At 49.9% G+C, this 62,263-nt stretch overlaps 2 protein-coding genes across 2 annotated transcripts in view; one reads left to right on the forward strand and one right to left on the reverse strand.

Annotated features, from left to right (window-relative positions):
• Nucleotides 1–1,055, reverse strand: part of ITPRIPL1 (ITPRIP like 1) — a 1,611-nt gene extending 556 nt beyond the window's left edge. Inside the window, exon 1 of the mRNA XM_030549511.1 lies at nucleotides 1–1,055. This exon is cut by the window's left edge and continues 556 nt beyond it. Coding sequence (XP_030405371.1) covers nucleotides 1–1,055 — 1,055 coding nt within the window.
• Nucleotides 1,056–37,559: 36,504 nt separating this feature from the next.
• Nucleotides 37,560–58,940, forward strand: LOC115645111 (pituitary homeobox 2-like). Its single transcript, XM_030549512.1, has 3 exons — nucleotides 37,560–37,632; nucleotides 55,340–55,554; nucleotides 56,674–58,940. The coding sequence occupies exons 1-3, from the start codon at nucleotides 37,584–37,586 to the stop codon at nucleotides 57,172–57,174; spliced, it is 765 nt and encodes a 254-aa protein (XP_030405372.1). The 5' UTR covers nucleotides 37,560–37,583; the 3' UTR covers nucleotides 57,175–58,940.
• Nucleotides 58,941–62,263: the final 3,323 nt, after the last annotated feature.

Raw genomic sequence — 62,263 nt, forward strand, 5'->3', positions numbered from 1 at the left:
ATGGAGAGGGCCCTCCTGGACTCGCAAGCCAGGCTGAGCTTGCAGGAGGAGGTGGATGGCTGGGGTGTGAGCTGGAAGCTGTAGTTATGAGCCACAAGGGCCCAGGCTTTGCCTACCAGACTGTGGAACCAGAGGGTGGTTTTTTCCACATCCAGGTGGGAGCTAGTGCACAAGAGGTGCACGCGGAAGGGCCCCTGCATGTTGTCACTCAGGTCTTCCTCGGCATGGTGCAGGAGGCAGACCACATCCCCCAGCAGCCTCTCCCTTTTGCACACGCACTCCAGCTCCACCAGGATGTGGCCATGCTTCTCCAAAGCACCCTCCACATTCTCCATCTCCAGGCGGAAGGAGTGCCCCTTGGGTGGCAGCAGGGGCACGAGCACCCGGTAGGCCTCGGAGTCCCTATGGGGGCACCAGCCTTCGAAGGCACTGGCCACGCCAATGCATTTCTCCAGCTGTGGGAGGAAGGTCTGGTAGGTGAGGACTTGGCAGACCTCCAGCAGGCTGTTCACCAGGCCTTCCACAAACTTGCAGGTGCTGACCAGGTCCTCGGACACTCCCTGGAAGTGCTGTTCATAAAAGTGCTCCAGGGCCGCTCTGTCAGGGAAGTCGGGATGCTGGGTGCAGGAGCCCCCGGGCGCTGCTTCAGCATTGTCCTCCTCCTCCTCACTGCTGGCATCCTCGCTGCTGGAGTCGTAGCTGGACTCGGGCTCCAGGCTTGGCCTGCAGAGCTCAAAGAGCAGGATAATGACCAGGAGCCCACAAGACCATCCATTCCAGACCACGTCGTTGGGCCCCTGCTTGGCTGCCACCCTCAGCGCCGTGGCCCCCTCCTCCCTCTGACTCTGGTTTGTCCCCAGGCTCTGGTGTGGGCCCGGCTTCTCCTCTTGGTTCCTCTGCTCAAACTCCAACTGCAGGCGCGTCATCTCCAAGGCCAGCTGCTGCTCCTGCTGCTGTGCCCGCTGCACCGTTGCCGGGTCCTGCTTGTCGCTGACCATCAGGGGGTGGTGCACGATGACCAGCACCGCCAGGAAGAGCAGGCTGCCCACAGCCATGGCCTGGAGAAGGGGAGAGAAAACCACTCAGGGGGCATAGGAGGGAAAGGTTGGGGAAGGGGTATACTGCCCCCCCTTCCACCTCTGCCAGAGCAGCACCCCCAGGTGCCTGGCTGGGTGCTGCAGGAGCTGTACTGGGAGAGCACACGGCCTCCTCCACGAGGCACCGCAGGCCTGGAGCCAGCGTTTCACACACCCTGGCTCAGGCTGGGACTGGGAGAGGTCATCTCCCCTCCAGGCGAGGGGGTGGGAGCAGGGAGTTCATTCTCCGATGGGTGATTTGGGGAGTGGGTGAGCCTGGGGGCTCTGAAGGAAGGAGAGAGGGATTTGGTGTCTAGGGGGCAGGAAGCTATGAAGTAAGTGGGGTTTGGGCCCCTTGGATGGGTCAGGGGGATGGAGGCCGGGTGGGGTATCTGGAGTCTAGACCTTGGGTTTGGAGGAAGGTTGCTTGTGCTGCTGGAGTTGTGGGAGAATGTGGGGGTCAAATTCCAGGTGCATTAGGCATGCTGGTTCTGAGTCATGGGTGGGATTTTCTGTTCCGTTTGGTCCTGAATCTGCAAATTTGTTTGATACCAGCCTGAGTCTGACCGCGGGTCTCTGTCAAGACACATCTTAGTGCTATACCATTTGGAAGCTAATTGCTGGCGAATTAGGGAGGTCGGAATAGTCCACTGGAGTCAATGGGATCACGATCTAAACAACTCCCTGATGTGGGGGAGCTTTGGAGTCCACCCCAATCCCCACAGCCCTGAGTCTCATGTAGCCCCACAGGAGCTGGAAGCTGAGCACTATCTCATTGCCTTGAGGAGCTGCGTTCTGTCAGTTTCCTCTCTCTGGAACCACGGGCCATCGTCAGCTGGGTACAAACGGTTCAGATTGTCCCATCTCTCACTTAGAATGTGGGTCAGTGACCCAGGCTCCAAAGCCAACTGCTTTCCAAGACAATTGGTCCCTTAGTCGAAGAGCTGGAATTTATAGCGGAGCCAAAGAAATCCAAATTGCTGATAGGCAGCATCTGGGCCACTTGCAGTTAAATAATTCTGCATACCCTTAAGCTTAGGAATGGCTAGTTACTAACTAGCCATTAAGGCCACTGATTGGGGGGGCTTCATTTCTGAGTGTGTGGCCTGATGTCCAGAAGTGCGGAGCACCCACTACTCCAGTTTGCAGCCGCTCCGCACACATGAAACCCAGGCGTGGTTGTCTCAAGCTGGGCACTTCAAATTAATGACCGCTCTTGGCAATTTGGTCCAATGCTTCTTAAATGCTAAGGACTCTCTTAAGGAACATGTGCTCCAGCAGTCAGGATGCTTCCCCAAGTCCGTGTTCGCTGCTCCAAGCTTTGCCTTGGGGCTCCCCCTCCATCTGCCTCCACCCAGCCTCTCCATACTCACTCTGTGGAGGCGTCACACTCTTTAAGGGAGGGTGCAGCTTAAGCCAGGGCTGGCCCATGCTACAACCCCGCCAAGAGCAACTCTCCTGGATGTTCCACTTGCATTGCGCTGGCTGGCCTGCTTTCCCCAGCTCCGGCTCACTGATACCAACCACTTTCCATTATTACCCACTCTCTGTGACGTCACACCAGCCAGAATCCCTTTAAAGGGGCGGCACACGAAGCCCCATGTGTTCCCTGCAATGTCAGACCCTGCCCTGCCCCTCCGCCTCTCTGCCATTGCCTGTGTCCAGCTTTGGGCGATCCCAGCCGAGAAATGTGACTGAGCAGGGCAAAGCTGGTGGGATGACTTGTGACCAGCCTGAAGTGCAATGTTTACCCCAGTCTGAGCAGCTCTGAGCAAAGCTAGCCAGAGCTGTGGCATGAGCTGGATTTTGAGCAAGTCTGGATCGGATGATAGTACCAGCTGGAACCCAGGCAGAAGCCCATGATTTTTTGGTCCATCCGTAGCAATTTCAGATGAGTTACACTGGGGGGAGAAAGGGGAGTTGGCATAGTTGCGGGGGGGCAGTATCCAGTAGAGGGCCGTCTGGTTGCCCTTGGTTTTGCTCTCTGTCTTTGATTTTCGCTCTGCTCTGTCACTGGCTTCCCCTGGCTCCTGCGATATCTCTTCTCAGTCTCTCCTAAGCAGAATGCAAACGCAATAACAGCTAGGGATTGCTGATCGCCACTGGCAGTGTAGTGACCCCAGCCACTGGGGGGCTTTGAACCCAGCACCCCAACCTTAAACCTCTGCCGCAAGATCTACCGGAACAGCCCCTTTAGTTGGCAGTAGCAATCTGCTCTAAGAGACGCTCTTCCAGGGCGTTGCAGCTGGAAACCCCTCTGGGTGCTTTATGCTGGGTTATTCGGAGTGTAACCCTTCTGCCCCTCTGAGTTGGCAACAACAAGGGTCAGGTTCAGTATCCAGGGGTTCAGTTTCAATAACACCATGCATAACCGGCTCAAGCCCCCACCCAGTGACCTGGGACAATTACATACCACCCCCCGGGCCCCTCTAGGAGGCAATACTTCCCCTCTCGCAAGCACAGAGTCTGAGTGTAGCAAAATCCTTTTAATAAAGGAGGGAAACAATGTGGCATCATATTGGGATATTTGCTCTGCCGGCGGACCCTCCCGTCCCCTCCCATGTGTCCTGATATTTTCTCCCTCTCATCTGGTCACCTTAGCTCCACCTGTGCAGGCCAAGGGCGTCTGTCCCACCCCAGCTACGTGGCACTAAGCAGCTCTCAGAGGGAAGTCACTCTGTGTCTCCCACTGCCCCCCGTTTCTCTCCCAGCGGCCTGGCTCTCTGCCTAGAAAGCCCAGCCCCACTGCTGAATGCACACAGCACCTGCTGACAGTGAGCGTTGCAGAGTGCTGTGGGTTTGGGAAATCTGGCCTTAATTGGGGAGGCTAAATGGGAGCCAAGCTCTTTGGTGTACGCAGCTCTGTATGGCGTCTCTATTACCATCTGCACCCCTGGGCTGGGGACACGGAGCGCTTGCCTCGGAAATCCCAAGGGCTTGGGAAGTGGCACTAGGGATTCATTAGGTGGCTCTTTTCCCTCCTTGTCAGAGCGGAACCCAACCCCTCATTGGGTGCAAGGGGCGCTTCTATGCAGGGCCGTCCTTAGGATTTATGGTGCCCTAGGTGGGATTATTAAACTGGTGCCCCTGTGCCTGTCTTGCTCTTAGCAACACAAACATAAGCTTACACTAGTGGAGAACTTGCCACATGCATGTTATTAAAACCAGTTTAACTTAGTTAAGCACACTGTAATGCTGATGGACTAGCACTGAAGAAGTAGCACTATAGAAAAAATTCTGATTTGACAGAATGATGCAAATAATATAATTTTTTTAATTTGTCAACATTTTATTGGAAATTTCTGTGAAGAGGTATTGAAACAAGGATTTGTTTTTAATTAAAAGCAATCTTTCTGGCTCTTTTGGCTGCAAAATCAGTAATAATGTCATCGTATGACAAAGACAAAGTGATGTCTTGTTTGATTGCAAGAATAGCAAGACCAGTCAAATGTTCCTGACCCCTTGTAGAGCAGAGATAGTTTTTAATGAGCTTTAGTTTTCAGAAACTCCGTTCTCCTGATGCCACTCTTACAGGAATTGTCAATAGAATACAAGTGGCAATGTACACATTAGGATATATATCAACAAGTTTGCTGGTATGAGTAAACTGTACAATGTCCATCACTGATTTTGCATGTGGCAGCATTGATGACAGTGTCCTCAATTCTTCATAAAGTTCAAGTTCATTTAAATCAAAATGATTGCTGTGCTTCAGGAGGCTTTCAGTGCACCTGCGTACTGGCTGGCAGACAAGCATCTGCCGAAATGCCACCGAATTTCAGTGGCATTTTGACGGATCCTTGTCCACTGCCACAGTCCTTCGTCTGGCACCCGCCAGACAAAAAAGGTTGGGGACCACTGCTCTAGGTTCTTGCACTTTGTCATTACTTGCTCTTGTTTTTCTATTTCGTTGAATTTAGTCCTGCTCAGCCCGCTACCAGCTGAGTGAATGAACCCCAGGCCAACAGTGGGTTGAGTGGCTCAGCCGGGGTCTCAGCTGCCAGCTTGCTCAGCCCGCTGCCAGCCTGGGGTTCCTTGGGGGTCTCCAGGCCAGCAGCAGGCACTGAGTGGGGCTGGTGGCCGGGACCCCGGGTGGCAATGGGGCAGCAACTGGAACCCCAGGGCAGCAGCGGGCTGAGCCGCTAAGCCCACCACTGTGTGCCATCAAAAATCAGCTCGCTCGTCATCTTTGGCACATGTGCCATAGGTTGCTGACCACTGCTCTATACACTAGTAAGGAGATGAGCATATTACAGTTGTTGGAGAGCTCTATTTAGCAGTAACAGGACTATAGGAAAATCAGTCAGCATTTTTTGTTTCTCTGATGAAAACAGGCCCACTCCCTTCCCCATACCAAACTTGTCACAAATAATTGTCAACAACTTAATTTTCTGTTTTTTGGCTAAGATGCTGATTTTTTAAAAAAAAATATTGAAATTGAATTCAGGATTGTTAGCAAGCATTTTTGGCAAACAAATTTGTTAAATGACAATCTAAATGGCAACGCAGTACTGCTTTCATGCTTGGCTCACCCCCCAGCATGTTGGTCCAACAGCTGCAGTAGAGGAGGAGATAGGTGGAAAACTGCAGGACCTCAAAATCCACCTCTTGGGGTGCAGAGTGGCAACAGCAGCAGCAAACCCTCGGGTCTGATCACACACCAATGGGCACCACCGCCAGCCCAACAGACCCATAGCTTTGTCTTATATAGGTACCAGTTACCCCCACCTAGGGTGACCAGACAGCAAATGTGAAAAATCGGGACAGGGGTGGGGGGAATAGTAGCCTATATAAGAAAAAGACCCAAAAATCGGGGCTGTCCCTATAAAATCGGGACATCTGGTCACCCTACAGGTGAGTTCCTTCCCCCACCCCTTCCCAGAGACCCCAGGAGCCAATCCCCTCCCTCAGACTGTGCTGCATTCATCTCTCTCTAGGACCCAGCAGCCCTGCTCTTACATGCTCCACTGTTTCCCATCTGTCTGGGCTCCCAGAGGAGTGGTGCCCCCAGACCTAGTGATGCCCTAGGCGGCTGCCTGTTCTGCCTATGGCTAAGGATGGCCCTGCTTCTATGTAACCTAGGGTTGCCAACTTTCTAATCGCACAAAACCGAATGCCCTAGCCCTGCCCCTTCCCTGAGACCCTGCCCCCACTCACTACATTTCCCCTCCCTCAAGGACTTGCTCTCCCCCATCCTCACCCACTTTCACTGGGCTAGGGCAGGGGGTGAGGGCTCTAACTGGAGGTGTGGGCTCTGGGATGGGGCTGGGGATGAGGGGTTCGGAGTGTAGGTGGGGGCTCCTGGCTGGAGGGTGGGGCTGAGGGATCCGGAATGTGGGAGGGGGGCTGTGGGTTGAGGCAGGGGATTGGGGTGTGGTTGTGGGCTCTGGGGGGCGCTGGGGATGAGGGATTTGGTGAACTCAAGCGCCAGGTTATTTAACAAAGCCCAGGTAACAGCAAGAAGTATTGGAAACAAAAGGTTACGTAGCAAATAAAATCATAACATGCATAAAATCATAGACTCATAGAATATCAGGAGGTCATCTAGTCCCATCCCCTGCTCAAAGCATCCTACAGCCTAGACTCAGTTAACTAGATACATGTCTAATAAAGTATTACTCATCCCAAATCCATGCTGTGCTTTGCAGCCTGGCTACCTGTGATGTGACCCTCCTTTCAGGAGATGTGCACACTGCTTGTTTACCTCCTAGGACCTAGGTGAAGGATTCCATGTGTCTCTTTGCACCAGGCCAATCCTTTTTCTCTGTTCCTAAACAGGTCATTCACTCCCTGCTGTAGATTCTGCAATGTCTCAGTTCACACCTGGCTCAATGTGCAAACAGGCCTACGGTGTGAGGCATACAATACACAGTACACAAACAGCCAGACAGGGAGATAGATGCCTCCTGCCTGAAAGGGACATCTCCAAGGTGTATCGCTCCTGGGGACCTTAACTCACAGACCTTAAGAACATCATTTGCAGTCAAGATACAGAACGTCTTAACTATGAGCCGTACACACATTTCACAAGGATTATGATGACCAGTGGACAACTGGCTCTCCATAGAGACCTCACGCTCCTCCCTTTAGTGAGCTATTATGCAGATACCTGACTCCAGGAACCCTGTACAATCCTACGCAGCCCTCTGCCAGTTGACATCTAGTGGTCTCTGGCTCACGGGGTGAGCAGTTCTATCAGGTAAGTCTCACTTTTTCATTTGATTCTGTTTTGCCCTGTCCTCTATTTTCAGACAAAGTTGGTGAGTTGCAGTAATTCTCCTCAGTCACACTAGAGCAATGTCGGTGGAATTCCTCCTCATTTCCCAGTGTGAGCTAAAGAGGAATTGGGTTTCAGCTTTGCTAGACCTTGGGGCTTTTCTCTCTTGCCATGACACAACCAGAGCATGCAGCTGTCTGGTGCTGGCTTTGCTCCCTCACTTTCTTCACATCTGTCTGTGTGCAGATACTCTGGGTTCTCCACTGAGCGAGCGCAGACCCAGTATGTTCCCATTGTTGATCACTGCTGACTTGGGCATTGCATCATAAAGGTGCAAACTTCAGTCCTGGGGCTCTCTGCTTGGCAGGAAGAGGTTTGCTGGCTAGAGCTGATAACATCTGGCAGATAAATGATTTATTCGCTGAAAACTGCAGTTGTGATCAACCGAAACTTTGTGAATTTGACCCAATTAGTTTTGTCTAGAAAAACTTCTCTGGGTCAGCATCAGCAAACTCCCTGTCTGTGCTAGGGCATGTGCTGGAATGTGGGAGACCCAGGTTTTGAACTCCCTCACTGGGGCAGACACTTGAAGTCAGATCTCCACCCTCCTGGGTTCATACATTGCAAGGCTAGAAAGGACCTTTTTGATCATCTAGTCTGCCCTTCTGCATAGCACAGGTCAGAGACCTGCCCCAGAGTAATGACTAGCAAGCATGGATCTGTTAAAGAACATCCAGTCTTGATTTAAAACTTGCCAGTGATGGCGAATGCACCACCACCCTTGGTACATTGTTCCAATGAATAATTTCTCTCCCTGTTAAAACTTAATACCTGCTCTCCTGTCTGTAGACTACAGCAAGCAAATTCTTAAACCCTGCAGCAGGCCTGGGTCCCTGGCTGCTCAATAGCATTCCACACCCCCAGCTGTGTTTCTGGTCCTACCTCCTGTTCCTGACTCTCACACCTGTTTTCTTCCCCCTTGTTACTGGTTCCTGCCCCGGCTCCGGCTGATACTCTGGCTCTGACCCTTGGCTCCTGATTCCTGGCTTTTGGCTCTGACTCACTTCCTGGACTTGGCAACTTGGTTTCTGATTTGGCCTCTGGCCACTAGGCCTAGGCAATTCTGTTCCAACCATTAGGCAAGCCTTCCACCCTGGCCATTAGGCAAGACTACCCATGGCCCAGTCCCTAATACCAAGTCCCTTTGAATCGTTCCCCTGCGATCTTCAGCGCCTGACACTGGCTACTCAGAATTCCAGCTCCTCTGCCCCCAAAGGAGCAGGGTAGCCCAGTTAATTAGTTTGACCTTAAATCACTGCTCCTGTACAACACACAGCCCTTGTAAGCACTTCTAATAAAACAAAAGTAGGTTTATTTGATGTGTCCTGGTCTATGGGGTGCTTCTGAGGATGAGCTGGGAGAGGTTGTGGGAGTTATTTAAAGGCCAGAAAAGGGGGTTCAGGAAAGATATCTTTCAGAATGGAGTCCCCATCAAGTATGTCTTTATTCACAGACAGGACAATCCTCTGTCTATTTTATGTCCCTTTTTCACCTCCGAGTGGTTTTGATTGTTTGCAGTTCTCTCTAATGGTTTCCATTGCTAGTCTTGGGATGGAGCAAGGCTAGATAACTGAACCTGGCATTACAGCTAACCCAGGAGGGGTACAGCTCCCACCAACTTGAATGGGCTATCTCTGATACATATTCCCGGGTGATTAACTTTTACTCCAAGTCCATAAAGCAGCCTGTCAGTATAGTTTCATTATTCCTTAAATATTACCTGTAAATACATCTTGCAATGATTATGAATCTTTATAATTTACCTTGTTTTTGTAGATCTCTTACATGTTATCCTTTATGGATAAATTTCCTGCAAGACATCCTTGTACTGAGGTTGTCAGGTCTGAGGCGAGAATTCTTTGCAAAGAATAGTGAACCCTTTGCCAATAGGTCTTAAAAAACTCCTTATTGTCCTTAAGTCTGCTGGCCATAGATTTCCCATTGTGTCACTTTGCTTCCCTTATCAATTGTCTACAGTTTCTAGCTTCTGAATTGTATTCATTACTACCAACTTTCCTTTTCTTCTATTTGTTATATATAATTTTTAAATTGTTTATAGCTGCCTTCAGTTCCCCTCTAACCAGGTAGGGTTTTTAACCAATATGGCCTTCTTCCCTGATTGTGTCTTTTTGGGCATCTAGTAAAGTGTTCTTAAACAATTCCCAATTATCATTCAGACTAAAGAATTTCTTCTCTTCATGTCCCTTTGTTCCCTAATTAACTTTGTTCTCATCATCTCAGGTGTGTGCTGAGTGCTCATAACTTCCCTCTTTTTACTTTCCTGTTTTGTTATTAGTTTAATGCCCTCCTGACTACTCTAGCCAGCCTGTCCCTGAGTAGATTGTTCCCCCTTCTACTGAGGTGGAGGCCATCCAAACTGTACAGCTCCCTTTCCCATTAGAAGGTGCCAATGTTCCACAAAACCCAGACCCGCCTCCACTTACCTAGCCAGTGGTTCACTTGCAGAATCTTCTTCATTCTGTCTTCCTTTACTCAGGGGACAGGATCACTTGCCCGTTTTTCTTCTTCAGCACACTTCTGGGTTCCCTGAAGTCATCTGTCTCACAATCCCTTGTCCCGAGTGCTGATCTGAACCATCCCCAATGGATCCTTTCCAGTCAACTTCAGAAGCCCATCCAATCTTAGAGTCACATGTCATGCCTTGGCTCTGGAAAGAGAGCACACTGTCCTGATGTCCATTTGTCCCAGGCAGAATGTTCTCCCCTCTCTACCCACCAGGCTGCAGGCTATTCTGGACTGGGCTGCTCTCAATTTGTCCTGCTGATGCTGTCCCATTTTGGATAAATACTAAATAGTCACTGGGCCAAAGAGCGAGAGTGACTCTCCAGCCTGGTGATTAAGGCATTTATCTGGGAGATGGGGAAAGGATTTAGACCTCTTCTATTCAGGCAGCTGTGATGTTATGAGTATAATATAATATCTCACTGAAAGGTAACAGGGCCAGAAAAAGTTAATTAACTCACCTCACCGACTGACCTGACCCATGGGTGAACCTTAAGAACTGGTTAGCAAGATATGTAAATGAATAGAGCTTTGAAATGCAAGTCTGCATTGTTGGAGGTAGAAGGGTAGATGTTTGCTCAGGTCTTGGGATGTCAGCAAACAAGCAGGGCTATCCTTAGGCATAGGCAACATAGGCAGCTGCGTAGGGCACCTGAAAATTTGAGGCACCACTGGGTCTTAGTGTCCACCCTCTTGTTTTCCTATCCCTGTTCTGACCCTTCTTGCAGGCTCCCACAGATGGCTGCTCTAGCCTGGTGAGTCTTCCTTGGGAGGGAATCTAGTAGTTAAAAGTGAAAAAACCTCCAGCCTGCCAGACCTATTAGCAAAACATTGAAACTGTTAAAGAGACATTCAAGGGATAATAAAGCCATTTAACAGGCATTTGCCAACCCCAAGGTATATACTGACAGGTTTAACTATAGTAATTAAAATGGGTATTTTAGATAAGGGAGGTCTTTTGAAGGATTTATTTAAAAAACTGTATGTCTGAAGATCCATGCATTTAAGGCTAAAGATGATTGTGCATCTAAAACTCTGTGCAAGCATTTTTTAGAAATGTGATTTTATAATCTTCACCAGCTCACTAATGAAATATTTTTAAAGCAAACTTTAAACTAAGGTCCTGTAGACTGACATGTTCTGTGTAAATATTACATTAATGCACAACTGTTTTTGTCAGTAAAGTCAGAAACTGATAGTATAAAAATTTATTTGGGCATAAGCTTTTGTGGACATCTGATGAAATGGGTTCTAGTCCACAAAAGCTTATACCCAAACAATTTGTTAGTCTTTGAGATGACACAAGGACTCGTCCTTGTTTTTGCTGATACAGATTAACAGGACTACCACTCTGATGGCTACACTCACACTTTACAGCGCTGCAACTTTCGCATTCAGGGGTGTGAAAAAACACTCCTCTGAGCACTGCAAGATACAGTGCTGTAAAGCGTCAGTGTAATCAGGACGGCAGCGCTGGGAGCGGGGCTCCCAGCGCTGCACGCTACACCCGTAAGGGTTGTGGTTTACGTGCAGCGCTGGGAGAGCTCTCTCCCAGCGCTGCCGCTCTGACTACACTCACACTTCAAAGCGCTGCTGTGGCAGCGCTCCCGCGGCAGCGCTTTGAAATTCCAAATGTAGCCATACCCTCAAAAAGTGCTTCCAAGTCTTCCTGTGTCCTTTCGGTCCATCCCTTCACCACCTCTCCCCCCACTCCCCACTGAAGAGAGTCCTTCCCTTCCAGATAGCTGGACAAAGAGTTTCCCTTTCTTTACTTCTGACTATCCCACGAACTAGTTTTAAAAGAACCCTCCAGCAAAATCAGTACCTTAGTAAGACAAAATCCTTGTTATACCTAAAATCTTTGGAAACATATTTTTTTAAAGTTGGTGAAATTTCATAACCATGTCTCTTGTTATGAAGATCACACAAAGTAAATTACTGTTCCCTTTTTCTAAAAGCAATGAACATTGTTATGAACACACTAAACCTCTCTGATTAATTTAAAAGAATGTCTTCGTTTCAGTGAGTTAAATATGTAGTAATCTGGAATGCTGGTTTAAGATTTGAGTATGTTTAAAATATAAATTCAGCTTAGAAATACTGATTAAGAAAATGTAAAATAGAGAAGAGCTGCATCATGTATTCCATTATATGTAATGTTGTATTCAGCAGGACAGCTGACTCACCCTTACTATGAAGTTTTTGCAAATAAATCTCTGACAAACTTTAGGGCATATCAAAACACCTGTGACTGACATTTTTATTCCCAAATTTTAGTGCTTTTAATTAGGTACTTTCTTCATGTCCATTCTGCATGAGGGAGAGGGCATGGAAGTCTCTGCCGGGAACTGTGACTCTCCGCCACCATGAGGCAGGCCGGGCATCTTATTATCCTTTGCTGTCAAGTCCCTCCTCCCCCTCCCCCACCAGGCTGTGAGCTTGGGCTGCCATCCTGCATAGGGGCACCAGTTTAATAATACTGCGTAGGGCCCCATAAATCCTAAGGACGGCCCTGCAAACAAGCCTTGTCTATTGCTATAGTTTTAATTCAAAGATCAAAAAAGGAATATTAGCATTTATGATGATACTCGAGTGAAATAGTATTATTGTCTATGCGTCTCTTTGAAGGTTCTGGTAACCTGTATCTGAACTGTTTAATGGATAAATTACTCTGTGCTAATTGCCAGGATGTTTGAGAGAAGAAGTTAAGCCTATTGTTTTCTCAGGCCAAAAAGCTGCTAGAAATGTATAAGAAGCCTGGGACAGGATCCTTCTTCATCTCAGATCTGCTTTGGGTTTCAAGAGGAGGAAACCTTAAGCCACAAGGATTGAGATCACCAGTCATTGACGGGAGCCAGCCTGAATATGGACATTGGACTATAACCTATGGACTATTTCTAAAAGGACTTTTGGCTACTATGAGCTCACCTCTACTATGTATCTGAACTTCAGGAATTGAATTCAAGTCTGTATGTGTATTGATCTTTTAACCAACACTCTCTCTCTTTTCTTTTCTAATAAATTTTAGCTTAGTTAATAAGAATTGGCTATAGCATGTATTTTGGGTAAGATCTAAGTTATAATTGGACCTGGGTATGTGGCTGATCCTTTGGGATTAGAAGAACCTTTTCTTTTATATGATGAAGTAAGATTTTCAGGAATCATCATCATATCTGACAGGTGTGTCTGGACGGAGGCCTGAGGCTGGGCACTTTAAGGGAACTGCATGGTTTGGACTTCTAAGTAACCACTGAGGTACTATAGAAGCTGTTTTGTGCTGGCTTGGTAAATCTAAGTAGTGGAATAACCACCAGAGTTTGGGGTTTGTCAGCCCTGTTTTGTTTGCAGTTCACCATGATTGAGTGACCTCCCATAGGCAGAACCGTCACAGCAGCTAACACCTAGTGTAGACGTGATTTGAACTGGTGAAATTTGTGTTCACACCACCCCAGATCCCAGTAGATTGGCCCGGAAACAGCTTCCACGCTGGGCTACTCCCCTGGAAAGGCAGTGCTTGGGGTTCAAGTTCCCAGGCAGGCACCCCAACGCACACACAGGGCTTTCTGAAGCTGACTGTTAACCTGACCACAACAGACTTTTTGGGTTTGTTGACAAATTCCAAATCCTATTAGAACGGAACCAATAATTTCTCATTGAGCTGCACTGGTATGCGCCAAAGGGGACTCAGCCCTGCCACGGGGGGACTGCAGCTCATGAATGAGAATTGTGACTACTGCCTCTGCCGGGCCAAGTTCATCCCTGCAACAAGCGCAGTGGAATTGTGCAAAGGATGGAGATGGCCCTTCTACAACGGGTTTTGGGTGCCTTCATGCGACAAGATTTGGGGGTGAAAATGCTAGCAGTATCTGAAGGATGGAACTATAACTAGTTAAATCCAGATCCTAATATTGTTAGAGAATTGTGACCAAAAGATTGACTTTTGTGATTTGTATTTCTTCCTAATGAAGCTTTGTGTCTGTTATGAAACCATTTACCTTGTATTGGGAGTTAAGTAGCATTCCTTTGACTGTGAGAAGAATAATTGCATCTGTTGGAACTTGGTCCTGGACACTTGCTAAACCAGTGTTGTCAGCAAGTATGCTAATCAGTACAGGATTGGCTTGAAACTGGTAGAGGTCCTGGAGGTTTTTCGCCTTCCTCTGCAGCGTGGGGCACAGGTCACTTGCTGGAGGATTCTCTGCAGCTTGAGGTCTTCAAACCACAATTTGAGGACTTCAATAACTCAGACATAGGTTAGGGGTTTGTTACAGGAGTGGGTGGGTGAGATTCTGTGGCCTGCATTGTGCAGGAGGTCAGACTAGATGATCATAATGGTCCCTTCTGACCTTAAAGTCTATGAGTCTATGAGTCTGTGATGCTGCTGCAACATAGGCAAACTGCTATGCTACGGTACACGCAAACCTCCACCTAACCACTCACCTAGAGTGCTGAATTCCAGGGGCCAGACTTGTGGCTCTTAAACATGTCTAAGGCCTTGTCCTCACTGGGGACCAAACCTTCCCCTGATGTAAATCCAGTATCACTCTCTTGACTTCACTGGAGCCAGGCCAAGTCACATCTGCTGTGGGGCTGGCTGGGGGGTCTCAGTCACTGGTGTGGCTGCGGTGGTGTGAACACAAGTTTCACTAGTTCAAATCATGTCTACACTAGGAGTTAGCTGCCTGAATAGAAGCAGTCTAAATCCTTTCCACAGGGACTGCAAAGCTACAGAGAAGTTTTTTACAGCTCTCTGAGGCCAGTTAGGCTCAGTGATTAAATACAAAGTGCCTGCCAACTCCCTGAACAGCTCAGAGCCCACGGGTCCTGGGTCCTGTTACCTTTGTGTCTTCCCCCTGGCCCGGCCTGCAGTTGGTTCCCATAACTCTGAGATCAAAGTGGAGGGAGCGAAGGTGTTAGGGAGATTAAAGCTGTCAGGGGGAGACTGGAGTCATGACAAGTCACTTTGGGGTGTCAAGGGGACAGCTCTCCACAGGCAGGAGAGATTAATCCAGTTGTGTAACACCTTCCCAAGGGAAGGAGGGGGCCTGCCCCTGAGGTGGCAGCCTGTCACAGGGAGACGTAGAGAAATGAACCATGTGGGGAGGGGCTGGAGGGAAGACAGAAGAGGGGGAGAAAGGCAGCACCTATTGACCACGCCGGAAGGCCCCAGACTCAGCGCTGAGTAGGGTTGCCAGGTGTCTGGTTTTCGACTGGAAAGCCCAGTCAAAAAGAGACCCTGGTGGCTCCAGTCAGCATTGCCGACCGGGCCGTTAAAATCCGGTCAGCAGGGCTAGGGTAGGCTAGCCGTGACCTGTCCTGGCATCGTGCCACGCCCCAGAAGCAGCCAGCAACAGGTTCAGCACCAAGGGGCTTCTCACACTGCCTCTGCCCCAACACCGGCTCCGCACTCCCATTGGCTGGGAACCACAGCCAATGGGAGCTGCATAGGCAGTGCCTGCAGGCGACAGCAGAGCACAGAGCCTCCTGGCCCCTCGCTTAGGAGCCAGACCTGCTGCTGGTCGCTTCTGGGGTGCTGCGTGGTGCCAGGACAGGTAGGGACTAGCCTGTCTTAGCCGTGCTGCGCTGCTGACCGGGAGCCACCCAAGGTAAGCCTACACCCCAACCCCGAGCCCCAACTCCCTGCCCCAGTCCTGAGCCCTCCCAAACATGGATTCCCCTCGTGCACCCCAAAACCCTCATCCCCAGCCCCATTCAGAGCCAGAACCCCAGCCCAGAGCACTCACGCTCTCCCACACCCCAACCCCCTGCCTCAACCTGCAGCCCCACTCCTGCACTCCAAATCTTTCTGCCCCACCCCCCAGCCTGGAGCCCCCTCCTGTACCCCAAACCCTTCCTCTCCAGCCTCACCCCAGAACCTGCACCTCCAGCCCAGATCCCTCACCTCCCATGCCCCAACTCACTACCCCAGCCCAGAGCCCTCTCCTGAACCCCTCATTTATGGCCCTACCCTGGAGCCCACACCCCCTCCCACATCCCAATCCCCTGCCCTAGCCCAGAGCCTCCTCCTGCATCCCAAACCCCTCATCCCTGGCTCCACCCCAGAGCCTGCACCCCCTCCCACACCCAAAGACTCTGCCTCAACCCACAGCCCCCTCCCGCAATCCAAATCCCTTGGCCTCACCCCCCAGCCTGGAGCCCCCTCCTGTACCCCAAACCCCTCACCCCCAGCCCCACCCCAGAGCCTGCATCCCCAGCCAGAGTTGTCATAAACAGATAGTTAAGGGTTAATGTCTCTTTTACCAGATGTGTCATTCTCCCGACACACCTACCACATTGCAAAGAATTATGAGGCCTGGATATCAGGAACAAAGGTTAACAATATGGACGAGCTGCACCTCCTGATACAAATGGAGCAGTTCTTAGATGGTGTTCCTGAGGAAATAGAGAGGTACATCCTAGATGGGAAACCCAAAACGGTAACCGAGGCGGGGGAGATTGGAGCCAAATGGATGGAAGTGGCAGAAAAGAAAAAAGCTACTGTCAAGGGGAGCGAATACCCCAGGGGGCACACCGACAATAAACCCTATAACCGAGGGCAGCCCAAGACCCCACCTACAACCCAAGGGAAGCCACAGACGCCCCATTCTCCCACGTCACCAGTCTCCAGTAACCCACCTCGGCCCAGTGACCAGTCAGCTGGGCGATGCTTTAAATGTAATGAACTGGGACATATAAAGGCCAGCTGTCCCAAGAACCCCAACTGAGTGCAGTTCATTACACCACCATCACACCAAAGATCCCCAGGCCCAGATGCCTCTCAAAAACCCTTGGAGCGAAGGGAAATTTTGAGAGTGGGCGGAAAGAAGGTTACCGCGTGGAGAGACACGGGGGCGCAAGTGTCAGCTATCTACCAATCCTTCGTCGACCCCAAATTCATCAACCCAGAGGCCCAAGTGACAATTTACCCCTTCATGTCACAAGCTGTATACTTGCCTACCGCTGAACTGCCTGTCCAGTACAAAGGCTGGTCAGGAATGTGGACTTTTGCAGTTTATGACAATCATTCCATCCCCATGCTGCTGGGGGAAGACTTGGCCAACCAGGTGAAGTGGGCCAAGAGAGTGGGAATGGTTACCCACAGCCAAACCAGGCAAGCTTCCAGACCCATCCCTGTTCCTGAGCCGTCCACAGAGGCCCTGTCTGTGTTACCAAAGGCCAAGACAGAGGTAGTGGACCCGGATCCCCTGCCAATGACTAAAACAGCCGCAGTGACTCCAGTCCCAGACCTGAAACTGGAAAAGCAACCAGCACCAGAGCCAGCAATTGCAAACCAATCTTCAACCCCAAAGCCAGAGGGCACCAGCAAGCCTAAACTGGCTGAAGCAGCAGACAACCACACCCAAGAGGCTCAGCCAGAGCCTGAAATATCACCTGGTGCACCAGCAGAGAGCAGTTCACCAGCAATGAAAACAACCCCATCACCTACATCGCTTCCAGAGGGACCAAGCCCAAGTCCACAGTCTAAGGAAGAACTGGTGTCTCCAGCTTCAAAGGAACAGTTCCAGACTGAGCAGGAAGCAGATGACAGCCTTCAGAAAGCTTGGGCAGTGGCACGGAGCACCCCACCGCCTCTCAGCTCTTCTAATCGATCCTGGTTTGTTGTAGAACAAGGACTTTTATACAAGGAGACTCTTTCTGGTGGACACCAGGAAGACTGGCATCCTCCAAAACAGTTGGTGGTTCCAACTAAGTACCCATTTCAGCGAGTAGCTGTGGATATTCTGGGTCCTTTCCCAAAAAAGACACCCAGAGGAAAGCAGTACATACTGATTTTCTTGGACTTTGCTACCCGATGGCCAGAAGCAGTAGCTCTAGGCAACACCAGGGCTAAAGCTGTGTGCCTGGCCCTAACAGACATTTTTGCCAGGGTAGATTGGCCCTCTGACATCCTTACAGATTCAGGATCTAATTTCCTGGCAGGGACCATGAAAGAACTGTGGGAAATTCATGGGATGAACCACTTGGTTGCCACCCTGTACCACCATCAAACCAATGGCCTGGTGGAAAGGTTTAATGGAACGTTGGGGGCCATGATAAGTAAATTCGTCAATGAACACTCCAATGACTGGGACCTAGTGTTGCAGCAGTTACTTTTTGCCTACAGGGCTATACCACATCCCAATTTAGGGTTTTCACCGTTTGAACTTGTGTGTGGCCACGAGGGTAAGGGGCCATTACAGTTGGTGAAGCAGCAATGGGAGGGGTTTACGCCTTCTCCAGGGACTAACATTCTTGACTTTGTAAGCAACCTACAAAGCACCCTCCGGCACTCTTTAGCCCTTGCTAAAGAAAATCTAAAGGATGCTCAGGAAGAGCAAAAGGCCTGGTATGACAGACATACCAAAGAACGTTCCTTCAAGGTGGGAGACCAGGTTATGGTCTTAAAGGCGCAACAGACCCATAAGATGGAAGCATCATGGGAAGGGCCATTCACGGTCCAAGAGCGCCTGGGAGCTGTTAACTACCTCATAGCATTTCACAATTCCTCCCTAAAGCCCAGAGTGTATCATGTTAATTCTCTCAAGCCCTTTTATTCCAGAGACTTACAGGTTTGTCAGTTTACAGCCCAGGGAGGAGATGACGCTGAGTGGCCTGAAGGTGTCTACTACGAAGGAAAAAGTGACAGTGGCGTGAAAGAGGTGAACCTCTCCACAACCCTGGAACATCTGCGGCGGCAACAAATCAAGGAGCTGTGCACTAGCTTCGCTCCATTGTTCTCAGCCACCTCAGGACGGACTGAACGGGCATACCACTCCCTTGACACAGGTAATGCTCACCCAGTTGAGCCCCACCCTACCGGATGTCTCCTCATGCCCAAGCTGCTATAGAATGGGAGATCCAGAACATGCTACAGATGGGTATAATCCGCTCATCTACCAGTGCATGGGCATCTCCAGTGGTTCTGGTACCCAAACCAGATGGGGAAATACGCTTTTGCGTGGACTACCGTAAGCTAAATGCGGTAACTTGTCCAGACAGCTAACCAATGCCACGCCCCGATGAGCTATTGGAGAAGTTGGGACGTGCCCAATTCATATCTACAATAGACTTAACCAAGGGGTACTGGCAAGTACTGCTAGATGAACCTGCCAAGGAAAGGTCTGCATTCATCACCCATGCGAGGGTGTATGAATTTAATGTACTTCCTTTCGGGCTGCGAAATGCACCCGCCACCTTCCAGAGGCTGGTAGATGGTCTACTAGCAGGACTGGGCGACTATGCAGTTGCCTACCTCGATGATGTGGCCATTTTTTCTGACTCCTGGCCCAAACACATAGAACACCTGGAAAAAGTCTTTGAGTGCATCAGGCAGGCAGGACTAACTGTTAAGGCCAAAAAGTGTCAAATAGGCCAAAACAGAGTGACTTACCTGGGACACCAGGTGGGTCGAGGAACCATAAACCCCCTACAGGCCAAGGTGGAGGCTATCCAAAAGTGGCCTGTCCCAAAGTCAAAGAAATAGGTCCAATCCTTCTTAGGTTGGCTGGGTATTACAGGCGATTTGTACCACACTACAGCCAAATCGCTGCCCCACTGACCAACGTGACCAAAAAGACCCAGCCAAATGCAGTTAAGTGGACTGATGAGTGTCAAAAGGCCTTTACCCAACTTAAGGTGGCGCTCATGTCTGACCCTGTGCTACGGGCCCCAGACTTTGACAAACCATTCCTAGTAACCACAGATGCATCTGAGCGTGATATAGGAGCAGTTCTCATGCAGGAAGGACCGGATCACAACTTCCATCCTATCGTGTTTCTCAGCAAGAAACTGTCTGAGAGGGAAAGTCACTGGTCAGTCAGTGAAAAGGAATGCTACGCCATTGTGTACACCCTGGAAAAGCTACGCCCATACGTTTGGGGCCAGCGGTTCCAGCTACAAACCTACCATGCTGTGCTAAAGTGGCTTCATACTGCCAAGGGGAACAACAAAAAACTGCTTCGATGGAGTTTAGCTCTCCAAGATTTTAATTTTGAAATTCAACGCATTTCAGGAGCTTCCAACAAAGTAGCTGATGCACTCTCTCATGGAAGTTTCCCAGAATCCACTGGTTGAAATTTGTCCTTGAAATGTAGAAAGTCTTGTAGTTTACATACTTAGTAGTATATGTAAAGATGCACGTGTTGTATTAATCTGTTTATTCTAAAGTTCTAGGAAGAAATCGCCGCCAGTGAGGTTCCCCGCTATCTGCGATTTGGGGGGGGATGTCATAAACAGATAGTTAAGGGTTAATATCTCTTTTACCTGTAAAGGGTTAACAAACAGGGAACCAAACACCTGACCAGGGACCAATCAGGAAACAAGATACTTTCAAATCTCGGTGGAGGGAAGCCTTTGTTTGTGTTTTTTGGGTTTTGCTTTGTTCTCTCTGGGCTCTGAGAGTGACCACATGTACCTACAGACTCTCTAATCTTCTATTCCAATTTTGTAAGTACAAAGGTAGAAAGGCGGTATAATCTTTTTATTTGTTTTTTTCTTTATTTGCAAATGTGTATTTGGCTGAAAGTAATTTAAATTGTATTTCTGCTGGTGGAGGCTGTTTCTCCAATTTCTATAAGCTGACAGACCCTGTAACTTTTACCATCTAACTTACAGAGATAACTTTTACCTTTTTTCTTTCTTTTTATTAAAAGTTTTGCTTTAAGACCTGTCTGATTTTTTCCCCTTGTTGAGGCTCAAGGGAACTGAGTCTGTACTCACCAGGGAATTGGTGGGGAGAAGGGAAAGGTGAATTTCCTCTTTGTTTTAGATTCACAGAGTTTGAATCTGTATTGCCTCTGGGTGAAGGGAAAAGAGGAGGGGGGGGAAGGTATCATTCCTCTCCGTGTGGTGATTCAAGGAGTTTGAATCACGGTAATCTCCTAGTGTACCCAGGGTGGAAAGGAGCTGGGAGGAAGGGAGGAGGGGGAAGGAAAATGGTTTATTCCCCTTTGTTGTGAGACTCAAGGAAATTGGGTCTTGGGGGTCCCCAGGGAAGGTTTTGGGGGAGACCAGAGTTTATCAGGCACTTTACTCTAAGTCCTGATTGGTGGCAGCACTACAGGATCTAAGATGGTAATTAAGCTTAGGGGAATTCATGCTAGTACCCATATTTTGAACACTAAGGTTCAGAATTGGGAATTATACTATGACAGAGCCCTCATTCCTTCCCACATCCCAGATCTCTGCCCCAGCCTGGAGCCCCCTCTAGCACCCTGAACCCCTCATCTCTGGCCCCACCTCAGAGTCTGCACCCCCAGTTGGAGCCCTCACTCTGTCTTGCACCTCAAACCCCTGCCCCAGCCCAGTTAAAGTGAGTGAAGGTGGGGGAGAGCGAGCCACCAAGGGAGGGGGAATGTAGTGAGCAGGGGCGGGGCCTCAGGGAAGGGAATGGACTAGGGCATTTGGGTTTGTGCAGTTAGAAAGTTGGCAACCCTATGCTCAGGGCTGACTCAGCAAGCAAAGGGGACCATGCCGTGACTCAGAGCCACATCTGCCTCCCAGGTCCCTCTGAGGATGGACCTGGGACTAGAGGAGCTCTCACTCCCGGCCACGGCCTCCTAGGGGGGAGGGAGGAGAACAGAGCTTCTCTGGTCTTGGGGCTGCAGAGGGGTGGGGGGCAGAAAGGAGCAAATGGATTACGAGTCCTCAGTGGGGGGCGGAATGGGGTGGGACCGTGGGTGAAACGGGTGAGGGGAAGGGCAGAACGGGGCAGGGCTGTGGGTGGAATAGCAGGTGGAAGAGGCGGAATGGGGGAGGGACCACAGACAGAAGGAGTGGGGAGGGGCCCTCCACTTGCTCTGACCCAGACTTCCACGAAACCTTAATCTGCCACCGACTGTGCCTTTCCCAGCCCCGCAGAAGAGCTGTGTGTGGCTGGAAAGTTTGCCTCTCTTCCCAGCAGAAGTTGGGCCAATACAAGATATGACCTCGCACCCCCTTTGTCAAGCTGTTATGGGGACATTTTTCCTTAGAAAAGTAGCATTTTCAGGGACACTGTCTGGAGGTTGGGACGCCCTAGTTCTAGTCCTGCTCTGGGCAGGCAGTGGCATCTAGCGGGTGAGAGCAGGGAGGGAAAACAGGGACTCTGTTCCTGGCTTTGGGAGGGGAATGGGCTCTAGTGGTTAGAACAGAGTGGGCTGGGTGTTCGGACTCCTGGGGTCTCTTTCCATCTGTCAGTGCTTGGGTCTGGTGGCTCGGGGAGCCATTGTGGCCTGGTGTTCAGAGATGCTGGCACATAAGGCACCGAAGGCAGGGGAGCTGTAGCTGTGACCTCTCTGAACTTCCCTGGCTGTAGATTGGGACTCACCCTCTGGAAAGGGGGATGTTTATTTGTGTTAAGGCCTGAACCTTTTTCCCCATGGCAGGTGAAGGGTTAATGCCCTGCCAGCCTGCTTTGGTAAATAGCATTCAGGACAAAGAAACCCAAAGCACAGATCCAAAGAACCTTTCCCTGGCGCCACAACCCCCAAAGTGTCGGCTCTGATCACCCATTAGCCTCTGCAATGCGTGTGCCCTCAGGACAAGGAAAGCACTGAGGAGACAGTCTGGGGCAGAACTGATGTAAATCTGGAGAGACTATGGATTTACACCGGTGTTAGAGCAGAGCCCAGCCGCGATGGGGCAAAAGGGCTGTCAAACTGCAGCTATCTCTGGGTGCCAGCGGGGTTGTCGACATGTAGCCAGGGAGGAGGGGGCACATACATTCAGCTCTCACATGCCGCCCATAGCACAGCTGCCAGTGCCATCACAGACCCCAGCTCTGCCCTGTGGCCATCACCTCCTGGGCAGAGAGAGTGCGGCAAGCTTCCCCATTTCAGCCCATCTTGGACGGGGTGGAGAGGACTGTCCATTGTTGCGGGGAGAGGGGAACGTGTGTGATGTTCATTCAGCACTGGACAATCCCCAGACAGCTCTGGCCTGGGGCTTCTCCACCCCTGCTGCCTTCCTCACCCTGGCATCCTTGCCTGGCATGGACCCTGACCTTGTCCTGGGTCCTTTCTGTCCTGGGATGAGGGGTGAATTCCATCTTCAGGTTCTTCTAGGGTTCGTTTGCCCCCACCATGAGGCCCCAGCTTTGTCTGACTTGGGTGGGATTGAGTTTCCACAACCCCCTGAGCCCATTGTGTTCCTCTAACCACTCCCACTCCCCCCCGGCAGACCCTGAGCTCTGTCCTGAGGGGACCGCCCCATCTCAGGAGGCCGTGTCTCCTTGATGCGCAGGCTGTACCGAGGGGGCGGGGATGCGTGGAGTAACGTGACAGCAGCTGGTATATTTACAGCCTGGGGGAGGGTAGGATTAGAGCTCAGCACAGCCCGGTGCTACTGAGTAACCTTCACGGGTTTGTTTATGTTGAGGCCAATGCTCGGCCTTCCCGCTGTGCCAGGCGGTGCCCAGACTTCGAAGCACACAGATCCCCTCATAAATCAAGCCAGCAGAGGGGGTCGAGTTACCAGGGTCTATCGGTAACGACAGCCAGCTAATCCACCCTCCTTATCTGGGATTACTGCCCACGACAATTCATTACCGCCTGGGCCAATCAGCGTACAGGAGCCAGGCAGGCACGGTCCTGCACAGGAGCCTCTTGCTGCCCCAGAGGCCTGTCATCACAGCTATAAATAAGGCAACTTGTTTGCAAAAGAACAAATTTAGCCCAGACAGAAGGTCAGGGTGGCAGTGAATAACCTTCCATTAAAATGGTTCTCATTCCTGAGTCTCACTTGGCCTGTGAGTGGGCAGGGCGGGGGGTGCAATGATGGCTGAAGTAGGTTGGGGTAGGGTCTTGTCCTCTTTCCCAAAGCCTGCTCTCTGCTTGGCTATGCTGCCGCTGGGAGAAGCAGGAATAGATCCCCAGTGGGTCAGTGGGGCTGTAGGGCCATGGCAGGTAGGCGAGTGTCAGGTGCCAGCCCAGCACCTCAGTGGCACTGAGATCACACCACAGTACAAAGGGAGGTCGGGCAGCACCTGGGCTCTGGCAGCAGCGTGGGTGTGGGAGGGCATGGGGCAGGAACTCGCCCTGGGCTCGAAGACGCATAGCAGACTGAAGAAGTGATGGAGTCAGGGGATGCTGAGGTGGCATAGTGTCCCCTCTCCCCTCCCCCGCATTCCACTCCCTGGGCACCCACAGCAGCCACTCATCACGCAACTGGCCACCCCACTGCTGGTTCCTTTAAAATGACGTGGCTGTTCCTGGCCACCCCTTCTTCAACCCCTGCCTCCTGGCACCATCTTCTCCTGGTGCCCAGGGAGCTAGGCCAGAGGAGGGGCAGGACCCATGCAGTCTGGCCCAAGTGCGGGATCAATTCCCATCACCTCCTCCCTGCCACTGCCAGTTCTGCTGCCTCTGGGCTGGTCCTGGGACACAGGCTCCATTCCCTGAGCCGTGGGGACATTGGAGGCCAGAGCCAGCTGTGGGTCTGGACCTGGTGCTACAAGAATTTCAAACTCAGAGCCAAACTTCCCAGCTCAGGCCCAGTTCTGCATGTAAACGGAATGTTGCTCTGGTTCTCAGCCCCAGGGAAAGCACAGGCAGCGCTGGTGACCACATATCCCAGGATGCTTCTGGGCCTTGTCTTTGGCATTCCCAGCTGAAGGTAGGCGTTTGCTCAAGCTGAAACAGGAGGCCTTGGTCTATCTGCTTTCCCCCATCCCCAGGCTCAGGGTCTCATCTCGATGGCTTGAGCTGCCCCTTCCCCTCAATTCACTTTCTGTTAAAGGCCTGGTGAGCCCATGGCATCACACAGTGCACTCTGTTACCAGGGCTCTTGGGTGTGCTGAGTTATAAGGACTCAGCATTGCCTAAGTGGGTGGTTGGCTAAAACCAGAAACTGTTGCCCCTCTGGTGTGAATATAACCTCTCAGCCACAGCTGCTCAGCAGCACACACATATGACTCTACATAAACACACAGGTACACAAACACACACACAGGAAAACACACACAATGCACACTTGTCACATACAGACACAAAGGAATGCTCAAAAACGCAGCTACGGTGAGATGTATCTATACAGGCGCACCCAGATCAGACACACAGCTAGAGAAAAAGATACACACTGCACACTCTGCTTAGCTCACTCCAAGCCACACAAGATCAAAATTATACCCATTACTTAGCCACATGTGCAATAAATACAAAGATGCACCTACACAAGGATGCACCTGGTGACAGGGAGCTCCCCCAGACATACAAGCTCAGGCAGACACACACACGCTAGAGGACACACACAGAGACAGAGTTTCCAAGTCCGTTCCATTTAAAGAGATTTTATTGGGCTGACCAGCTATCTGTGAGCTGTGAACAGAGGAGAAGAACAGAGGGAATTTACCTGGGAGTTTGCCTGTGGGGAGGTGACACAGAGTTTTTTGTCTTTCAGGCTTCCGTGAGCAGTAAATACAACATACAGCTGTTGTGACCTGCACAGGATGTGCCATGTTTGTCTTTCTCCCAGAGGATAGAAGCGACTTCTCTGTACAAAGTGCAAGCTGGCTTCCATATTGGAAAAGAAGATTCAAGGACTAGGTTCAAGTATCAACTCTGCGCTGAAACAGAGAAAATGAAGACTTTCTGAATAGAAGTCAGTGTTTGGTTCTGCAGCCACAGCATGCTGAAGAATCAGAGAGGGCAGTGCAAAATGGGGAAGAAAATTGGCAGCATGTGACCTTCAGAAGAAGAAAGAGGAGAACCCACATACCCTCAATGCAGACAGAGGTAAGAAACCCTTTTCAGGCTTTCTGCACAGGTACTACAGCGGAGAATGATTTGGAAGAGTCATCTGAGGGAAAGGATCAGAAGGAGAACCCATTGGCTGGAAGGCATGGGATGCATTGTCTTAGGGATAGGAGTTCCATGACCACCACTCCCAAGAGGAGGAGATGGATAGTGGTGGTTGGGGACTCCCTTCTAAGAGAGACGTAGTAATACCATCTGCCATCCAGACCGGGAAACTCAAGAAGTGTGCTGCTTGCCTGCAGCTAGAATGCAGGATGGGACAGAGTGTCTGCCAAGAGTGATCAAGCCTTTGGACCGCTACCCCTTCCTACTTCCCCATGTGGGCACCAATGATAGTGCCAAGAATGACCTTGAGTGGGTCAGTGCAGACTACGTGGCTCTGGGAAGAAGGATAGAGAAGTTTGAGGCGCAAGTGGTGTTCTCCTCCATCCTCCCTGTTGAAGGAAATGGCCCAGGTAGGGCCCATCGAATTGTGGAGGTAAATATGTGGTTACACAGGTGGTGTCAGAGAGAGAGCTTTGGATTCTTCGACCATTGGATGTTGTTCCAGGCAGAAAAATTGCTCGGAAGAGATGAGATCCACCTAATGAAGATACGGAAGAGCATCTTTGCAGGCATCTTTGCGAGGTGGGCTTTAAACTAGGTTCACCAGGGGGATGGAGACCTAAGCTCAGAGGTAAGTGGGGGAGTGGGATACTGGGAAGAAACACAAGGAGGAGGGTGCAACAGGGCAGGCCTCTTGATTCATACTGAGAAAGTAGGGCAATCGGCTAGATAACTTTGTGACTAGTTTGGTCACAGAGACCCCCTTGGGACTGTCACATGATGTGCTGAAATTACCTCTGAGCCCGTTTTCCCTGCTAGCTTGGGACTTCCAGAATCCTGCCTTGTTGAGCCAGCCTGCTAGCCTGCTACAACACAGACCCAGGTCTGGTCCACGCCCCCAGAGATACAGACTTAACTGAAAACAGCTCAGCAAGTCACCTGTCTCCAGCACCCAGATACCCAGCTCCCAATGGGATCCAGACCCCAAATAAATCCGTTTTACTCTGTATAAAGTGGTTAGTGGGTTAATGTTGGGGCAGAAGGAGGGTGAGTTAATGTCGGGGGCGGGGCAGTGGATTGGTTAATATTGGGGGCAGGCAGTGGATGGCTTAATGTTGGGGGAAGAAGGAGGAGGAGTTAATGGGGGCGGGGCAGTGGGTGGGTTATTGTTGGGGGCAGGGCCGTGGGTGTGTTATGTCAGAGGAGGGGCATTGGGAGAAGGCACTGTGGGTTTTTTGGTGATGGGGAGGTTGGGCAAACCTTTGAAAGTTGCTGCATTCCATGTCTCCTGCTTTGCTGTCCCAAGGACTGGGCCCCCTCCTGGCCTGCTGGGCCATCTGCCAGCCCCACTCCTGCTGGGCCATCTGGCCTGCTGGGGGGCTGTGGTTCTGCAAAGGCCTAGGAGTCTTCATGGCATGAGCACACTTATGGGGCAAGAAGAGCCAGTATGTGGAGGGAATGGTGTCCAGTGGCTAAAGCAAGAGGCTGTGGGCCAGGACTCCTGTGTTCTGTCCCTGACCTACTGTGTAACCCCAGACAAGTCACTTCACTTCCCTGTGCCTCCATTTCCCCATCTAAAATAGAGTAATAGACTCTAAGGCCAGAAGGGACTCTAAGGCTCTGACCTCACATAGAGCACGGGTCAGAAACCTGCCCCACAGTCATTCCTAGAGCATAGCTGCTAGACAAACATCCAATCTGGATTTTAAAATGGTCAGTGATGGAGAATTCAATGATTAATTACATTCACTGTTGAAACTTTACTCCTTCTTTCCAGTCTGAATTTGCCTAGCTTCAATGTCCAGCCATTAGATCATGTTAGACCTTCCTCTGCTTGACTGAAGAGCCCAGTATTAAATATTTGTTCCCCGTGTAGGTACTGACAGACTGTAACCCCTTAACCTTCCTTTTGTTAAAATGAATAGGAGCTCCTTGTATCTCTCACTTTAAGGCAGGTTTTCTAATTCTTTAATCATTCTCATGGCTCTTCTCTGAACCTTCTCCAATTTACCAATAACCTTCCTGAATTGTGGAGACCAGAACTGGACACAGGATTCCAGCAAGCTCAGCATCAGTCACACCAGTGCTAAATACAGAAGTAAAATAACCTCTCTGCTCCTATTCAAGATTCCCCTGTTCACGCATCCAAGGAGCGTATTAGCTCTTTTCGCCACAACATCACACTGGGAGCTTGTGTTCAGCTGATTATCTACCACAACCCCCAAATCTTTTTCAGGGTCACTGCTTCCCAGGGTAGCGTCCCCCAGCCTGTAAGTATGGCCAACATTCTTTTTTTCCAGATGTATATATTTACATTAAAACACATATTCTTTGCTTACATCCAGTTCACCAAGAGATATAGAATCAGAGAATCCTAGGACTGGAAGGGCCCTCAAAAGGTCTTCTAGTCCAGTTACCTGCACTCAAGGCAGGGCCAAGCATTATCTAGACTATCCCTGATAGGTCTGTCCAACCTATTCTTCAGACTCTCTAATGATGGAGATTCTGCAACCTCCCTGGGCAATTTATTCCAGTGCTTAACCACCCTGACAGTTAGGATGTTTTTCCTAATATCCAACTGTAGCGTGGTGGCCACCCGCTCCTGCCCTGAAGGGCTTAAAGCAGCCCTGGGAGAGGGCTGTGATAGGGGAAAACCTGGGCTGATTGGGGAAGTAGCCACAGCTGGGCCAAGCCCCAATCAGCCTGCAACTGGCCCTATAAAGAGGCTGTGGGCTGGGAGCACAGGCAGTCTCTCTCTAGGAACAGAGAGAGAGAAGGGCCTGGCAGCCTGGGACTTGAGTAAGATACCAGAATAGAGCAGTGCTGGGGAATAGGTCAAGGGAGCTGGGGAGCTCCCACCTGGAAAACCCCCTGGCTGCAGGCCTAGCCAAAGGCCTGAAAAGGTACTGGGGTTGCAGAGGTGCAGCCTGGGGGTAGGTGGAGGCAGCAGGTTCAAACCCCCCTTGCCGATGATGTGTGATATGGGCTGCAGTCTGCCCCGAAGTGCGGGGGCTAGATAAGGCCTGGCAGTGAACACTGAGCCCAGGTCTACACGAGCTAGGAGGTTGACCCCAGAGAGTGGGGGTACTGCCAGAGGGCAGCACCCAAAGGAGAGGGGCACTGGGGTCCAGGAGGGACACAGGGCCAGCAACAATGCGACATTGACATGCAGAGGGAGCTCCAATGGCTGGACAAGCTAATTCCCTGGAAGACCAGCAGGGGGCGCCCAGAGGTGAGTCCTGCATCGCTACACCAACCTAAACCACCCTTGCAGTTGCACTGAATCAGTGATCTGTCATCTTCACTATTTATCAATCCCCAATTTTTGCGTCATCTGCAAACTTTATCAGGGGTGATTTTATGTTTTCTTCCAGGTCATTGATAAAGATGTTAAACAGCATAGTGCCAAGAACTGATTCCTGCAAAACCCACTAGAAACACACCTGCTTGATGATGATGCTTTGTTTAAAGTTACATTTTGAGACCGATCAGTTAGCTAGTTTTTAATCCATTTAATGTGTGCTATATTAATTTTATAGAGACAAGGTGGGTGAAGTAAAATCTTTTATTGGACCAACTTCTGTTGCTGAAAGAGACAAGCTTTCGAGCTGCACAGAACAATAAAAGAAGTTGGTTCAACAAAATATAAAACTCACCTACCTTGTCCCTAATATCCCGTAGCCAACATGACTACGACAACTATGTTAATTTTATATCATTCTAGTTTCTTAATCAAAATGTTGTGCAACACTTAGGGTATGTCTCCACTGCTCGCCGGATCGGCGGGCAGAGATCAATCCAGCACATATCGATTTATCACATCTAGTCTAGACATGATAAATCGATCCCCGAGCGCTCTCCAGTTGACTCCCGTACTTCAGCACTGCGAGAGGCGCAGGCAGAGTCGACAGGGGAGCGGCAGCAGTCGACTCACTGTAGTGGAGACACCGCGATAAGTCGATCTGAGTACGTCAACTTCAGCTACGTTATTCATGCAGCCGAAGTTGCATAACTTAGATCGATTCTTCCCCACCCCAGAGTAGACCAGGGCCATGAGACATGATGGTTATGGCACAAAGTCACACACCTTACAGAAGTTTAACTATGTTATATCACACTATCACCTCTATCAACCAAACATGCAATCTGCTCAAAAAAAGATATCCAGTTAGGTTGACAGGATTTATTTTCCAGAAACCCATGTTGATTTGCATTAATTATATCACTCTCCTTTAGTTCACTATTAATTGAGTCTCTTATCAGCCACTCCAATATCTTGCCCAGGATCGATGTCAGACTGACAGGCCTATAATTACGTTGGTCATCCAGTTGATTCTTTTTAAAAATTGGCACATTAGCTTTCTTCCAGTCTGGAACTTCCCCAGTGCTCCCAGACTTACTCAAACTCAACATTAATGGTCCAGCAAGTTCCTCAGCTATCTCTTTTAAAACTCCTGGATGCAAGTTCTCTGGACCTACTGATTTTAAAATGTCTGACTTTAGTAGTTTCTGTTTAACGTATTCCAGAGATGCTAGTGGAATGGAAAGTGTGAGACGGCATCATCTGTTTTCTCTAAAATACAGAATAAAAATATTTATTGAACACTTCTGCCTTTTCTGCATTATTATTGATAATTCTACCATTTCCATCTAGTAACGGACTAATATTATTGTCAGGATTCCTTTTGCTCCTAATATTTTTTAAAAAACTCCTTATTGTCCTTATCACCATTGGCCATAGGTTTCTCCTTGTGTCCCTTGGATTCTCTTACCAATTTTCTACAATTCCTAATTTATATTCAATACTATCAGCTTTTCCTTTCTTACATTTGTTAGATATATTTTTTATAGCTTCCTTCTCTTTCCTTCTAAACCAGGTTGTTTTTTTAACCAGCACAGCCTTCTTCCTTGATTGTGGGCCTCTAGTAAGGCATTCTTAAATTATTATTAGTTGTTGTTCACATTTTTCTGATTAAATTCTTTCTCTCAGGTGATTTAGCTCATAATTGTATTCAGCTTTGTGAATTTGGCCCTATTAAAGCACCAAGTATATATATTACTTGTCTGGAATATATTCTGCTCGCACATTATATATGTGATCAAGTCATGATCATTTGTATGTAAGTGTGATGAGTTGGACCCCTAGGGAAGTCACCTGATGTGCTGAGATACCACTGAGTCTACCTGTTCTGCCAGCACGGGCCTCTTTAACCTGTCTTGCTGAGCCAAGCTCTTAAAACCTCCTCTAACACATACAGGCAGGGCCATACCCAGCTGCAGATCAGCTCTGGGAAGACTCCGTTTAAGGGACTTGCTCCAGCACTCAGATGTCCCCATCCCTTGGAGTGCAGACCCAAAGGTATAGTATGAAATTTGCCCCCTCTCTCAGTGTGGAAGAAATCACATAAAATGGGTTATATTATAAACCAGAAATCAATGTATTCGCTATAACAGGTGTATTTTAAGTAGTTAAGGAGGTAGCAGACAGAACAAGGCAGATTACTAAGAAAATAAAAGAGAGCATGCAAACTAAGCTTAATACACTAAAGAAACTGGTTACATGTGAGTGTGCACCCTAAATGTGGTTCTAATCATCTTCTTCACAGGCCAGACGCCCTTCCAGCCTGGGCCCAGTTCTTTCCCCCTGGTCAGTCTTAGTTGTTTCCAGCAGTCATCTTGGGTGGGGCAGCAGGAGACCTCTGACAACCAGGATTTCCTCACTCTCTACCTTTAAATAGGATGTGCATAAGGCGGGAATCCTTTGTTTCTCTAGTTTGATCCCTCTTCCCTTACAGTGGAAAGTTACAAGAAGTCCCAGGTAAGGTTTAATATCAGGTGACAGACCACCTGACTCTGTAGTATCACAGCATCCATGAGTCAGTGGCAGTATGGAAGGTCTGCAGGAAGGCCAAACCTTTTCACAGACCATTGTCCTCGCTGATGAGCCTTCCACCCTGTCTGGCTTTTACATTTTATACTTGAAGTGTTGGCAGTGGGTGTCACCCAAAGTAGCATAGCTGAAATACAGTTACATAGTCACTATTCCTAACTTCAGATACAGAAATGATACAGGCACACAAATTGGATAATCGCATTCAGTAAATCAGAACCTTTCCAATGATATCTACACATGAGCCATCTTGCATAAAGTATCTCTGTTATGTCATATTCTATCATAAGCATGTTTTCATACAGAATATGGAATGACACATCACAGTAAGATAGCAGTAACTTTTAGCTTTGGGATCAGTTCCTCCTCATCTGTTAGGACAAGGTATAATATTGGAAAGGAAGAAGTGGTGGGGTGGAGATTAAAGATAATCTAATTATGACCCAATGCCTAAACAAATACTTTGCCTCATTTTTTATGTAATGAGGAGCTTGGGGGCAGTAGCAGGGTGGCTAATGGGGAAAAGGATAGGGAAGTAGAAATTACCATATCCAAACTCAAACAGCATAATAGGGCCAAACTGGAGTCCTGGATAGTCTCCATCCAACAATACTAAACAGGGGCAACTCTAGACATTTCGCCGCCCCAAGTATGGCGGCATGCTGCGGGGGGCGCTCTGCCGATCGCAGGTCCCGTGGCTCCAGTGGACCTCCTGCAGGCCTCCCTGCGAAGGGTCCGCTGGTCCCGCGGCTCCACCGAAGCCGTGGGACCAGCGGACCCTCCGCAGGCAAGCCACAGAAGGCTGCCTGCCTGCCGCTCTCCCGGCAACCGACAGAAGCGCCCCCCCGCAGCATGCCGCCCCAAGCACATGCTTGGGGTGCTGGGGTCTGGAGCTGCCCCTGCTAAAGAAACAAGAAACTAGCATGTGAAATTGCAAGCCAAATAGCAATGATTTCTAATGAATCCATAAACTCGGGTGTCATACCTATGACTGGAGAATTGTAAATATAGCATCTATATTTAAGAAAGAGGGAAAAATGTGATCTGGGGAACTACAAGCCTCAATTGTATGCAAGGTTTTAGAACAAATTTAGAAAGAAGGCATCATTAAGAACAGAGAGATAATCATTAATTGGGATAAAATCCAATCTGGTTTTACAAAAGGTACCAGACCAGACTGATCTCTTTCTTTGAGAAGATAACTGGTTTTCTAGAGCAAGGAAATGCAGTAGATCTAATCTACCTGGATTTCAGTAAAGCATTTGATATAATTCCACATGGGAAAATATTAGTTAAATTGAAGAAAATGGGGATTAATACAAGAATCAAAAGGTGGGTAATGGACTGATTAAAGGGGAGACTTAAACAGGTCATAATAAAAGGGGAACTGTCAGGCTGGAAGGAGGTCCTAGGGGAGTTCCTCAAGGACCAGTCTTGGGACGAATTTTACTTATTTTCATTCATGACCTTGGCACAAAAACTAGGAGTGTGCTAATAAAATTTGAAGATGATACAAAATTGGAAGGTATTGCCAGTCCAGAGGAGGACTGCAATATCATACAAGATTTGGACCAGGGCTTCCCAGAGGATTCAGGGGGGCTGGGGCAAAGCAATTTTGGGGGCCCCTTCCATAAAAAAAAGTTGCAATACTATAGAATACTATATTCTCATTGGGGCCCCTGCAGGGCCCGGGGCCAGGAGCAAATTGCCCCATTGTGCAGCTGTGTTCATGAACATTTGTGCCCTGCTTTGGGACCCTCAGATTGAAGTGCATTGAGTTATTATTTGATTGTTAATACTTACCCCTCACCCTTGCCCCCCACCCCGAGTTTTACCCTTCCCCTGCCCTCTCCTGTCATGCCCCTCCATTTGCCAAGTGTCCACAGGATATGAATGACATCCTGACATCCCCACAGCTGTCTCGGAGCCTCCCACCCCAGCAGCTGTGCTGAGGCAGACTCCGAGCTGGAATCTACAGACAGCTGCAACCTGCTGGGAACCCGCCGCAAAACAGGCTCCAGGGCCAGAGCTCTAAAGATGGCCATTCCCACTGGCTCCTCTGTGGAGGCAAGACGTGAAGGAGCCTGTGTCTGAGACAATGTGTGTGTGCGGTGGGGGAAGGGGGTGTCTGTAGCTGACTGGCGGCCAGGGCCTGTGAACCGCCCCAGGCTTAGTGCAGTCCCCAGGGACCCTGCAGGATTGTCTCCAGAGCTTTGCCCAGCCTGGAAGGCGATTCCACAGTCAAACTGATCTCACTGGCCCTGAGTGCCGCCTCAATGTTCCCTGTGTAAGCCCCTCCTACTGCCAATCCCCTCAATAATCCCTCCTGGTGCCCCCATGTGAGGCACTCACAGGCTCTTTGCCTGCTCCCACCCCACCCCAGTCCCTCAGCCAAACTGGGCTGGTTGGTCCCTCAGACTCTGCTCATTTGTGCTGCTCCTCCCTGAGCTGCCCCTGCTCCTCAAAGTCTTTCTCTATAGCTGTGCCCCTAGGGTTGCCAGGCGTCCAGTGAGAGCCTGGGGCGAAGGCAGGCTCCCTACTTGCCCTAGCTCCGCGCAGCTCCCAGAAGCAGCCACCAGGTCCTTGCGGCCCCATGGCGCATGGGTGGCCAGGGAGGCTCCATGCATTGTCCCCACCCCAAGAGCCGGCTGCACAGCTCCCACTGGCTGGGAACCATGACCAATGGAAGCTGTGGGGGCGGCACCTGCAGGCAGTGTGCAGAGTCTCTCTGGCCACCCATGTGCCTAGGGGCTGCAGGGCACTGGTGGCGATTTCCTGGGACCAATGGTAAGCGCCGCGATCCCACGCCCCAACCCCCTCCTGCACCCCAACCCCCTATCCCAGGCCGGAGTCCCCTCCCACACCCAAACTCCCTCCTGGAGCCTGCTCTATGCTCACACCCCAACTCCCTGACCCAGCCCTGAGCCCCCTTCTGCACCCCAAACCTCTCATCCTGGCCCCATCTCAGAACCCACACCCCCAGCCAAAGCCCACACCCCTTCCTGCACCCCAACCCCTGACACAGGGGATGAGGTAGTCCAGCCCAGCTCCTCTGCCATCCCTAGCCCCCAGCTGCACAAAGCCAGTCAGTGCACTAAGTGGGGTGCAGCCTGTGCCCCCAGAACTTGGAGGGGACCGCAGGAAATCTGCAAGGGGCTCGCTCATCTTGTGGGTCAGTTTCAGGGATTTCCCTACAGGGTTCCAAGGTTTTTTCCCTGGTCCTGGCCTGACAGCTGGGGGTGACATCTTCCAGCTCTCCACGAAGCAGGCACAGCCCCCCTACCCCAGTGTTTTCCAGTGCAGGAACCCTCAGGGAGCGAGAGGACCCATCAGTCCTTGTCCTGCCTACTGAGGGAAGAGCTGGGGCCAGGTGTAGGGGTGGGTGTTGACCTGGACCCTTGCCCATTAGACACAGGACCGAGATCCAGCAAGCTCATTTCACAGCAGCCAGCCATGCCTGGCTAAGCCTTTCAGCCACCTCCATTGGCCTGCCTTTCTTCCAGCCAAACCCTTCTAGTAACTGAGCTCCTCACACCCTTGGTGTGAATCGGAGCTGAGGCCATGATGAGAGGTCTGGCTGCACAGCCAGAAAAGGGGTGATCTCACTTGAGTTAGAATAGCAGGCGGCCCCAGCAGCTTGGCTCTTAGCTCAGATCAGAACACCACTTTCTGCAGTGCAGACAGACCCTCAGAAGTTGCGCAAGGAAGGCTGTGGCCAAGGGAATCCTGCACTGCACCTGGGGTGTCCCGAGGCCCAGGCTCGTGCCCAGACCATTGCACCCTCCTTTGCAAACACTCTCGAGGTTATAGTCAATCCCCCAAGAGCTGGGTGATTCTTGCAGCCTCCAGGACAGAATGGTCAGTCATCAGGCGCAGTGAAGAGACCGGACCCTTTCTGTACCTGCTAGGGTTCTCCTGCAGAATGCCAGGGGCTCTCTGCAGACAATGTGGGCCCATGCTGGAGAAGCAGCAATTTGCCAGTTTATTTCCATAAACCCATCTTTGGGACAAGCATCCTTCCTGCTTCACCCTCAATGGAATGGGCCTTATTCATGAACAGCAAGAGCCCCAGAGCTCCACCTCCATGGACCCCACAATCCATCATCTGCAATGTCTCCTAGAACCTCCTGCCCTGAGTTTTCATGGTGCTTTGCAGATTCTCTCCCCCAGCATCTGTGAAATGTAGCCACCTCTTGGGTGGGGCAGCAGCCGGACAGAACATAGCATGTCGAATAGCAGTGTGGGGAAGCCCATGATATAAGGTGCCAAGGGATGTCCTAGTGGAGCAGGTCGGATTTGGGGGTCTGCATGTGATCTTCCCCATCTAAGCTCTCCCTACACCCCCGGGTGACATCTTGGCCAGTTGGGGGCAGGTCTGAATCCCTGGGAGCAAATGGGGCAGTTTCTGTTCATCCTTCAAGGGAGACCCAACCTCAGGGCTGCTCCAGAGATCCATGGGACATCAGGCTGAGCTCTATGGGGGTGGGCAAGCTGCCCTGGGTGCTCAGGCTGTGGGTGTCCCCAAAATGGACTGATAACCCCTGGGGGGACAACGTGTTGGCTAATAGACGCTGGCTAGCATATGCATAGTATGCTGGTAATACTGCCCGCAATATAGGTACTCCATGTGTTTAAGCATGTATGTTATGAAGTATTAGCATAGCAGTTCTATAGCCCGGATTGGCCTGTACCTTTGTTATAACCCTGTGTGCTTATGGCAAGTCCTCCAGAACACCTTGTTGTAGCTGCAGTCAGCCTTGGCATGAGTAAATGGAAAACTGTCCGTAACAGGACAGACGATTTTATTTCCTCAGGGCAGCAAGCAAGCAACTGCCCACAGAAACCGAGGCATGTCCATGCACTGGCATGCGTGTCTCAGAACACAGGTAAGGGGGCATCATGACCTGTCTGCATGCTGGATTCAGAGCCAAAGAGAAAGGGGTGCCCTCAGTACTAGAAACAGACAAGGTACAAAAGTGATTAATTACATTCCATTTCAAACAACGTACTGGGACCTTTTCTTGGTGAACAGGGAGGGGATAAAGGGCTGGCTTTCAAGGTGTCACTTGCAGGAGCCACCTTCTGCAGAAGGTAAATGGAACAGCACTGCATGCCAGTGCATGGAACTGCTCTTCCGAGTCTGGGATTGTACAGAACGTCTGGGCCAGATTCATAAACCTGACTGACACGGGGCATTTGGTCTCTGGAGTGTATTTCATAACGAAATAATGAACCAAAGTGCTGTCAAGCAACCAATTTTCCAGTTTATCAGCACAGCAGGATGCTGGAGGGAGCGAATCTGACTCCTGCCTGGAGCAGCAGCCGCACAGATCAGACGAGGGGCCTGGTCTTGCCCAGGGCTGGATACGCTCCGCTCTCACTACAGCCAAAGGAATTTGAGGGTGCTCCAAGGTGCACCCCGTGCTCCCACACCAGCAGTAAAGGCAGGGGACGTTCCCTTTGTTGGTGAGTTTCTGCCCCATCTCACCACAGGGCTGAGCACTGGCAAGGAGCCAACTCCCAGCTGCTGTCTGTCCTCATGTCCCACTTCCCCGGCATGCCAAGAGCCTCCCTGATTGGCACCTGGTTTGCTCGCACTCAGCTGTCCCTGACACTCGACACATCTCCCCATCCCGCCTCCTTCCCAAGCGCTCCCGCTTGCCTGGGAAGGGGAAATCAATGGACAAGGGGGGCACAGGCTAAATTGCTAGGTCCAGGGAGCCAGATACCTTCTAACAAGCCTCACGTGGCGCTGGGGGGCGCGTGAGGTCAGGGAACCTGATCCCTCTGGCCAGTGGTTGGCGACACTCGGTTTATTTATTCGCTGGAGAGGAGCAGCTCTGTCTGTCAGATAACTGGCAGGCATGGAGAGATCCCTGTGGACGGCTCACACCACCCGTGCCATGTCAGTCGACTGCTAATCCCCTCTGCCCGGCACATCAGCTCAGCGCCTGAGGCCCTCCTGGACCGGCAGCCAGTCCGCTGGATTCCTCTCCCAAGCTCTGGGAGTTCTGTAAGGGCACTGCCCCGGACCGGGGAGCATGTCGGCGCTGCTGCCCTCAGCGGGGCTCCCCGGCACTGAGCGTGGAGGTAAGGAACAACAGGGTGAGCTAAGGGATGCACTCAGGGCTGGGGGACTGGGGCTGGAGCGAGAGCTCCTGGGTTTGGGGGTGCTCTCTCCAGGCTCGAGGAGCAGTGTGGGGGTGTGTGTGGAAACATCGACGGGAGCCGTCTGTGTTTCAGTGCACAGAACACTTGTCCCCACCCCTCCCGCAGGGAGGTCAAGTCACCAGCACTTTCCTTGCTGGGCCGAATTCCCTCCTGCCGGTAACGTGGAGTGTTTGGTTTGCACAGCAGAGCTCCTGCTGCCTTCGCTTGGCCGGAACCCAGTGGGTTGTCTCGAAAGCTCCCACCCCACTCTAGGAGAAGCCCAACCCCTCCAGGTTTCATTTAATGCTGATGAGGCAGGCAAGGGGGCCAAGGAAACCTGCAAAACTGCAGGTTCACTGCATAGCTTGGACCAGAGGGTGCAAATCAGCATCGCTCCATTTACACCAGCTGAAGCTCTGGCCCCTGAGGCTGAGATTTCAATGGCGCCATTAGGCCTGTGCAGACACAAAATCTGTATGGCTGTGACGACACACAACTCCTAGTGCACACTGTTAGCAAGGGGTTATGCTAGGAGACTCGTTCCTCTGCATTGAGGGTGGAGGACAGCACCGTAGGCCAGGATAATTGTGCCCACACCAGGGGCTGTACGGGTACCCACAGCACTATAAAATCCCATCCCTAATGGAAACTGTCAACTTGGTATAGGCAAGCAGAATGGCAAAGGCAAAGGCTCCCCCCAGGCCGCACTTTGCCTTTGATCCCAAAAGCTGCGGGTTCAGCATGAATCCCCCATTTCGGTGCTACTGTGATGGGCTGAGAACAGTGCTCAGGCTGGAGTCGGTCGGGAGAAAAGGCACAGGGTTAATGTCGCTCCCCCGGGAAAACCAGGCGTTATTATTAGAGAAGCTTCAACATTTTCCTTCATTTCTTTCTGGCTGAAAACGAGTCCCTTTTCTAAATGACATTCATTGTGGAACATTTTAGTTTCATTTTAGTTTTGAGGATTTTTTAAAAATTTAGGAACATATTTGGGAAAAAAATGTTTTTCGTTCTTTTGCTCATTTTGCAGCAGTCCTGGCAATTAGTAATAGTTTTAACAGAGAAATAGCAGAACACAAACTCCTTGGGAAGTTCATCCTAAGGCCCCAATTTCTGCACATTTTTCTGATCTCTGCACTTTTTTTACTTTTCTTTTCAAAGCGAGGTCTGGAAAAGGCAGGGTTTCCCTCCGGATGCCCTCCCCGAAGGCAAATGTGCTGCATAAGCCTGGAGTTCCCTTAGCGGCTGCTGGGATGCTTTCATTCTGGTTTAAACCACATTCCTCCCTCTCTAAGTCCATCACAACTCAAGCAGACAGCATGCAGATAAAAAGGCTCCACTCCTTCCAGGATCAGGGCTGGTGTGATGCTTCCCGGGGGTGTCCAGGGTTGTGGGGCACCTCGCTGTTGTTAGTTGTTGGTTGCGTGTGTTTGTTCTCTCTGCGTGCTGCATTGGCTCTGGCCAGATAGCCTGGATAGCAGGCTCCAAACACACTGCCCAATAAGACCACAAGACTTGGTTTTGTAGTGAAGGCACCCGACCAGGTTTATTGTCAGCGAAGCATGATCCTAGCTCCCCAGGTCAATGTCTGCAGTTACACTAGCACAAGTATGTTTGTTGCAATGGACACAGCTTAGTGAATGGCAGGAGTTTCCCTTCCCTGCTACTCCCTCTGACACTCCTTTTTATACCCCGACACAAACAAGTTACGTGTTGCCCCTCTGACATGGTTAGTTACCACCCTTTACCTTGTACATGTTGGTTTGCTCAAAACATCTCCATCCATCATGCTGTCATCCAGACCTGGGAGGGGGTGGGGGTGGCGTGTCCTTGTATCATCTTCAGGGAGTGTGTTTACATCATGACCCTGTATCGGGGTGTTCTTGTGGAACGTGTTTGCGTGAGTGTCCTGTGCCTAGCACGTCTCAGGAGCGTGTGTGTGTTTGCAATGCCAGCCCTGTGCTTGCCAGGTTCTGTGAGCCTGACTCCGCTCCCAGCCTGACTTCTCCTCACTTTGCTTTATATTAGCAAGACCTGACCACTACTTTAGTTCAGGCCTCAGGCCTCACACCGGGCCTCTGATACAAGGCCTCATCATGTCTCAGGCTCTCTTTCTACTATATGTCCCCACCTTTTATTTTCATGGGGAGGATATTTGCCCGTCATCCCGTCATAACGCATGGACTGAAGATGACCCAGTGGGCTAAACCCTGTTATGTGGTCACCTTACTTTACCATCCGCATATTCATGCCCCATCTGTCCCTTAGTCTACAATTCCCGCTTACGACTGGTGGACAGATTTTATTTTCCAATTGTTTTTAGTCCCTTATGGCGGGCCTGGGAATGTTGCCTCTTAAGTTGTCATGAGATAAGAGGGAAGGTCCTTTCATGGATTGAGAACTGGCTAAAAGACAAGGAACAAAGGGTAGGAATTAATGGTAAATTCTCAGAATGAAGAGGGGTAACTAGTGGTGTTCCCCAAGGATCAGTCCTAGGACCAGTCCTATTCAACTTATTCATAAATGATCTGGAGAAAGGGGTAAACAGCGAGGTGGCAAAGTTTGCAGATGATCCTAAACTGCTCAAGATAGTTAAGACCAAAGCAGACTGTGAAGAACTTCAAAAAGATCTCACAAAACTAAGTGCTTGAGCAACAAAATGGCAAATGAAATTTAATGTGAATAAATGTAAAGTAATGCACATTGGAAAAAATAACCCCAACTATACAGACAATATGATGGGGGCTAATTTAGCTACAACCAATCAAGAAAAAGATCTTGGAGTCATTGTGGATAGTTCTCTGAAGATGTCCACGCAGTGTGCAGAGGCGGTCAAAAAAGCAAACAGGATGTTAGGAATCATAAAAAAGGGGATAGAGAATAAGAAGGAGAATATATTATTGCCCTTATATAAATCCATGGTACACCCACATCCTGAATACTGCATACAGATGTGGTCTCCTCATCTCAAAAAAGATATACTGACACTAGAAAAGGTTCAGAGAAGGGCAACTAAAACGATTAGGGGTTTGGAATGGGTCCCCTATGAGGAGAGATTAAAGAGGCTAGGATTTTCAGCTTGGAAAAGAGGAGACGAAGGGGGGAGGGGAGGAGATATGATGGAGGTATATAAAATCATGAGTGCTGTGAAGAAAGTAAATAAGGAAAAGTTATTTATTTGTTCCAATAATACAAGAACTAGGGGCCACCAAATGAAATTAATAGGCAACAGGTTTAAAACATATAAAAGGAAGTTCTTCTTCATGCAGCGCACAGTCAACTTGTGGAACTCCTTGCCTGAGGAGGTTGTGAAGGCTGGGACTATAACAGCATTTAAAAGAGAACTGGATAAATTCATGGAGGTTAAGTCCATTAATGGCTATTAGCCAGGATAGGTAAGGAATGGTGTCGCTAGACTCTGTCAGAGGGCGGAGATGGATGGCAGGAGAGAGATCACTTAGGTTCACTCCCTCTGGGGCACCTGGCATTGGCCTCTGTTGGAAGACAGGATACTGGGCTAGATGGACCTTTGGTCTGAGACCCAGTATGGCCGTTTTTATGTTCTTATGTTAGGTCTGGAACTTTGACTGAGGAATATAGTTTTATGATTGAGCCTTGGGGGCACTCCCAGGTAATATATATGGACATGGTGCAGTGTATACGGTTATAGTGTGTATCTGTACATATCACACCACCTCATATTTAAGCATCACAATCCATTTTCAAGCTGGTGGTGTAGTCTGGCCCTTTTACTTTAGGGCTGCAGATAGCAACACACTCCTAACAGGAGTCTCCTCGCTGGCTGTGAGCAGACGTCAGGTTCAGCGCCTGTCCCCACCAGCCTCCGGCAGCACAAGTACAGCCTCCCAGGCCTCCCACTCTCCGTACGGGTAACGATAGGCACATCACAAACCCTGAGTCTCTTGAGCATGCCTCCAAAGTGCCCAGGCCCCAAGCTACTGCAGAACTCTCAGATCCGCTCTTCCCACAGGAACAGCACACCCCAGCTTGCAAGACTCAGCTCGGGACCCCAGCTCTACTTAACATACAGCACGGAAAGCCAGGTTTAGTGAAACCACAAATACATGTATTAGCAAAGAGCAGAGATTCAAGTGGTTGTGAGTAAGAATGTGGGAAACATAGAACACAAAATCATCACATGCTTCCTAGGGCCTAACTGACAAGACATTCCCCTGACTCCTACAGGACAGTTTACCCCAAGTGCTTTCCCCAGCATTTTCCACCACTTTGGCTGAGATCCCCCCTTCAGAAGATCAAGCGCGCTGACAGTTTATCCTCTCGGAAGGAAGGAGGGTGTACCGCCATACCCCCTAGTGATACCCCCAAATTTTCATTGTCCTTCAACTGTGGCTGGCAGTTGAAGGCCGTGAGCTTCAAAGGAAGGTTTGAAAGCTCGAAGCCTCTGGTAATTGGCTGAAACTTAATCAGTAGATGGGGCATTAACTCAGGCCAGGGCTTTATAAAGCTGTGCACAAGCGACCAGGGGCTGCTAACAGGGAGTTTTGCAAGGGAGTTGGGAAGGCGGGGGGGTCCCTTGTTCCCCTGTAGTCCCCTTAAAACCTATAATCCAAACCATATTCCAAAACCCCTTTCTTTAAACCACTCTTCCATTAACTAGGAGACAATGCAGGCAGAAGCCCAGCAGCAGAGTGGGGGCTATCCAGTTTATTGCGCTGAGTGTAGCATGTATGATTACCTGCCCTGTGGGAGGGTGGCATATGTGTGCAGTCGGTGCAAGGAGCTCCTGGCCCTCAGAGACCACGTACGGACTTTGGAGGCCCGGGTGGCAGAATTGAAGGAACTACGAGAGGCAGAGAGGTATGTTGATGAGGCTTTCCGGGACACTGTAGAATTGTTCCACCTCTGGTCAAACTGCCCCTGCACTGTTGAGGTGGAAGAGAGGCCCAGGGAAGCAGAGCAGTCAATGGGAGCAGAAGGAAACCTTCTCATAGTTGGGACCCTCCTTCCAGATGGTGCTGAGGTTGCCTCTCGCATTGAGGTTACCTCTCTGGGGGAGGGAACTCCAGTTGCTAGGAAAAGGCAGGTGTTAGTAATGGGAGTTTCGATCATTAGAAACATAGATAGCTGGGTTTGTGATGACCGAGAGAACCGTCTGGTGACTTGCCTGCCTGGTGTGAAGGTTGCGGATCTCTTGAGACATCTAGACAGACTTATGTGTAGTGCTGGGGAGGAGCCAGTGGTCGTGGTACATGTAGGTACCAATGACATAGGGAAGGGAAAGAGAGATGTCCTGGAGGCCAAATTTAGGCTGCTAGGGAAGAGACTGAAATCCAGGACCTCTATGGTGGCATTCTCAGAAATGCTCCCAGTTCAACACGCAGGGCCAGGTAGGCAAGCAGAGCTTCAGAGTCTCAATGCGTGGATGAGTTGATGGTGTAGAGAGAGGGGTTTAGATTAATTAGGAACTGAGGAAACTTTTGGGATAGGGGGAGCCTATACAGGAGAGATGGGCTCCACCTAAACCAAAGTGGAACCAGACTGCTGGCACTAAACATTAAAAAGGTTGTACAGCAGTTTTTAAACTAGGAGATGGAGGAAAGCCGACTGCTGCAGAGGAGCATGTAGATCGGACACAGACTTCTCTTAAGGGAGAGTCTGATGATAGGGAATCTCCAGGTTATAGTCAGGAACAGAGGATGGAAGAGGATAATGTAAGGGCCAGATCAGATGATAAACAGTGACATAAAAAAGAATCTGGCACCTCAGAAAAGGGCAGACAAATAAACAGGGACAAGTTTATAAAGTGCTTGTACACAAATGCTAGAAGTCTAAATAATAAGATGGGTGAACTAGAGTGCCTTGTGATAAAGGAGGAGATTGATATAATAGGCATCACAGAAACCTGGTGGACTGAGAGCAATCAATGGGACACAATCATTCCGGGGTACAAAATATATCGGAAGGACAGAAAGGCCGTGCAGGGGGAGGAGTGGCACTGTATGTGAAAGAAAATGTAGATTCAAATGAAGTACAAATCTTAAGCAAAACCACATGTTCCACAAAACTGCTATGGATAGACATGTCATGCTCTAATAAAAATATAATATTAGGGATCTATTATCGACCACCTGACCAGGACAGTAATAGTGATGATGAAATGCTAAGGGAAATTAGAGATGCTATCAAAATTAAGAACCCAATAATTGTGGGGGATTTCAATTATCCCCATATTGACTGGGAACATTTCACTTCAGGACAAAATGCAGAGATAAAATTTCTCGATACTTTAAATGACTGCTTCATGGAGCAGCTGGTACGGGAACCCACAAGGGGAGAGGTAACTCTAGATTTAATCCTGAGTGGAGTGCAGGAGTTGGTCCAGGAGGTAATTATAGCAGGACCACTTGGAAATAGTGACCATAATACAATAACATTCAACATCCCTGTGGGGGGAAGAACACCTGAACAGCCCAACACTGTGGCATTTAATTTCAAAAGAGGGAACTATACAAAAATGAGGGGATTAGTTAAACAAAAGTTAAAAGGTACAGTGACTAAAGTGAAAGCCCTGCAAGTTGCATGGGCCCTTTTTAAAGACACCATAATAAAGGCCCAACTTCAATGTATACCCCAAATTAAGAAACACAGTAAAAGACTAAAAAAGAGCCACCGTGGCTTAACAACCATCTAAAAAAATCAGTGAGAGATAAAAAGACTTCCTTTAAAAAGTGGAAGTCAAATCCTAGTGAGGCAAATAGAAAGGAGCACAAACACAACCAGCTTAAGTGCAAGAGTGTAATAAGAAAAGCCAAAGAGGAGTTTGAAGAACGGCTAGCCAAAAACTCCAAAGGTAATAACAAAATGTTTTTTAAGTACATCAGAAGCAGGAAGCCTGCTAAACAACCAGTGGGGCCCCTTCACGATCGAAATACAAAAGGAGCGCTAAGACGATAAAGTTATTGCGGAGAAACTAAATGGATTATTTGCTTCAGTCTTCACGGCTGAGGATGTTAGGGAGATTCCCAAACCTGAGCTGGCTTTTGTAGGTGATAAATCTGAGGAACTGTCACAGACTGAAGTGTCACTAGAAGAGATTTTGTAATTAATTGATAAACTCAACATTAACAAGTCACTGGGACCAGATGGCATTCACCCAAGGGTTCTGAAAGAACTCAAATGTGAAGTTGTGGAACTATTAACTAAGGTTTGTAACCCGTCCTTTAAATCGGCTTTGGTATCCAGTGACTGGAAGTTAGCTAATGTAACGCCAATATTTAAAAAGGGCTCTAGAGGTGATCCCGACAATTACAGACTGGTAAGTCTAACGTCGGTACCGGGCAAATTAGTCGAAACAATAGTTAAGAATAAAATTGTCAGACACATAGAAAAACAAACTGTGGAGCAACAGTCAACATGGTTTCTGTAAAGGGAAATCGTGTCTTACTAATCTATTAGAGTTCTTTGAAGGGGTCAACAAACATGTGGACAAGGGGGATCCAGTGGACATAGTGTACTTAGATTTCCAGAAAGCCTTTGACAAGGTCCCTTACCAAAGGCTCTTATGTAAATTAAGCTGTCATGGGATAAAAGGGAAGGTCCTGTCATGGATTGAGAACTGGTTAAAAGACAGGGAACAAAGGGTAGGAATTAATGGTAAATTCTCAGAATGGAGAGGGGTAACTAGTGGTGTTCCCCAAGGGTCAGTCCTAGGACCAATCCTATTCAATTTATTCATAAATGATCTGGAGAAAGGGGTGAACAGTGAGGTGGCAAAGTTTGCAGATGAAACTAAACTACTCAAGATAGTTAAGACCAAAGCAGATTGTGAAGAACTTCAAAAAGATCTCACAAAACTAAGTGCTTGGGCAACAAAATGGCAAATGAAATTTAATGTGGATAAATGTAAAGTAATGCACATTGGAAAAAATAACCCCAACTATACAGACAATATGATGGGGGCTAATTTAGCTACAACGAGTCAGGAAAAAGATCTTGGCGTCATCATGGATAGTTCTCTGAAGATGTCCATGCAGTGCGCAGAGGCGGTCAAAAAAGCAAACAGGATGTTAGAAATCATTAAAAAGGGGATAGAGAATAAGACTGAGAATATATTATTGCCCTTATATAAATCCATGGTACGGCTACATCTCGAATACTGTGTACAGATGTGGTCTCCTCACCTCAAAAAAGATATTCTAGCACTAGAAAAGGTTCAGAAAAGGGCAACTAAAATGATTAGGGGTTTGGAGAGGGTCCCATACGAGGAAAGCTGAAAGAGGCTAGGCCTCTTCAGCTTGGAAAAGAGGAGACTAAGGGGGGATATGATAGAAGTGCATAAAATCATGAGTGATGTGGAGAAAGTGGATAAGGAAAAGTTATTTACTTATTCCCATAATACAAGAACGAGGGGTCATCAAATGAAATTAATAGGTAGCAGGTTTAAAAAAAAAAAAAAGAAGTTCTTCACACAGAGCACAGTCAACCTGTGGAACTCCTTACCTGAGGAGGTTGTGAAGGCTGGGACTATAACAATGTTTAAAAGGGAACTGGATAAATTCATGGTGGCTAAGTCCATAAATGGCTATTAGCCAGGAAGGGTAAAGAATGGTGTTCCTAGCCTCTGTTCATCAGAGGATGGAGATGGATGGCAGGAGAGAGATCACTTGATCATTGCCTGTTGGCTTCACTCCCTCTGGGGCACCTGGCATTGGCCACTGTCGGCAGACAGATACTGGGCTAGATGGACCTTTGGTCTGACCCGGTACAGCTGTTCTTATGTTCTTATGTCCTTATGTCCTTCCCAATCGGGCTCTCCTCTGCTGGTTCACTTTTTCCTTAAATCTCTCTGCAAATTGCCTTCATTAGCCCCAGCATAGACTGCCAAAGGAGGCCTGTTCTGAGCCACATAACCCTGGATTTACATGTGAACAGATGGACAGAGAAATGTTTCTTGCCTGACAGAAAACCTGCTTTACATCTTTCTGGTGACCAGTCCTTAGTCATAGATTTGAAGAACACAATTTTTGGGTATATCCATAACTCCTTACATAACATCCATATGTACATCCTGCAGTGGGTATGATGATCAGCATGACACATGCTTTCCGTAGAGACCTTACATGATATTCTTTTGGTGAACCTAGGGATCCCTGTCCCCCCATAAAAACAATGAGGAGACCGGCAGCACTTTAAAGACTAACAGAATTATTTGGGCATAAGCTTTGCATTTGAAGAAGTGAGTTTTTTAACCATGAAAGCTTATGCCCAAATAAATCTGTTAGTCTTTAAGGTGCCACCAGACTCCTTGTTCTTTTTGTGGATACAGACTAACATGGCTACCCCCGATACTTGTCCCGCCATGTACTCCCGTGCCCACTGGCATCCAGAGGTCCCTGGGGCACAGCCCGATCCTGGTAGATCTTCCCAGAGACTGTTACACCAACTGGAAGCAGCTCCACCTGTGAGGGTTACCGGTGGTAGCATGTGTTCTCCTTGGCGGTATGAGCAAGCAGGACCACATCCTAGAAATGGAGCACGGAACCAGATGGGTATTAACAGAGACTGTATTGTTAACTGGCCCAATCCTGTTATCTCCCTTTGTGTAGAATCCTCTCCTGGAGTCAGTGACTGGTTGGCTGGAGTGAGCGTTTCAGAACTGGGACCAGTAACACTAATTGTTAGAAACTCCCCATGCAAAACCCTTGGGACAAGCCAACAAACGGGCCGATGCTGCCCCCTTCACCCTTTTCTTCTCCTTTCTCTTGGGCCCTGCCCCTCACTATAATTCTCCCTGAGGATACCTGGCTAGGCCTCCTGCTGCCAATAAGCCCTACCACAGCCCCTTGGACACAGGCAAGCAAACTCTGTAGGGTCGCTCCTCTGAACCACTTTAGTAAAGGTGCTGCCCTTTGCAGTGCCAAGTACCAGTGTTCTCGCCTGCCCAGACGGTGGTCGGAGATCCGCTCTCTAGCTGATCAAGGCATAGGTGCCAAGCTAATGTGGGTTCCCCTGGCTTCCTACTCCTCCCTGCTCTTGCCATCCACCACCCAATGCCTGCTCAAGGACATGGCCTGAGCCCTGCAGAGCCAGGCCAGGAGATGAGGGCAGCTGCACGAAGTGTGGGAGAAGTGTTCTGCCTGTGGGCATTGTGCCCAGTGCTTGCAGCCCAACACAGCCCTGTGCTGAGACCCAGCTTGGTGAGATGGAGTGTCACCCCTCTGGAGCCAGTGGGGTTGCACCTGCTGACGGTAAGGCTGGTATAAGAGAAGACATCCTGTTTGCCCAGAGATATGGCCAAGGGACCCCCAGCAGAGGCTGGGTGGACATTTCAAGCAGCACTTTGCCCATCTCCATCCTAGCCCTTTCATCTGGGGATCCCAAAGCACTCAAGCTCTCCCAGCCGACAACGGATACGTTCATTCTACACTGGCCTGGGAGATAGGGGCATCATTAGGGTTCCACCCTTGTCCTGGCTGGGCTGAAAGATTGCCTGTAGTTTGCAAGCCCCTCAGCTTGGGCTAAATTGAGAGCAAACTCACCCCCACACTAGGCTTCTCAGAGGGGGATAGCTTTCTGCAGTGGGCAACTCTGCCATGTTTGCTTTGAGGATCATTTGAGCCCTAGACTTGGGATGGGAGAGTAACAAATCCCACAAAGAAAGCCACAGACAATCCAAGCCCTGTGATTTGCTAGATTATCATCAGCCATTTCACAACTGGGGAAACTGAGGCACAGAGAAGGGCAGGGACATGCCTGAGGTCATGGAGTGAGGCAGTAGCAGAACTGCAGACAGAACCCAGGAATTCTGAATCACAGGGTGCTGAGGTGGGCCTACAATCCCGATTCCCAGGACCCTGTTTCCACGAGAAAATCTGGCCTTCCTAAGCGTCATGCTCCTGTACCAGATGTGGACTGGCTACAGAGCTTGCTTATAAACCCCACCTGTGTTCATCATAAAATCCTTTGATTCACTGAATTCACATGAATCTGCAGCTAGGCTCTTCCAAAGTCTCTCCAGTAGAGGTGTCCGTACACTGCATAGTACAGTATTGTCTCTTAAGTGGAGTTGTACTGGATGTCCTTTCAAAAGTCCAATATCATGAAATCCTCTCTCAAGTTCTTCCACCTTTCTCACTAGGCCCATCATGGAGTCCATGCTGTGGCTCTCAGAAGGCTGTTGGTCTGTGGTTCCTTGATCATATACACTCTGAATTCATAGTTTTTGTCTTTGTAGGTTGTTTCTGTGATCAACTAGTCCATGCAATTCAGAATCCCTCCAGGGCAAGTCAGGGCTGTGTTAGGTGACTTCAGCTCTGGGAGTTGACTGTGACATCAACTCCTGAATCAGTTTTAAAGTCAATAGTCTTGCCATCGTTATTCAATTTCACTCTCCAGGCAGGCTCTATGGCATCACCAGAGACAAATCCCAGAAATAATGGCTCTTGATTGTCTGTAATATGAATCAACTCTGTGACTGCTTTCACACAGCAAACAACTACAAAATGTCCATGTTTCATGTATTTATTACACTGTTTGCCTCTGGCTGAACATGTATCATCTCTTGGGATATAACTTTTTCCACACCTTGTGCATGTAGGCTGGAATTGGTCCCTCTTAGCCTGGAAGTTCTCCCTCCTTGCCTCAGGGGTTTTATGATCTTGACTTTTAACATTCAAGTGTCTGTTTGTAGTTTTTCAGCTAATTTCAGATTTTTCAAGTTGCTCCTGCCCTTTGTTCTGTTTGACTAATTCTGACTGCTTTGCTACCGGCATAGTTGTATGTAGGGTTAAATCTCTCTTCAACTGTAACTGCTGTGAAATACCCAGCCTGTCAACAATATTTTCATGTTTTGCATCCCCAGAATCACAGTTTTCAGCCAATGTATGCAGAGCTCTTATAAAACATTCAACATTTCCCCCTCATTCTTGAATTCTCTGATGAAAACATGCACATTCACAAACCCCATTTATATGAGGTATAAATTATGCATCATACATAGCCAGAACCTTTTCACAGTCATCTTTGTGACTTGTGTCCTCAGTAAAGTCAAACCATTTAAAGATAGGGTCTGCCTGCTTCCCCATAGCATATATTAAAGACGATATCTCTATATCCAGTTTCTTTGTGGAGTTGAATAGCAGTGCTAAATCTTGCAAAACATTGTTTCCTGTCTGTCTCTTCTGAAGGTTTGTTGGAGTTGATATTCTTGGGGGCACTGCAGAGGGGCGGTGAAGGCATGCTGATAAGATCCTGCAACCTTTGCTGCTTTGTTCCTTCTGTTTGCAACCTTTTTTGCTGTATTCCTGCTATTTCTGTTCTTAGTTTACTCCTGACACCATGTCATAGTCCTGTACCAGATATGGACTGGCTACAGAGCTTGCTTGTACACACTACATGTGTTCATCATAAGATCCTTTAATGCTCTGCCAGGCATGTCTGAGGTTCATTTAAATGAGGTCTTTTACGCACATTGCCACCTAGTGGTTGAACAGTATAACACAGTTTAGCATTCTACTACACTAGGAGCCTTTGCACATGTGAGCATCCTGCCTGCAGGACGGCTGGCTCACCTGCACTGTCACTCAGCCGGAGAAGGGCCACTTCATGGCTTCAAACCACCCTCATCCTGGAGGAAGGAAATGATCAGTCTGTGGAGCATGTGGGGAAGCCAGTAGGTTAAGAGCTGGAGGAAACCCCAAGTCCCTGCAAAGCTAGATCCATCCATTCTATTGGTAGGGAATCTCTTTCTCTGTCTAGATTAATAGCATTTAAGGCCAGCAGGTGCAGTGACCCAGCTAGGCTCGGCGGTGCTAACAGGGAGGCAAGGCAGAGGCAAACCAAGACAAAAGGGGTGATTTTAAAGTTGTCGAACTTTTTAAGGGAAAACCCCCAAATTGTATGAGGAGGATAAATAATGTAGGACATTCCCAACGACTTACTACATAAAATAATAAACTCTCAGTTACCAACTCAGTAACCTTTGACTGAGCAGCTAGTGCCAAACACACTGGTACTAACAAACAAGAGATTACTCAACAAAATAGACTGTATCACTTCAGAGAAGAATCAGCTTTTCCCCTCCTTGGCCGTAGCTCCAGTGCCACTCTTGCCATCCTGCTCTTTGCTTCTCTTCGCCTTGACATGCTCCTTAGATTCGAAGGTCCTGGGGTTGTACCTCTTTGCAGTGAGTTCATCCATGAGCAGGGCTTTGTCATCTGCTGCGCGCTCGTTTGTCCACTAGGCACCTTTGGTCTGTCAATAGCTGTTCAAACGTCGTTCTCTCTGTTCATGGACTTAGGTCCTCTCTGGGTGGGCATCTTTTTTACTGGTTTTAGGACCTGTTTATATCTAACAGCTTTTTGATCAATTTCCTTTTTCACCAGTTTCAGGGTTTTTCCTGGATATTCTCCCCGGTGAGTCTGTAGATTTTATTTTCTTCTACTTCCTTTCTCTCACCGTGTCTGCTCACATGTCCAGGTCTGTTTTTTTCTGCTTCTCCTGACCTGAAACTTTCCCTATTTTCCTTCTTTCCTCCTTTTCACTTCCCATGCCCTACTCTAGTCTCCTGCTCGTCTTTATTTGATCACCTCACCTCCAATCCACACTCTGGTTCATCCACTAGCTCATCAGTTTGATTCTTCGCCCCCTCTTCAGCTCAAGCTGCCCTCACTGGCCGTCTCTCTCCTCAGGACAGCACACTGGTGCTGCTGCATCACCGCTGCAGCAGGTGCCAGTGCCAGGGTGAGGCTTGCTCCAAAGGGACCATTAAATCATCCAGTCTGCCCCCATATAGCACAGGCCAGACAATGTCCCCCTGCACTCAGCCCAATGACATGTGTTTGACTGACACATCTTGCAGAAAGGCAGCCAGGCTTCCATTAGGAGCTGGAGTTCATTCCCTCTCACTCTTAACAATTGGTGCTTTTTCTAATTGGAATGTGTCTGGCTTCAGCTTCCACCCACTGGGTCTTGCTCTGCCTTTCTCAGCTGAACGAAAGAGCCTTTTAGTGCCTGGTATTTCCTCCCCATCTACATATACGCTGTCAGGGGTGGCAGGTTATACGGGCTCAAAGTGCTCGAGCACCAGGAATATTCAAGGCTGAGGGCTGTGCTCCGCCAATATTTGGAGCTGGGTTTCTCTCCTGGCCCTGTCTGGAGCAGGCCCTGCCCCCACCCTCCCCCCGCCTTGGAGCTTCCCTACCTGAATTAAAACAAACAGCCTGTGCCTCTCTCCCTTCCTTGTGCTGCCTGCTGCTTCTGCCTAAGGCTATAGAGATCAGCAGCCGGCAGCCTGTTGGAGCACCTCAGGAGGGGGAGGGGGAGAGAGAAGGGGGGAGGAGGCACGCATGTGCTTGGGAGCTCTCTCCCCCCCCCCCCCCGGCACCCACCTGGAACAGACGCCAAGGAGGATTCCGGCCAGGAGGTGGACATCTGGGGTGGACCTCACTCACCTGAGCAGCTGCTGGGGCTTCGGGGAGGTCTGACCCTGTGATCCACCCCCTCCCCCTCTAGCCCCCACTCCTGCCTGATGCTGGGCAAGGGGCAGCCCCAGCCCCAGTGAGACAAGGGTGAGGGGCAGCAGGCTGCAGCAGGGGAGGAAGGAAGCCACATGTGCTGGCAGTTCCCCCTGCCCCTCAGCCCCCACCCATCCACCCACCACAGGTGAGATGGGGGAGGGGAGCGTCCTAGACCTGAGCAGTTGGGGCTTGGGTGAATTTTGTGACACCCTACTCCCCCCCAGCCACCACCCTGCAGTCCTCACTCCTGCCCCATGCTGGGCAAGGGGAAGTCCCATCCCCCATCCCCAGTGAGGCTATGGTGAGGGGCAGCAGCAGGGGAGGCCACACATGATGGCAACCCCCCCCCTCCCGGTACCCACCATAGGGGAGGCGAGTGGACTTTTTGGACCTGAGAGTCCCTAGGAGCATGGGCAGTGACCATGGTGCAGAGTGAGTGTGCTGCCGGGTGGGGGAGGGAAGAGATAAGGGGTCCCTCCCCTGGAGCTTGCTACTGCCAGTAAGGGGGGGGAGTCCTCTCTGGCCCTAGCCCCAGGCAGCCTGTCTGCACTCCAAGTTCCTTATCCCCAGCCCTGCCCCACCCCAGAGCCTGCGCCCCCAGCACCCCAACCCTGAGCACCCTCCTGCACTGTGAACCCCTCATCCCCTGCCCCACCCCAGAGCCCTCACTTGAGGGGAAAAATGTGCAACTTAAATTTGGTGGTCAGTTTGGAGTATCATCATTGTGTTTAGCACAATACTTGATTATTTTACACCCTTTAAAGTATATAGTCATATACAGGTGTTATAAAGTGGGAATGTTCTTAATGTTTTCTCTGAATACTGTGTGAGTGCCTCAGTTTCCCCTATGCATTTCTCAAGGCTCTAGATGGTGGGATAAGGGTGTGTGATTGTTGTAGAGCCCTTGAGTGCCAGTGTGATGCCATCTGCACAGAGAATGGCCGAAACCCTGTCTCTGGGCAGCTGATGGCCTGGGCTGCCCTCCTGCAAGGTACCAACTGAAGGAGTTGGAGAACAAAGAGATCAGGTCACCTCCTAATGCCTGGAAAAGAGACAAGCCAGAGGAGAGAGTGTCAGTGCCTGTGCGGACTTCCAGGCAGCGCATGGTGTGGAAGGGGATGCTGGGATGCTTTGGAACTACTCCATACAAAGCCAGTCAGGACTCTGGGGGAGCGTCCTCTCTCTGAGCATACTGTCTCCAGGGCAAGAAGCTTACACCTTCCTGGGTCTGACCTCAGAGCATTCAACATGCCCTTCCACACTGTGCGCTTTCCGCAGCGAGTCTGCCCAGGCAGGTCCTGGGGCAACCAGAGGTCCCTGCACCCAACTCTGCAGTCAGACGTGACTCTCAGCCAGCCGGGAAAACAGAAGGTTTATTAGATGACAGGATCACAGTCTAAAACAGAGCTTGTAGGTACAGAAAACAGGACCCCTCAGTCAGGTCCATCTTGGAGGGTGGGGAGCCTAGACCCAAGTTCTGGGCCTCTCCCCATTTCCCCAGCCAGCTCCAGACTGACACTCCCTCCTCTAGCCTTTGTGTCTCTTCTGGACAAGGAGGCCACCTGATCTCTTTGTCCCCAACGCCTTCAGTTGGCACCTTGCAGGGGAAACTGAGGCACCCACACAGTATTCAGAGAAAACATTAAGAACATTCCCACTTTGTCACAACAGGTGCAACAACAGGTGCAACAAAATATAATACCGTATATTGAAGCAGGCAAGTGCTGCTTCTGACTTTCCACTTTTAATTGACCCTTGTAATCTTGTGGTGCCGATGCTTTGTAGCTTCATTTTATATCGGCTTACAGGGCAGGAGCGGGTGGGAGGGCACCACCATTTTGGGCACCACCAAAAATTATATAAACCTGCCATCTACATACGCTGTAATCAAGTCACCTCTCAATCTTCTTTTTGATACAATTCTTCCATCCCTGCAGTGTTCGATTTTGAAGCTGCTGGCTTCCAAGCTCTTCTGCCCTGTGTCCTCTGCGTTAGAGAGCTGGCCATGGGGTTGTGGTTAAAACTAGGGCTGTCAAACGATTTTAAAAAGGAATCCCAATTAATTGCAAACTTAAAAAAACAGTCACAGTTAATCACAGTTTTAATCGCACTGTTAAACAATAGCAGAACATCAATTCCAATTCAGCATGGAACACGTCTTCTGGAATGGGGATCGAAGCATGACAGGGCATGCGAATGTTTAGCATATCTGGCTCGTAAATACCTTGCAACAACGGCTATAACAGTGCCATGCGAAGGCCTGTTCTGACTTTCAGGTGACATTGTAACTAAGAAGTGGGCAGCATTATCTCCCATAAATGTAAACAAACTAGTTTGTCTGAGCAATTGGCTGAACAAGAAGTAGGACTGAGTGGACTTGCAGACTCTAAAGTTTTAAGGTGTTTTGTTTTTGAGTGCAACTATGTAAAAAAATAATAATTCTACATTTGTAAGTTGCAGGGTCACGATAAAGAGATTGCACTACAATACTTGCATGAGGTGAATTGAAAAATACCATATCTTTTTTTTTACTGTGCAAATGTTTATAATTAATATAAAGTGAATGCTACACACTTTGCATCCTCTGTTGTAATTGAAATCAATATATTTGAAAAGGTAGAAAAACATCCCAAAATATTAATAATCCATTTCAATTGGTGTCATATTTTTGTTTAACAGTGATATGAAAACCGCTATTAATCATGACTATGTTTTTAATCTAGTTAATTGGTTTTGCGTTAATTGCTTGAGGTAACTGCGATTAATTGACAGACCTGGCTATAACTTCTTTCCGAGGTGTGTGTGTGTGCCTGCCCCTGCCTCTGGGAGTGGGAGGTTGACCCAGCAGAAGGCTCAACCCAGCTCTCAGACTCATTCCATAACCACAAGCCCTGCCCTCTTCTCCGAAGCCTCTGCTGGCCTGAGTGAGCCCTGCTGTCATGGCAGAGAAGGACACTCCAGTGCTGTATGTGCTAATGGAACTCAGGGATGCGTGACACGTCCCCTGTGGGCCCATCCTCAGGGGCCTGGGGTCTGTGACAGCACCCCAGGCTCCTTGGCTCATGCTGCAGGGCCTCCTGTGTTTAGCTTTGGGCTCGCCCACATGGTGATTCTCCCACTGAACCCCTTCTCCCTCTGGCTTTCTGCAGCAGAGAATGGAGAGAACTCGCGGTACAAGTCATCCGGCTCCAGCGGCGAAGAGGAGCTGAACCCGGGCAAGAAGAAGCTGAGGAGGCAAAGGACTCACTTCACCAGCCAGCAGCTGCAGGAGCTGGAGGCCACCTTCCAGCGCAACCGCTACCCAGACATGAGCACCAGAGAGAAGATCGCAGGCTGGACCAACCTGGCGGAACCCAGGATCAGGGTAAGCAGGCGCCTCCTCAGATACTCCAGCAGGGGGCAGTCCAGGCCTGATGGGCTGAAATGGCTCAGCCTACGGTCTGCCTTCCCCTCCAAATGTAGCTTTTACAGAGCAGGGCCTTCAGATGAGTGGGGTTTGTGTGAGAGCCTCCAGAGTAGCGTGGCAGCACAGAATTCCAGTCATATGCTGAAGGAGTTGCTCCATTAGCTGGTAGCCGTAGTAGACCATTGTCCTCTGGGAGGTCCTCCACTACAGAAGCATACAGTGCACATTGTGCCAGTATGTTACAAGTGCTAACAGCAGGGCCAGGAACCCTTTGCTGTACAGGCCTGGTAACAGTGGGAAGAGGACATCTCTCAGCAACTCCTGTCGAGTCAGGAAGCAATTCCTATCCATGTCTCCGGGGGCTCGAGTGGAATGCAGGGGCAGCCCTTTGACTCCTGCCATGCTGCCATAATCCCTCTGGTGCCACAGATCTTGGGCTTTCCCAGCCCTGTGTGCAGCTTGGAGGGCTTGCATGGGCAGAGACTGGCAAAGCTCATCACAGGGGCTGAGTGAGTCTGTGGGTTCGGGACAGACCCCCGTACTGGGGCATAGGAATTCGTCACAGAGGGAGACAAAACTGTCTGGGTCATTCCAGGTGCTGGGGTGACTATGGCTGCTGTTTACGGCCAGATTCAGACCTGGTGTGAGCCGGTGCAGCTCCACTGAGCTCAGAAAGTTGGTACCAGATTGGATGGGGCCACACAGTGCTGCGAAGATGCCAGCTAGGCATCCCTAGAGCCTTATTCACCGAGCAGGGACCATGTCTGCAATGCCCGGGCAAGCCCCATGCTTGTACTGGAGACAGGGATTCAGCCTCCAGGGGTCATTTAGTCCCTGGTCCCTCTGCTAACTGGGGAAGGAGGGTGCTTTGGGGGATCTGGGCTCACCTGCTAGCAGCTGGGCCGAGTCCCACCAAACAGCCCCCAGCTGGGGATGCCCGTGAGTCTGTCCTGGCTGAGGCAGGGACGGCACAAGCTGCTGAGAAGTGGGAGGCAGGTTGACTAGCTGCAATGCTGGCTGCTGTGACACTGAGCTCAAAGCAGGTTTTTCTCCCCTCGCCACTCTCTCTCTCTGAAGGTCTGGTTTAAGAACCGCAGAGCCAAGTGGCGGAAGAAGGAGCGGCACCTGCAGACCGAGCTGTGCAAGGGGGGCTTTGGCCCCCAGCTGAATGCTCTGCCCAGGGGCCCGTATGAAGACCTCTGCCCCAGCTACACCTACAACAGCTGGGCCCCCAAGGACTTCCAGGCCAGCCCCCTCCCCGGCAAAGGCTTCCAGCTCTTCAGTGCAATGGATTTCAATTCCTTCTCCCCACAAGCCATGTTCCCGGGGGTGTCAACAGCCTCCATGCCCAGGATCCCGGCCCTGGAGAACTTCAACAGCCTGGCTGGCCCTGCCAGGTCTCCCACCCCCACTTGTGGACCTGAAGCTTTGCCTTACATGTCCAGGGACCCCTGCAACGCAAGCCTGGCAGGGGTGAGACTCCAGGCAAAGCAGCCCCAGCCCCTTGGCCTCGAGGTCCTGCCACGCCCAGCCACAAGCCCCAGCTCCTGCCAGTACACACTGGACAGGCCCATATGAAGGGGACCCCAGAGCACCGGTACCAGCCTCCTCTCCAGACCATACAGAGGGGTGGAGGGTTCTCTCACCAAGGACAGTGTGGAGGGAGGGGGGTTCCCCAGTTCTGGGACAGTGCCCTCCACCGCACCAGAGCTGCCCTCAAAGCCCATGCACCCCACCTCCCTCTGCCAGTGCCTAGCTCAGGGAGCCCAGGGAGTGCCAAAGGCTATGAGCAGCCCCAAAGATTGTGGCTTAGCTCAAGACCTGTAGATCTGGCCCCAGGCAAAGCTCACTGCAGGCAAAGTGTAGCAATTTGGGTTAAATTACTGCAGAAAGCACCATATCAGATCCCAAACAAGTAACAGACTCTTGGGAGACAAAGCCCCCTGTGAGAGGAGTGGAGGAGACCTGGAGAGGCCTGGACGCAGGGCTATGGGACTAGCCTGCTCAGCAGGCACAGGGTAGGGCATGAAGCTGTCTGACTGAGTTCTGCACTTGGTGGCATTATGATCTCCAGCTCTTGCCAATGAAACAGAGACTCTGGACTCAGGCTGTGGCTAGAGCAGGGAGCTTGGCGAATTCCATTCCTCGCGCTGGAAGGGAGTGCCAGAGGGTGAGCTGAGGAGCAGGGATGGTGTGTCTGGACTCCAGCGGATAGACCAGGAGCCCTGGATTCTATTTCCAACACTAGCATTTCCTTACCATGTGACGATGAGCAAATCCCGTCCCCGCCCTGCACCTCAGTTTCCTTGCCTGTAAAATGTTGGTAATGGTGCTGACCAGCCTCACCAGAGGACTAATTCATGCTTGTAACATGCTTTGGGATCCTTGGGAGGAAGGTGTAATATTGTCGGTGCAGATGACATCAGAATTGGGGGAGGGGTAAATCTCGCTGAGGACAGTCACTGATACAGAGTGATCTGGATAGCTTGGCAAGCTGGGTGCGAGCAAACCAGATGCAGGGAAGTTCTCTGGCCTGTGTTATGCAGGAGGACAAGCAGACTCACTAGATACTCACAGCAGTTCCTTCTCCTCTTAAAATCTTAGAATTTAGGTGCAAACTATTCTTTGGCCTTGTAAAGTCGGTGCAAGCCTGCTTTCAGATCTGAGCCAGAGTTTGTACAGGATCTGGCCACATCACCATTATGATATCAATTCATGTCCCATCCTCCTGAGAGCGGAACAGACTGGTCTGCCTTTTCCAATTCCAACTCCCAGGAGACCCCCCAGGACTCCTTGGTGCATGGCTCACCATAGCTGAATTCCTCTCATTTCAGGACTTACTGCCATGGGATTTTGGGGCATGCTCAAATAGTTCCCCTGTATCTCCCCCTCTCTCAAAAGCCCACATACGCATCAGTGCCCCCTCCAGAGCCCACGAGCTCTGCCTTGTGAGCAGCCAAGTGACAGGGTGCTCTCCAGCAATGGCTGTAGGAAACAGGGATGGAACTTGAACACATCCCGCTCACCCTGCCTGGGGCCCTGGCTAGCCAGTTTTCACCTCATTTCTCTGGAAAGTGGTAGGGGATAGTGTTTAAGACCCAGGGCTGGGAATTGAGGGTACAGCTGCACTGCAAAAACCCAGCGGCAACAAGTCTCAGAGCCTGGGCCTACGGACTGGGACTCACACTTGGGGCTGAAAATAGCGGGTAGAGGTTACTGTTTGTGCTCTGAAACCTAGCCGGAGGAGGTGTCAGACCCCAAGCACCAAGCACTAAGTGGGAACGTTTACACAGCTCGTGTTAAAAAAGGCTCCAGAGGCAATCCTGGCCATTACAGGCTGGTAAGCTTAACTTCACTACTGGGCAAACTGGTTGAAACTATATTAAAGAACACAATTATCAGACACATAACTGAACATGATTTGAGGAGGAAGCACCAAAATGTTTTTGTAAAGGGAAATCATGCCTCACCAATCTACTAGAATGTTTTGAGGGCGTCAACAAGCATGTGGACAAGGGGGATCCAGTGGATATAGTGTGGTTAGATTTTCAGAAAGCCTTTGACAAGGTCCCTCACCCAAGACTCTTAAGCAAAGTAAGCTGTAATGGGATAAGAGGGAAAGTCCTCTCATGGATCAGTAACTGGTTAAAAGACAGGAAACAAAGGGTAGGAATAAATGGTCATTTTTCAGAATGGAGAGAGGTAAATAGTGGTGTCCTCCATGGGGCTGTACAGGGACCAGTGTTGTTCAACATATTCATAAATGATCTGGAAAAGGGGGTAAACAAGTGAGGTGTCTTTTAACCCTGTTATAGTCTTGGCCTTCACAACATCCTCTGGCAAGGAGTTCCACAGGTTGACTGTGCATTGAGTGAAGAAGACTTTCTTATGTTCATTTTAAAGGTTTTCAACTGCTCCCTCTTAATTTCATTTGGTGCCCCCTAGTTCTTGTGTTATGAGAAGGAGTAAATAACACTTCCTGATTTACTGTCTCCACACCAGTTATGATTTTACAGACCTCTGTCATATTCCCCCTTAGTTGTCTCTTTTCCAAGCTGAAAAGTCCCAGTCTTATTAATCTCTCCTCATATGGAAACTGTTCCATATTCCTAATCATTTTTGTTGCCCTCTTCTGAACCATTTCCAATTCCAATATATCTTTTTTGAGATGGGGTGACCTCATCTGCACACAGTATTCAAGATGTGAGCATATCACAGAAAAAATTAATGAGTGCTTAGCACCCACCACCAGCCAGCTCCCCCCACCACAGGCACCAGCTTCCTCCTTTTCCCGGGAGAGCTCAATGCCCGGCCCCACCCCTATTCCACCTCCTCCTCTAACCCCCTCCACTCCATCTCTTCCCTCAACCCCCGCCCTCGCCCCGCCTCTTCCTGCACCTGCTCTGCCCCTGTCCCACCTCTTCCCACCCAGTTCCACCCCTCCCCTGAGCATGTCCCATCCCCATCCCAGGCCCCGCCCCTACTCCACCCCTTCCCCCAAGCCCTCACCTCCACCCCGCCTCTTCCTGTCCCAACTCCACCTCAGGCCCTGCCCCCACCCCACCCATCCCCCCAAGTCCCCATACCTGCTCTGCCTCATCCCCACCTCTTCCCACTTCAGTTCCACCCCCTCCCCCGGTCCTTGTCCTCCCTCCCAGTGCCTCCTGCATGCCACAGAACAGCTAATCCATGGTGGTCAGGAGGCACTGGGAAGAAGGAATTGATCAATGGGGCTGCTGGTGGCGGGAAGTGCTGGAGGGGGAGGGAGAGGGCAGGGAGATTCGCTGCTGTTGGGTGCTAAGCACTCACTAATTTTTTTCCATGGGCTGGAACACCCACAGAGTCAGCGCCTATGGTAATCAAACCTTGGATTGGTTGTTGGAGAAAATGTGTATTTTACTAGTCCCTGGAGGGCGGAACGCAAGTTGCTACTTTCTGATCTGAGGGCAGATGAATGTGGTCTTTCCCAAGACGCACAGCATGGGGGTTTGGACCAGACAGCGCAGGTACCTGGACGGCTGAAGGAAAAGGAACACGTGCACTGCTAGAATTGCCAACATGTGGATTCTGGGCAATTCCTGGGTCATGAGGTTGCATGAGGTTTGTGAGAGAGCAAGGAATACACCGTGACATGGGGATTGCTGACTGTTTTACCTGTTCGGCAGCAGCTCACTGGTGACTTAAGAGGTTGCGATCTCCCAGACGCTGCATTGAGTCGCTTGGGCAGAAATGATCAGCGTCTTATTCCTGATGAAAAATGTAGGAGAGCAGATTTGGCTGGCAAAATCTGAGATGCGTGTCTAGGAGCTGTGACAGTTTTCTCTAATTTGAACGAATGTCTGAATAATTGCTACAGTGACAATATGAAACCAATTAGTAAATGTTGGAAGAACATTAATTGGGATACTGTACCGTACTGTATGGCATAGAAACATTACAAGCTCTGACACCTCTGTTTCTCAGATATGGGGTACGTCTATTGGACAGGGGTCAGCGTAAAACTCAGTATTTTGGAACCGACAGCCTGTTTGTGATTTCTCTTGCCAGCCCTGCTACAAACTTCACCCTTCAACCGTTCTGAACTCCCACCAGGAACACCATTCCCCTGTAACACAGTTGTGCTTTGCTCCATGCACTGTCTGGGAGTTGGATTATAGCAGGGGGGAAGTCATGGCAGTATAAACCTTTGTATATCACGGAGTGAAGACTTCAGAGAGATGCATTCCCTGCGAGCAGTGGGGCAGACTCAGGTACAGTAGTGGGAGGGGCAAAGGGCCAGGCTGGAGGGAGAAATGCAGCGAATGGGTCAGGAGCATGGGTAGGAAGGTGGGCCAAAGCAGAGCATGAAGACCTTTGCAGAAGAGAACCCTATGTCTCTGTCAGGGATGCTCCAGCTCAGGCCCCTCAGCAGTCAGGGAAGGCAGGAGGAAGGAGTTCCTTTGCCTGCAGTAACTCTGCCATCCACACATCCTCTGCCACAGAAGCAGCAGCAAGCCCGTTGGTCTGTGTACCAGGACGCTACTGGAGCCAGCAGACAGGTGGGAGTTAACTGCCTAGGAATGAAGTGCCCTCTGAACAGAGAGGTAACAGGCTGACAGTAAATGGGTAAGGACAGGAGGGTTTGGGATCATTGTAGAGTTCAGAGACAACTCATTTAATCAAAGGAACGGGCAAAAAGTGTCAAAGGGCAGGGAGAGAAAAGGAGAGCAAGATGGAGATGGAGGGCTGTGCCACCTGGGTGATACTGATAGCTCTGCTAGGATGCCACAAGCCAGACATTCAGCCCCAGCCGCTTTTCTACTGCTGGGCTCCCCACCAGTGTTCCCACACATGTGCGGAATGAATTGTGTTATGTGCACCAATATGAAAGTGATGTGTGGCGGCTCCGGCTGGGGCCAGGGATGAGGGGCTTAGGGCTGGGGTAGAAGGTTGGGGTGAGGTGTTGAGGGCTCCAGCTGGGGAGGCGGGTTCTGGGGTGGGGTCAGGGAGGATGGGTTTGGGGTGCAGGCTGCCCTGGGGCTACAGCAAGGAGAGAGGACTCCCCCCAGACCTCTCGTCACAGCAGGTCCGGGCCAGGACTGGGCTGGGGCCTGCGGGGAGAGGCACATCTTCCCCGGCTGCGGCAGGCATCTCCCCCTGCCACAGCCTGAATGCCCGTGCAGAGCTT

This window comes from Gopherus evgoodei, chromosome 2, assembly GCF_007399415.2.
Source record: "Gopherus evgoodei ecotype Sinaloan lineage chromosome 2, rGopEvg1_v1.p, whole genome shotgun sequence".
Lineage (NCBI taxonomy): Eukaryota > Metazoa > Chordata > Testudines > Testudinidae > Gopherus > Gopherus evgoodei.

What these genes read in the sequence shown, in the direction of transcription:
- LOC115645111 (XM_030549512.1), top strand. Translation starts at nt 37,584, where the DNA reads ATGTCGGCGCTGCTGCCCTCAGCGGGGCTCCCCGGCACTGAGCGTGGA. An exon ending in CCCCGGCACTGAGCGTGGAG is followed by an intron (nt 37,633 to 55,339) that starts GTAAGGAACAAC and finishes GGCTTTCTGCAG; the next exon opens with CAGAGAATGGAGAGAACTCG. An exon ending in TGGCGGAACCCAGGATCAGG is followed by an intron (nt 55,555 to 56,673) that starts GTAAGCAGGCGC and finishes CTCTCTCTGAAG; the next exon opens with GTCTGGTTTAAGAACCGCAG.